The following is a 52901-nucleotide window of genomic DNA, read 5'->3' on the forward strand; positions in this document are numbered from 1 at the left end:
CAGCTCCTCCTGCTGCTCGCCCTCGTCTCTTCTATTTATTCTCCTGGAGCCGACTGAACACACTTTGATTCATGGTTTGACTGGATTGTTAGTGGAAAAGGGCGTGGCAGATCGTCCTCGTGAACGTCTCACAATCGCCGGTTTTTACCATCGATTTGAAGAATTAAACTGAGAAAAACGTCGTTAATTGAATTGAAGTTAATCACATCGTTTTCCACTTTTTACATAGAAAACAAAGAAAAACTGCAGCGTTTTTTCATATTTAAACATTTATCTGGTTAAAAAAGTGTTAAAAAAGTCTCAATGTTCAACAGAAATGACCATGTGACTCGTCCACAACTAAAATAATCCGTTTCAGATTAAAATATTGTCTTTTTTTGTTTTTTAAAGTTTTTATTTCAACTTTTAGGACCAAAACACGTCTAAAGTTTCTCAGAGTTTTCTTTGTTTCAGTTTTATGAATAAACTGGTCATAAATGTGTCATGAGTTCGATCTGCGACGCTTTTTATCCTCGTTCTTTTCTCTTGAGTTTGAAACGCTCCAAATGTAAAAAACGTTTGTGACGAAATTTTATGTTTTTGTCTCGATCGTTCAGAAAATCAACTTTTAAAAAAACTTCAAGAAACAATTTGACTCGTGTCTATTTTTATATAAACCAGTTCTAAACCAGGACTAAACCAGTTCTAAACCAGGTCTAAACCAGGACTAAACCAGGTCTAAACCAGGTCTAAACCAGGACTAAACCAGGTCTAAACCAGGTCTAAACCAGGACTAAACCAGGACTAAACCAGGTCTAAACCAGGTCTAAACCAGGACTAAACCAGGTCTAAACCAGGTCTAAACCAGGACTAAACCAGGTCTAAACCAGGTCTAAACCAGGACTAAACCAGGTCTAAACCAGTACTAAACAAGGACTAAACCAGGTCTAAACCAGGACTAAACCAGGACTAAACCAGGACTAAACCAGGTCTAAACCAGGTCTAAACCAGGTCTAAACCAGGACTAAACCAGGTCTAAACCAGGACTAAACCAGGACTAAACCAGGTCTAAACCAGGACTAAACCAGGTCTAAACCAGGACTAAACCAGGTCTAAACCAGGACTAAACCAGGTCTAAACCAGGACTAAACCAGGACTAAACCAGGTCTAAACCAGGACTAAACCAGGTCTAAACCAGGACTAAACCAGGTCTAAACCAGGTCTAAACCAGGTCTAAACCAGGACTAAACCAGGACTAAACCAGGACTAAACCAGGTCTAAACCAGGACTAAACCAGGACTAAACCAGGACTAAACCAGGTCTAAACCAGGACTAAACCAGGTCTAAACCAGTACTAAACCAGGACTAAACCAGGTCTAAACCAGGACTAAACCAGGACTAAACCAGGACTAAACCAGGTCTAAACCAGGACTAAACCAGGTCTAAACCAGGACTAAACCAGGTCTAAACCAGGTCTAAACCAGGTCTAAACCAGGACTAAACCAGGTCTAAACCAGGTCTAAACCAGGACTAAACCAGGTCTAGTCTAAACCAGGACTAAACCAGGACTAAACCAGGTCTAAACCAGGACTAAACCAGGTCTAAACCAGGACTAAACCAGGTCTAAACCAGGTCTAAACCAGGACTAAACCAGGACTAAACCAGGTCTAAACCAGGACTAAACCAGGTCTAAACCAGGACTAAACCAGGTCTAAACCAGGACTAAACCATGTCTAAACCAGGTCTAAACCAGGACTAAACCAGGTCTAAACCAGGACTAAACCAGGTCTAAACCAGGTCTAAACCAGGTCTAAACCAGGACTAAACCAGGTCTAAACCAGGTCTAAACCAGGACTAAACCAGGTCTAGTCTAAACCAGGACTAAACCAGGACTAAACCAGGTCTAAACCAGGACTAAACCAGGTCTAAACCAGGACTAAACCAGGTCTAAACCAGGACTAAACCAGGACTAAACCAGGTCTAAACCAGGACTAAACCAGGTCTAAACCAGGACTAAACCAGGACTAAACCAGGTCTAAACCAGGACTAAACCAGGTCTAAACCAGGACTAAACCAGGTCTAAACCAGGACTAAACCAGGACTAAACCAGGTCTAAACCAGGACTAAACCAGGTCTAAACCAGGACTAAACCAGGTCTAAACCAGGTCTAAACCAGGACTAAACCAGGTCTAGTCTAAACCAGGACTAAACCAGGACTAAACCAGGTCTAAACCAGGACTAAACCAGGTCTAAACCAGGACTAAACCAGGTCTAAACCAGGTCTAAACCAGGACTAAACCAGGTCTAAACCAGGTCTAAACCAGGTCTAAACCAGGACTAAACCAGGACTAAACCAGGACTAAACCAGGTCTAAACCAGGTCTAAACCAGGACTAAACCAGGACTAAACCAGGACTAAACCAGGTCTAAACCAGGACTAAACCAGGACTAAACCAGGACTAAACCATTTAGATCTGACAGGTTTTTTAATGATTATTTTGTTTTATTCTAGTATTTTCACAAAATCCACTCCAAATGTTTTCATTTATATTTTAATTCAAGGTTATTTATAGATTTATCCACATTAAACTCATAAATAAGAGCTGGACTTATAACTTTAATACATTTGACATATAATAATGAATATTCTTTTCTAAAACGTGCTACAGTCAATCAAGTTAAAAGTTCAGTTCAAATGTTTGATGTGAATTTAACACAAATGAAAACAGTTTTATTTTTGTAACATCTGATAAACAACTTAGTTTACATTTATTTCATAATCACTTGGTAAACATGATATTTTTCCAACACTTTTAATTCCGCTGCACGTTTCACTTTCCCCCAATCTATGCACTAACCAAACGGACCACTAGAGGGAGACACTGCACTGGTTCTGAAAGCGCTGAGTTTAATTCTCATATTTATTTAAAGATATATTTAAGTTTCTTTCTCTTTCTGTCAGAGCAAAACATCTTTATGAACATTTACAGAATATTTAAACTGTTTTATTCCACGGATCATCCCACATCTGCACTTTGTTCTAATAAAGTTTCCTAAAAACACCTGGATTTGTGCTTCATTTAATGATTCTGCAAATGTCAGAACACACCTAGTGATGTCATCAGGTGTTAATCGAGCGAGCTCCAGCAGCAGTCGATCCCTGATGTAAAAACGATGAATAATTATATCAATTAAAACTTAACCTATTTAATTAGTATGTATTTATATTTGTATTTTACTTTAACCCCACGTTAACCGCCCCGGACCGTGTTCCCCTAGCCCCGCCCCTGCTCCGGTCACTTCCTGGTTGTAAAATAGTCACTTCTAATCCACTTTTATTTCACTTTTAACGCACTTTGCCCCCCACATAACCGCCCGGGCCGCGTCTCCCTCCGCCCCGCCCCTGCCCCGGTCACTTCCTGGTTGTGAGGGGCGGGGCTTGGCCTCGTGCCCGCGCGCCCGCCTCTCTCGCCGCGCGCGCGAGCCTCGTGCCCGCGCCTCCCTAAACCGCGAGCCTCGATGAAGTTTGCGCGAACATGGCGGACTTCCTGCCGTCCAGGTCCGTGCTGAAAGTTTGTCTCCCCGTGTGTCTCCTCAACAGCGGCGAAGTGGAGCAGATCCGCAAGTCGAAGGAGATCGACCGATGCCTCTCGCGGGAGAAAACGTACGTGAAGCGGCTCGTGAAGATCCTGCTGCTCGGCGCGGGCGAGAGCGGCAAGTCCACGTTCCTCAAGCAAATGCGCATCATCCACGGGCAGGACTTCGACCAGAGCGCGCGCGAGGACTTCCGCGGCACGATCTACAGCAACGTGATCAAAGGTGAGCGCGGGCCGCGGCGGCGGCGGCGGCGGTGGCGGCCGCGGGGAGAGCGCGGCTCCCGGCGGCCGAGGCGCCGAGCCACAAAATGGAGGAGGCCGGAGCAGAGAAAGTTTGCACATCTGTGGAAGGCGCATAAACACGGCGCACCCAGAGCGAGAGACGCGCGCTGCCGCCGGGAAACACGCGCCGTGCCCCGCGGGGGTTTGGCCCGGTGGAGGCGCCGCGGTGAGAGCGAGCGCGAACCAGCGGTGGATGTGTGAGAAGCACCGGGGAGAGGCGAGCTACAGCCCCGGAGCTTTGTGTCCGACTGCGGCGACGCGACACGGAGCTCCGCCCGGTCCCGGGGTTAGCATCGAGCTAAGTCCCGGGTTTGGACCGAGTTTAGTCCTGCTTTAGTCCCGCTTTAGTCCCGCTTTAGTCCCGCTTTAGTCCCGTTTTAGTCCCGTTTTAGTCCCGTTTTAGTCCTGCTTTAGTCCTGCTTTAGACCTGCTTTAGTCCTGCTTTAGTCCTGCTTTAGTCCTGCTTTAGTCCTGTTTTAGTCCTGCTTTAGTCCTGCTTTAGCCCTGCTTTAGACCTGCTTTAGACCTGCTTTAGTCCTGCTTTAGTCCTGCTTTAGACCTACTTTAGACCTGCTTTAGTCCTGCTTTAGTCCTGCTTTAGTCCTGGTTTAGTCCTGGTTTAGTCCTGCTTTAGACCTGCTTTAGACCTGCTTTAGACCTGCTTTAGTCCTGTTTTAGACCTGCTTTAGTCCTGTTTTAGTCCTGCTTTAGTCCTGCTTTAGTCCTGCTTTAGTCCTGTTTTAGTCCTGTTTTAGTCCTGCTTTAGTCCTGCTTTAGACCTGCTTTAGTCCTGCTTTAGTCCTGCTTTAGTCCTGTTTTAGTCCTGCTTTAGTCCTGCTTTAGTCCTGCTTTAGTCCTGCTTTAGTCCTGTTTTAGTCCTGTTTTAGTCCTGCTTTAGACTCACTTTAGTCCTGCTTTAGTCCTGTTTTAGTCCTGCTTTAGACCTGCTTTAGTCCTGTTTTAGTCCTGTTTTAGTCCTGTTTTAGTCCTGCTTTAGACCTGCTTTAGTCCTGTTTTAGTCCTGGTTTAGTCCTGCTTTAGTCCTGCTTTAGTCCTGCTTTAGACCTGCTTTAGACCTGCTTTAGACCTGCTTTAGTCCTGCTTTAGTCCTGCTTTAGTCCTGCTTTAGTCCTGCTTTAGACCTGCTTTAGTCCTGCTTTAGTCCTGCTTTAGTCCTGCTTTAGTCCTGCTTTAGTCCTGCTTTAGTCCTGTTTTAGTCCTGCTTTAGACCTACTTTAGAGCTGCTTTAGTCCTACTTTAGACTCACTTTAGTCCTGCTTTAGTCCTGCTTTAGACCTGCTTTAGTCCTGCTTTAGACCTGCTTTAGTCCTGCTTTAGTCCTGGTTTAGTCCTGCTTTAGACCTGCTTTAGACCTGCTTTAGACCTGCTTTAGTCCTGTTTTAGACCTGCTTTAGACCTGCTTTAGTCCTGCTTTAGTCCTGCTTTAGTCCTGCTTTAGTCCTGCTTTAGACCTGCTTTAGTCCTGTTTTAGTCCTGCTTTAGTCCTGCTTTAGTCCTGCTTTAGTCCTGCTTTAGACCTGCTTTAGACCTGCTTTAGACCTGCTTTAGACCTGCTTTAGTCCTGCTTTAGTCCTGCTTTAGTCCTGCTTTAGTCCTGTTTTAGTCCTGCTTTAGTCCTGCTTTAGTCCTGCTTTAGTCCTGCTTTAGTCCTGTTTTAGTCCTGTTTTAGTCCTGTTTTAGTCCTGTTTTAGTCCTGCTTTAGTCCTGTTTTAGTCCTGTTTTAGACCTGCTTTAGACCTGCTTTAGACCTGCTTTAGTCCTGCTTTAGTCCTGTTTTAGTCCTGTTTTAGACCTACTTTAGTCCTGCTTTAGTCCTGCTTTAGACCTGCTTTAGTCCTGCTGTAGTCCTGCTTTAGTCCTGCTTTAGACCTGCTTTAGTCCTGCTTTAGTCCTGCTTTAGTCCTGCTTTAGACTCACTTTAGTCCTGCTTTAGTCCTGCTTTAGTCCTGCTTTAGACTCACTTTAGTCCTGCTTTAGACTCACTTTAGTCCTGCTTTAGTCCTGGTTTAGTCCTGGTTTAGTCCTGGTTTAGTCCTGCTTTAGTCCTGCTTTAGTCCTGCTTTAGTCCTGGTTTAGTCCTGATTTAGTCCTGCTTTAGACCTGCTTTAGTCCTGCTTTAGTCCTGGTTTAGTCCTGCTTTAGACCTGCTTTAGTCCTGCTTTAGAGCTGCTTTAGTCCTGCTTTAGTCCTGCTTTAGTCCTGCTTTAGTCCTGCTTTAGTCCTGCTTTAGACCTGCTTTAGTCCTGCTTTAGACCTGCTTTAGTCCTGCTTTAGTCCTGCTTTAGACCTGCTTTAGTCCTGCTTTAGACCTGCTTTAGACCTGCTTTAGACCTGCTTTAGACCTGCTTTAGTCCTGCTTTAGTCCTGCTTTAGTCCTGCTTTAGTCCTACTTTAGAGCTGCTTTAGACTCACTTTAGTCCTGCTTTAGTCCTGCTTTAGTCCTGCTTTAGACCTGCTTTAGACTCACTTTAGTCCTGCTTTAGTCCTGCTTTAGTCCTGCTTTAGACCTGCTTTAGTCCTGCTTTAGACCTGCTTTAGTCCTGCTTTAGTCCTGCTTTAGACCTGCTTTAGTCCTGCTTTAGTCCTGCTTTAGACCTACTTTAGACCTGCTTTAGTCCTGCTTTAGTCCTGTTTTAGTCCTGTTTTAGTCCTGCTTTAGACCTGCTTTAGTCCTGCTTTAGTCCTGTTTTAGTCCTGCTTTAGACCTGCTTTAGTCCTGCTTTAGTCCTGCTATAGCCCTGCTTTAGTCCTGCTTTAGTCCTGCTTTAGACCTGCTTTAGACCTGCTTTAGTCCTGTTTTAGACCTGCTTTAGACCTGCTTTAGTCCTGTTTTAGTCCCGCTTTAGTCCCGCTTTAGTCCCGCTTTAGACCCGCTTTAGTCCTGTTTTAGTCCTGCTTTAGTCCTGCTTTAGTCCTGCTTTAGTCCTGTTTTAGTCCTGTTTTAGTCCTGCTTTAGTCCTGCTTTAGTCCTGCTTTAGTCCTGTTTTAGTCCTGTTTTAGTCCTGCTTTAGTCCTGTTTTAGTCCTGCTTTAGTCCTGCTTTAGTCCTGCTTTAGACCTGCTTTAGACCTGCTTTAGACCTGCTTTAGTCCTGCTTTAGTCCTGCTTTAGTCCTGCTTTAGTCCTGTTTTAGTCCTGTTTTAGTCCTGCTTTAGACTCACTTTAGTCCTGCTTTAGTCCTGCTTTAGTCCTGCTTTAGTCCTGTTTTAGTCCTGTTTTAGTCCTGTTTTAGTCCTGCTTTAGACCTGCTTTAGTCCTGTTTTAGTCCTGGTTTAGTCCTGGTTTAGTCCTGTTTTAGTCCTGTTTTAGTCCTGCTTTAGACCTGCTTTAGTCCTGCTTTAGTCCTGCTATAGCCCTGCTTTAGTCCTGGTTTAGTCCTGCTTTAGACCTGCTTTAGACCTGCTTTAGACCTGCTTTAGTCCTGCTTTAGACCTGCTTTAGTCCTGTTTTAGTCCCGCTTTAGTCCCGCTTTAGTCCCGCTTTAGACCCGCTTTAGTCCTGTTTTAGTCCTGCTTTAGTCCTGTTTTAGTCCTGCTTTAGTCCTGCTTTAGTCCTGCTTTAGTCCTGTTTTAGTCCTGTTTTAGTCCTGCTTTAGTCCTGCTTTAGTCCTGCTTTAGTCCTGCTTTAGTCCTGCTTTAGTCCTGCTTTAGTCCTGTTTTAGTCCTGTTTTAGTCCTGCTTTAGTCCTGCTTTAGACCTGCTTTAGTCCTGCTTTAGTCCTGCTTTAGTCCTGCTTTAGTCCTGTTTTAGTCCTGTTTTAGTCCTGCTTTAGTCCTGCTTTAGACCTGCTTTAGTCCTGTTTTAGTCCTGCTTTAGTCCTGCTTTAGTCCTGCTTTAGACCTGCTTTAGACCTGCTTTAGTCCTGCTTTAGTCCTGCTTTAGTCCTGCTTTAGTCCTGTTTTAGTCCTGCTTTAGACTCACTTTAGTCCTGCTTTAGTCCTGCTTTAGACCTGCTTTAGACCTGCTTTAGACCTGCTTTAGTCCTGCTTTAGTCCTGCTTTAGTCCTGCTTTAGTCCTGCTTTAGTCCTGTTTTAGTCCTGCTTTAGACTCACTTTAGTCCTGCTTTAGTCCTGTTTTAGTCCTGCTTTAGACCTGTTTTAGTCCTGTTTTAGTCCTGTTTTAGTCCTGCTTTAGACCTGCTTTAGTCCTGGTTTAGTCCTGGTTTAGTCCTGCTTTAGACCTGCTTTAGTCCTGCTTTAGTCCTGCTTTAGTCCTGTTTAGTCCTGCTTTAGACCTGCTTTAGTCCTGCTTTAGTCCTGCTTTAGACCTACTTTAGAGCTGCTTTAGTCCTACTTTAGACTCACTTTAGTCCTGCTTTAGTCCTGCTTTAGACCTGCTTTAGTCCTGCTTTAGCCCTGCTTTAGTCCTGCTTTAGTCCTGGTTTAGTCCTGGTTTAGTCCTGCTTTAGACCTGCTTTAGACCTGCTTTAGACCTGCTTTAGTCCTGTTTTAGACCTGCTTTAGACCTGCTTTAGTCCTGCTTTAGTCCTGCTTTAGTCCTGCTTTAGTCCTGCTTTAGACCTGCTTTAGTCCTGTTTTAGTCCTGCTTTAGTCCTGCTTTAGTCCTGCTTTAGTCCTGCTTTAGTCCTGCTTTAGACCTGCTTTAGACCTGCTTTAGACCTGCTTTAGACCTGCTTTAGTCCTGCTTTAGTCCTGCTTTAGTCCTGTTTTAGTCCTGCTTTAGACCTGCTTTAGTCCTGTTTTAGTCCTGTTTTAGTCCTGTTTTAGTCCTGCTTTAGACCTGCTTTAGTCCTGCTTTAGTCCTGTTTTAGTCCTGTTTTAGACCTGCTTTAGTCCTGTTTTAGTCCTGTTTTAGTCCTGCTTTAGACCTGCTTTAGTCCTGCTTTAGTCCTGTTTTAGTCCTGTTTTAGACCTACTTTAGTCCTGCTTTAGTCCTGCTTTAGACCTGCTTTAGTCCTGCTTTAGACTCACTTTAGTCCTGCTTTAGTCCTGCTTTAGTCCTGCTTTAGACTCACTTTAGTCCTGCTTTAGTCCTGCTTTAGTCCTGCTTTAGACTCACTTTAGTCCTGCTTTAGTCCTGGTTTAGTCCTGCTTTAGACCTGCTTTAGTCCTGCTTTAGTCCTGGTTTAGTCCTGATTTAGACCTGCTTTAGTCCTGCTTTAGTCCTGGTTTAGTCCTGATTTAGTCCTGCTTTAGACCTGCTTTAGTCCTGCTTTAGTCCTGGTTTAGTCCTGCTTTAGACCTGCTTTAGTCCTGCTTTAGTCCTGCTTTAGACCTGCTTTAGTCCTGCTTTAGACCTACTTTAGAGCTGCTTTAGTCCTGCTTTAGACCTGCTTTAGTCCTGCTTTAGTCCTGGTTTAGTCCTGCTTTAGACCTGCTTTAGTCCTGCTTTAGTCCTGCTTTAGACCTGCTTTAGTCCTGCTTTAGACCTACTTTAGAGCTGCTTTAGTCCTGCTTTAGTCCTGCTTTAGTCCTGCTTTAGTCCTGCTTTAGACCTGCTTTAGTCCTGCTTTAGACCTGCTTTAGTCCTGCTTTAGACCTGCTTTAGTCCTGCTTTAGACCTGCTTTAGACCTACTTTAGAGCTGCTTTAGTCCTACTTTAGACTCACTTTAGTCCTGCTTTAGACCTGCTTTAGACCTGCTTTAGTCCTGCTTTAGTCCTGCTTTAGTCCTACTTTAGAGCTGCTTTAGACTCACTTTAGTCCTGCTTTAGTCCTGCTTTAGTCCTGCTTTAGACCTGCTTTAGTCCTACTTTAGACTCACTTTAGTCCTGCTTTAGTCCTGCTTTAGACCTGCTTTAGTCCTGCTTTAGACCTGCTTTAGTCCTGCTTTAGTCCTGCTTTAGACCTGCTTTAGACCTGCTTTAGTCCTGCTTTAGACCTACTTTAGCTCAGGTTTGGGCTTGGATTAGTTCAAATTTTGTCCCAGCTTGAGTTTAAGTCTGGATTTGTTCTGGTTTAGCTCTAGTTTAGTCATGTATTTAGATCCGGTTTAGTTCATTCGTAGAGGCACATTTAGTTTAGTGCTAATTTAGACCTATTTTTGTCTTGTATTAGTCCAATTCTGCTTTAGTTAAAGATTTATGCTCTTTTTTTAGAACTGGTTTAGTTCTACTTTACTTTTGTTTTACCTTTTAGATTAGTTGATTTGGCTCTAATTTAGCCCTGGTTTATTCTCAGTTTAGCTCTGGTTTAGTCTCAGTTTAGTCTCAGTTTAGCTCTGGTTTAGTCTCAGTTTAGCTCTGGTTTAGTCTCAGTTTAGCTCTGGTTTAGTCTCGGTTTAGCTCTGGTTTAGTCTCGGTTTAGCCCTGGTTTAGTCTCGGTTTAGCCCTGGTTTAGTCTCGGTTTAGCCCTGGTTTAGTCTCAGTTTAGCCCTGGTTTAGTCTCAGTTTAGCCCTGGTTTAGTCTCAGTTTAGCTCTGGTTTAGCCCTGGTTTAGTCTCAGTTTAGCTCTGGTTTAGCCCTGGTTTAGTCTCAGTTTAGCTCTGGTTTAGCCCTGGTTTAGTCTCAGTTTAGCCCTGGTTTAGTCTCAGTTTAGCCCTGGTTTAGTCTCAGTTTAGCCCTGGTTTAGTCTCAGTTTAGCCCTGGTTTAGTCTCAGTTTAGCCCTGGTTTAGTCTCAGTTTAGCTCTGGTTTAGTCTCAGTTTAGCCCTGGTTTAGTCTCAGTTTAGCTCTGGTTTAGTCTCAGTTTAGCCCTGGTTTAGTCTCAGTTTAGCTCTGGTTTAGTCTCAGTTTAGCTCTGGTTTAGTCTCAGTTTAGCCCTGGTTTAGTCTCAGTTTAGCCCTGGTTTAGTCTCAGTTTAGCCCTGGTTTAGTCTCAGTTTAGCCCTGGTTTAGTCTCAGTTTAGCTCTGGTTTAGCTCTGGTTTAGTCTCAGTTTAGCTCTGGTTTAGTCTCAGTTTAGCCCTGGTTTAGTCTCAGTTTAGCCCTGGTTTAGTCTCAGTTTAGCCCTGGTTTAGCTCTGGTTTAGTCTCAGTTTAGCTCTGGTTTAGTCTCAGTTTAGCTCTGGTTTAGTCTCAGTTTAGCCCTGGTTTAGTCTCAGTTTAGCTCTGGTTTAGTCTCAGTTTAGCTCTGGTTTAGTCTCAGTTTAGCCCTGGTTTAGTCTCAGTTTAGCTCTGGTTTAGTCTCAGTTTAGTCTCAGTTTAGCTCTGGTTTAGTCTCAGTTTAGTCTCAGTTTAGCCCTGGTTTAGTCTCAGTTTAGCCCTGGTTTAGTCTCAGTTTAGCCCTGGTTTAGTCTCAGTTTAGCCCTGGTTTAGTCTCAGTTTAGCTCTGGTTTAGTCTCAGTTTAGCCCTGGTTTAGTCTCAGTTTAGCTCTGGTTTAGCCCTGGTTTAGTCTCAGTTTAGCTCTGGTTTAGTCTCAGTTTAGCTCTGGTTTAGTCTCAGTTTAGCCCTGGTTTAGTCTCAGTTTAGCCCTGGTTTAGTCTCAGTTTAGCTCTGGTTTAGTCTCAGTTTAGCCCTGGTTTAGTCTCAGTTTAGCCCTGGTTTAGTCTCAGTTTAGCCCTGGTTTAGTCTCAGTTTAGCTCTGGTTTAGTCTCAGTTTAGCCCTGGTTTAGTCTCAGTTTAGCTCTGGTTTAGTCTCAGTTTAGCCCTCGTTTAGTCTCAGTTTAGCTCTGGTTTAGCTCTGGTTTAGTCTCAGTTTAGCTCTGGTTTAGTCTCAGTTTAGCCCTGGTTTAGTCTCAGTTTAGCCCTGGTTTAGTCTCAGTTTAGCCCTGGTTTAGTCTCAGTTTAGCTCTGGTTTAGTCTCAGTTTAGCTCTGGTTTAGTCTCAGTTTAGTCTCAGTTTAGCTCTGGTTTAGTCTCAGTTTAGTCTCAGTTTAGCCCTGGTTTAGTCTCAGTTTAGCCCTGGTTTAGTCCCAGTTTAGCTCTGGTTTAGTCTCAGTTTAGCCCTGGTTTAGTCTCAGTTTAGCTCTGGTTTAGCCCTGGTTTAGTCTCAGTTTAGCTCTGGTTTAGTCTCAGTTTAGCTCTGGTTTAGTCTCAGTTTAGCCCTGGTTTAGTCTCAGTTTAGCCCTGGTTTAGTCTCAGTTTAGCTCTGGTTTAGTCTCAGTTTAGCCCTGGTTTAGTCTCAGTTTAGCCCTGGTTTAGTCTCAGTTTAGCCCTGGTTTAGTCTCAGTTTAGCTCTGGTTTAGTCTCAGTTTAGCCCTGGTTTAGTCTCAGTTTAGCTCTGGTTTAGTCTCAGTTTAGCCCTCGTTTAGTCTCAGTTTAGCTCTGGTTTAGCTCTGGTTTAGTCTCAGTTTAGCTCTGGTTTAGTCTCAGTTTAGCCCTGGTTTAGTCTCAGTTTAGCCCTGGTTTAGTCTCAGTTTAGCCCTGGTTTAGTCTCAGTTTAGTCTCAGTTTAGCTCTGGTTTAGTCTCAGTTTAGCTCTGGTTTAGTCTCAGTTTAGCTCTGGTTTAGTCTCAGTTTAGCTCTGGTTTAGTCTCAGTTTAGCCCTGGTTTAGTCTCAGTTTAGCTCTGGTTTAGTCTCAGTTTAGCCCTCGTTTAGTCTCAGTTTAGCTCTGGTTTAGCTCTGGTTTAGTCTCAGTTCAGCTCTGGTTTAGTCTCAGTTTAGCCCTGGTTTAGTCTCAGTTTAGCCCTGGTTTAGTCTCAGTTTAGCCCTGGTTTAGTCTCAGTTTAGCTCTGGTTTAGTCTCAGTTTAGCTCTGGTTTAGTCTCAGTTTAGCTCTGGTTTAGTCTCAGTTTAGCTCTGGTTTAGTCTCGGTTTAGCCCTGGTTTAGTCTCAGTTTAGCTCTGGTTTAGTCTCAGTTTAGCTCTGGTTTAGTCTCGGTTTAGCCCTGGTTTAGTCTCGGTTTAGCTCTGGTTTAGTCTCGGTTTAGCCCTAGTTTAGTCTCAGTTTAGCTCTGGTTTAGCCCTGGTTTAGTCTCAGTTTAGCTCTGGTTTAGTCTCAGTTTAGCCCTGGTTTAGTCTCAATTTAGCCCTGGTTTAGTCTCAGTTTAGCCCTGGTTTAGTCTCAGTTTAGCTCTGGTTTAGTCTCAGTTTAGCTCTGGTTTAGTCTCAGTTTAGCTCTGGTTTAGCCCTGGTTTAGCTCTGGTTTAGCCCTGGTTTAGTCTCAGTTTAGCCCTGGTTTAGTCTCAGTTTAGCTCTGGTTTAGTCTCAGTTAAGCTCTGGTTTAGTCTCAGTTTAGCCCTGGTTTAGTCTCAGTTTAGCTCTGGTTTAGTCTCAGTTTAGCCCTGGTTTAGTCTCAGTTTAGCCCTGGTTTAGTCTCAGTTTAGCCCTGGTTTAGTCTCAGTTTAGCCCTGGTTTAGTCTCAGTTTACCTCTGGTTTAGTCTCGGTTTAGCCCTGGTTTAGTCTCGGTTTAGCTCTGGTTTAGTCTCGGTTTAGCTCTGGTTTAGCCCTGGTTTAGCTCTGGTTTAGCCCTGGTTTAGTCTCAGTTTAGCCCTGGTTTAGTCTCAGTTTAGCCCTGGTTTAGTCTCAGTTTAGCCCTGGTTTAGTCTCAGTTTAGCTCTGGTTTAGTCTCAGTTTAGCCCTGGTTTAGTCTCAGTTTAGCCCTGGTTTAGTCTCAGTTTAGCCCTGGTTTAGTCTCAGTTTAGCTCTGGTTTAGTCTCAGTTTAGCCCTGGTTTAGTCTCAGTTTAGCTCTGGTTTAGTCTCAGTTTAGCTCTGGTTTAGTCTCAGTTTAGCCCTGGTTTAGTCTCAGTTTAGCCCTGGTTTAGTCTCAGTTTAGCTCTGGTTTAGTCTCAGTTTAGCTCTGGTTTAGTCTCAGTTTAGCTCTGGTTTAGTCTCAGTTTAGCTCTGGTTTAGTCTCAGTTTAGCCCTGGTTTATCCCTCATAGTCTGCCATGTTTGTTTTGGTTCCTTTGAGCACTTCATCTTTTGGCTCCGCCCCAAACCTCACTGCTGCTCTCTGATTGGTCCAGTCTCTGCCCCAACTGGAGGTTCAGACCAATCACATCAGCAGGAGCAGAGCAAGAGGTTGCGACCTCAAAAATAGCACCATGCGCCTCCTCCTGAACGCTGCGCCTCCTCCTGAACACTCCTCCTCCTGCACGCTCCTCCTCCCCCCTGAACACTCCTCCTCCTGAACGCTCCTCCCCCCTGAACGCTCCTCCTCCTCCTGAACACTCCTCCTCCTGAACGCTCCTCCCCCCTGAACACTCCTCCTCCTCCTGAACACTCCTCCTCCTGCACGCTCCTCCCCCCTGAACGCTCCTCCTCCTCCTGAACACTCCTCCTCCTGAACGCTCCTCCCCCCTGAACACTCCTCCTCCTCCTGAACACTCCTCCTCCTGAACACTCCTCCTCCTGCACGCTCCTCCCCCCTGAACGCTCCTCCTCCTCCTGAACGCTCCTCCTCCTCCTGAACACTCCTCCTCCTGAACACTCCTCCTCCTGCACGCTCCTCCTCCCCCCTGAACACTCCTCCTCCTGAACGCTCCTCCCCCCTGAACGCTCCTCCTCCTCCTGAACACTCCTCCTCCTGAACGCTCCTCCCCCCTGAACGCTCCTCCTCCTCCTGAACACTCCTCCTCCTGCACGCTCCTCCTCCCCCCTGAACACTCCTCCTCCTGAACGCTCCTCCCCCCTGAACGCTCCTCCTCCTCCTGAACACTCCTCCTCCTGCACGCTCCTCCTCCCCCCTGAACACTCCTCCTCCTGAACGCTCCTCCCCCCTGAACGCTCCTCCTCCTCCTGAACACTCCTCCTCCTGAACGCTCCTCCTCCTGCACGCTCCTCCTCCCCCCTGAACACTCCTCCTCCTGAACGCTCCTCCCCCTGAACGCTCCTCCTCCTCCTGAACACTCCTCCTCCTGAACGCTCCTCCCCCCTGAACGCTCCTCCTCCTCCTGAACACTCCTCCTCCTGCACGCTCCTCCTCCCCCCTGAACGCTCCTCCCCCCTGAACGCTCCTCCCCCCTGAACACTCCTCCCCCCTGAACACTCCTCCTCCTGAACGCTCCTCCTCCTGAACGCTCCTCCTCCCCCTGAACGCTCCTCCCCCTGAACGCTCCTCCCCCCTGAACGCTCCTCCTCCTGAACGCTCCTCCTCCTGAACGCTCCTCCTCCTGAACGCTCCTCCTCCTGCACGCTCCTCCTCCCCCCTGAACGCTCCTCCTCCTGCACGCTCCTCCTCCCCCCTGAACACTCCTCCTGAACGCTCCTCCTCCTCCTGAACGCTCCTCCTCCTCCTGAACGCTCCTCCTCCTCCTGAACGCTCCTCCTCCTCCTGAACGCTCCTCTTCCCCCCTGAACGCTCCTCCCCCCTGAACACTCCTCCCCCCTGAACACTCCTCCCCCCTGAACACTCCTCCCCCCTGAACACTCCTCCTCCTGAAAGCTCCTCCTGCTGAACGCTCCTCCTCCCCCCTGAACGCTCCTCCTCCCCCCTGAATGCTCCTCCTCCTCCTGAACGCTCCTCCTCCTCCTTAACGCTCCTCCTCCTCCTGAACGCTCCTCCTCCCTGAATGCTCCTCCCCCCTGAATGCTCCTCCTCCTCCTGAACGCTCCTCCTCCTCCTGAACGCTCCTCCTCCTCCTGAATGCTCCTCCTCCTGAACGCTCCTCCTCCTCCTGAACGCTCCTCCTCCTCCTGAACACTCCTCCTCCTGAACGCTCCTCCCCCCTGAACGCTCCTCCTCCTCCTGAACACTCCTCCTCCTGCACGCTCCTCCTCCCCCCTGAACGCTCCTCCCCCCTGAACGCTCCTCCCCCCTGAACACTCCTCCCCCCTGAACACTCCTCCTCCTGAACGCTCCTCCTCCTGAACGCTCCTCCTCCCCCTGAACGCTCCTCCCCCTGAACGCTCCTCCCCCCTGAACGCTCCTCCTCCTGAACGCTCCTCCTCCTGAACGCTCCTCCTCCTGCACGCTCCTCCTCCCCCCTGAACGCTCCTCCTCCTGCACGCTCCTCCTCCCCCCTGAACACTCCTCCTGAACGCTCCTCCTCCTCCTGAACGCTCCTCCTCCTCCTGAACGCTCCTCCTCCTCCTGAACGCTCCTCTTCCCCCCTGAACGCTCCTCCCCCCTGAACACTCCTCCCCCCTGAACACTCCTCCCCCCTGAACACTCCTCCCCCCTGAACACTCCTCCTCCTGAAAGCTCCTCCTGCTGAACGCTCCTCCTCCCCCCTGAACGCTCCTCCTCCCCCCTGAATGCTCCTCCTCCTCCTGAACGCTCCTCCTCCTCCTTAACGCTCCTCCTCCTCCTGAACGCTCCTCCTCCCTGAATGCTCCTCCCCCCTGAATGCTCCTCCTCCTCCTGAACGCTCCTCCTCCTCCTGAACGCTCCTCCTCCTCCTGAATGCTCCTCCTCCTGAACGCTCCTCCTCCTCCTGAACGCTCCTCCTCCCCCTGAACGCTCCTCCCCCCTGAACGCTCCTCCTCCTGCACGCTCCTCCTCCCCCCTGAACGCTCCTCCTCCTGCACGCTCCTCCTCCCCCCTGAACACTCCTCCTCCTCCTGAACGCTCCTCCTCCTCCTGAACGCTCCTCCTCCCCCTGAACGCTCCTCCCCCCTGAACGCTCCTCCCCCCTGAACGCTCCTCCCCCCTGAACGCTCCTCCCCCCTGAACGCTCCTCCTCCTGAACGCTCCTCCTCCTGAACGCTCCTCCTCCCCCCTGAACGCTCCTCCTCCTGAATGCTCCTCCTCCTCCTGAATGCTCCTCCTCCTCCTGAACGCTCCTCCTCCTGCACGCTCCTCCTCCTGCACGCTCCTCCTCCCCCCTGAACGCTCCTCCTCCTGCACGCTCCTCCTCCCCCCTGAACACTCCTCCTCCTGAACGCTCCTCCTCCTCCTGAACGCTCCTCCTCCTCCTGAACGCTCCTCCTCCTCCTGAACGCTCCTCTTCCCCCCTGAACGCTCCTCCCCCCTGAACACTCCTCCCCCCTGAACACTCCTCCCCCCTGAACACTCCTCCCCCCTGAACACTCCTCCCCCCTGAACACTCCTCCCCCCTGAACACTCCTCCTCCTGAAAGCTCCTCCTGCTGAACGCTCCTCCTCCTGAACGCTCCTCCTCCCCCCTGAACGCTCCTCCTCCCCCCTGAACGCTCCTCCTCCCCCCTGAATGCTCCTCCTCCTCCTGAACGCTCCTCCTCCTCCTTAACGCTCCTCCTCCCTGAATGCTCCTCCCCCCTGAATGCTCCTCCTCCTCCTGAACGCTCCTCCTCCTCCTGAACGCTCCTCCTCCTCCTGAATGCTCCTCCTCCTGAACGCTCCTCCTCCTCCTGAACGCTCCTCCTCCTCCTGAACGCTCCTCCTCCCCCTGAACGCTCCTCCCCCCTGAACGCTCCTCCTCCTGCACGCTCCTCCTCCCCCCTGAACGCTCCTCCTCCTGCACGCTCCTCCTCCCCCTGAACGCTCCTCCTCCTCCTGAACGCTCCTCCTCCTCCTGAACGCTCCTCCTCCTCCTGAACGCTCCTCCCCCCTGAACGCTCCTCCCCCCTGAACGCTCCTCCCCCCTGAACGCTCCTCCCCCCTGAACGCTCCTCCTCCTGAACGCTCCTCCTGCTGAACGCTCCTCCTCCCCCCTGAACGCTCCTCCTCCCCCCTGAACGCTCCTCCTCCTCCTGAACGCTCCTCCTCCTCCTGAACGCTCCTCCTCCTCCTGAACGCTCCTCCTCCTCCTGAATGCTCCTCCTCCTCCTGAATGCTCCTCCTCCTCCTGAACGCTCCTCCTCCTCCTGAACGCTCCTCCTCCTCCTGAACGCTCCTCCTCCTCCTGAACGCTCCTCCTCCTCCTGAACGCTCCTCCTCCTCCTCCTGAACGCTCCTCCTCCTCCTCCTGAACGCTCCTCCTCCTCCTGAACGCTCCTCCTCCTGAACGCTCCTCCTCCTCCTCCTGAACCCTCCTCCTCCTCCTGAACCCTCCTCCTCCTCCTGAACCCTCCTCCTCCTCCTCCTGAACGCTCCTCCTCCTGAACGCTCCTCCTCCTCCTGAACCCTCCTCCTCCTCCTGAACCCTCCTCCTCCTCCTGAACGCTCCTCCTCCTGAACGCTCCTCCTCCTCCTCCTGAACGCTCCTCCTCCTGAACGCTCCTCCTCCTCCTCCTGAACGCTCCTCCTCCTGAACGCTCCTCCTCCTGAACGCTCCTCCTCCTGAACGCTCCTCCTCCTCCTCCTGAACGCTCCTCCTGAACGCTCCTCCTCCTCCTGAACGCTCCTCCTCCTGAACGCTCCTCCTCCTGAACGCTCCTCCTCCTCCTCCTGAACGCTCCTCCTCCTGAACGCTCCTCCTCCTGAACGCTCCTCCTCCTCCTCCTGAACGCTCCTCCTGAACGCTCCTCCTCCTCCTGAACGCTCCTCCTCCTGAACGCTCCTCCTCCTCCTCCTGAACCCTCCTCCTCCTCCTGAACGCTCCTCCTCCTCCTCCTGAACGCTCCTCCTGAACGCTCCTCCTCCTCCTGAACGCTCCTCCTCCTGAACGCTCCTCCTCCTCCTCCTGAACGCTCCTCCTCCTCCTCCTGAACGCTCCTCCTCCTGAACGCTCCTCCTCCTCCTCCTGAACGCTCCTCCTCCTGAACGCTCCTCCTCCTGAACGCTCCTCCTCCTGAACGCTCCTCCTCCTCCTCCTGAACGCTCCTCCTCCTCCTCCTGAACGCTCCTCCTCCTCCTCCTGAACGCTCCTCCTCCTGAACGCTCCTCCTCCTGAACGCTCCTCCTCCTGAACGCTCCTCCTCCTGAACGCTCCTCCTCCTCCTCCTGAACGCTCCTCCTGAACGCTCCTCCTCCTCCTGAACGCTCCTCCTCCTGAACGCTCCTCCTCCTGAACGCTCCTCCTCCTCCTCCTGAACGCTCCTCCTCCTGAACGCTCCTCCTCCTGAACGCTCCTCCTCCTCCTCCTGAACGCTCCTCCTGAACGCTCCTCCTCCTGAACGCTCCTCCTCCTGAACGCTCCTCCTCCTCCTCCTGAACCCTCCTCCTCCTCCTGAACGCTCCTCCTCCTGAACGCTCCTCCTCCTCCTCCTGAACGCTCCTCCTCCTGAACGCTCCTCCTCCTCCTCCTGAACGCTCCTCCTCCTGAACGCTCCTCCTCCTGAACGCTCCTCCTCCTCCTCCTGAACGCTCCTCCTCCTCCTCCTGAACGCTCCTCCTCCTCCTCCTGAACGCTCCTCCTCCTGAACGCTCCTCCTCCTGAACGCTCCTCCTCCTGAACGCTCCTCCTCCTGAACGCTCTTGGTTTAGTCCTGACTCTGGATGAAGCAACAGTTCAGTTCTGTTTTTGTGGTTTTTTGTGACTTTTCTCCCACATTTGGAGCGTCGGTCCAAACTCTCTTGGCTCCATGTTTCTCAGGCTGAGCGCCCTGAACGCCGCGCCCTGAACACCGTGCCCTGAACGCCGCCGCTCTGAACACAACTCTGACCAAAACAAACGTAGAAACATAGAGCGTGCCTGTAAATGTTCGGGGGAAAGTTGTTGTTGTTGTTGTTGTTTTATGGCGGTTGGCATCCAAGTGTTGCATTACCGCCAGACTTTATTCCTCAGACTTTGTCGTGACCGTGCAGCTGGTCTTTAAAGCGTCGCCGCGGTGACGGATTCTCTCTGAAACGGTTCACGTTTCTTTGGTTTTCAAACTTCCTGTTTGTCAGATGATGTTTTACTTTGGTTCAGTTTTCTCTTGTTCCTCTTTGTTCAGGCTTAAAGGAGACGACCTTCATCACGTGATCCTCTCCTTTCATAAACACATTTGTCATTGAGCGTTTGAGCGGGAAACGCCGCCATCGCGACTTATACTCCAGTGCGACTTATACTCCAGAGCGACTTATATGTGATATAGTTATTTTCACACTGACAACCACAAGGGGGCGCTCTAGGCTCTGAGCGACGCATGACAACAGGATGTCCAGTAAAGTCACACGTCGGGTCTGTGGAGGGGCGTGTCGTCGTGACAACAGGATGTCCAGGAAAGTTACACGTCGGGTCTGTGGAGGGGCGTGTCGTCGTGACAACAGGATGTCCAGTAAAGTTACACGTCGGGTCTGTGGAGGGGCGTGTCGTCGTGACAACAGGATGTCCAGTAAAGTCACACGTCGGGTCTGTGGAGGGGCGTGTCGTCGTGACAACAGGATGTCCAGTAAAGTCACACGTCGGGTCTGTGGAGGGGCGTGTCGTCGTGACAACAGGATGTCCAGTAAAGTCACACGTCGGGTCTGTGGAGGGGCGTGTCGTCGTGACAACAGGATGTCCAGTAAAGTTACACGTCGGGTCTGTGGAGGGGCGTGTCGTCGTGACAACAGGATGTCCAGTAAAGTTACACGTCGGGTCTGTGGAGGGGCGTGTCGTCGTGACAACAGGATGTCCAGTAAAGTCACACGTCGGGTCTGTGGAGGGGCGTGTCGTCGTGACAACAGGATGTCCAGTAAAGTCACACGTCTGGTCTGTGGAGGGGCGTGTCGTCGTGACAACAGGATGTCCAGTAAAGTCACACGTCGGGTCTGTGGAGGGGCGTGTCGTCGTGACAACAGGATGTCCAGTAAAGTCACACGTCGGGTCTGTGGAGGGGCGTGTCGTCGTGACAACAGGATGTCCAGTAAAGTTACACGTCGGGTCTGTGGAGGGGCGTGTCGTCGTGACAACAGGATGTCCAGTAAAGTTACACGTCGGGTCTGTGGAGGGGCGTGTCGTCGTGACAACAGGATGTCCAGTAAAGTTACACGTCGGGTCTGTGGAGGGGCGTGTCGTCGTGACAACAGGATGTCCAGTAAAGTCACACGTCGGGTCTGTGGAGGGGCGTGTCGTCGTGACAACAGGATGTCCAGTAAAGTCACACGTCGGGTCTGTGGAGGGGCGTGTCGTCGTGACAACAGGATGTCCAGTAAAGTCACACGTCGGGTCTGTGGAGGGGCGTGTCGTCGTGACAACAGGATGTCCAGTAAAGTCACACGTCGGGTCTGTGGAGGGGCGTGTCGTCGTGACAACAGGATGTCCAGTAAAGTCACACGTCGGGTCTGTGGAGGGGCGTGTCGTCGTGACAACAGGATGTCCAGTAAAGTCACACGTCGGGTCTGTGGAGGGGCGTGTCGTCGTGACAACAGGATGTCCAGTAAAGTCACACGTCGGGTCTGTGGAGGGGCGTGTCGTCGTGACAACAGGATGTCCAGTAAAGTCACACGTCGGGTCTGTGGAGGGGCGTGTCGTCGTGACAACAGGATGTCCAGTAAAGTCACACGTCGGGTCTGTGGAGGGGCGTGTCGTCGTGACAACAGGATGTCCAGTAAAGTCACACGTCGGGTCTGTGGAGGGGCGTGTCGTCGTGACAACAGGATGTCCAGTAAAGTTACACGTCGGGTCTGTGGAGGGGCGTGTCGTCGTGACAACAGGATGTCCAGTAAAGTCACACGTCGGGTCTGTGGAGGGGCGTGTCGTCGTGACAACAGGATGTCCAGTAAAGTCACACGTCGGGTCTGTGGAGGGGCGTGTCGTCGTGACAACAGGATGTCCAGTAAAGTCACACGTCGGGTCTGTGGAGGGGCGTGTCGTCGTGACAACAGGATGTCCAGTAAAGTCACACGTCGGGTCTGTGGAGGGGCGTGTCGTCGTGACAACAGGATGTCCAGTAAAGTCACACGTCGGGTCTGTGGAGGGGCGTGTCGTCGTGACAACAGGATGTCCAGTAAAGTCACACGTCGGGTCTGTGGAGGGGCGTGTCGTCGTGACAACAGGATGTCCAGTAAAGTCACACGTCGGGTCTGTGGAGGGGCGTGTCGTCGTGACAACAGGATGTCCAGTAAAGTCACACGTCGGGTCTGTGGAGGGGCGTGTCGTCGTGACAACAGGATGTCCAGTAAAGTTACACGTCGGGTCTGTGGAGGGGCGTGTCGTCGTGACAACAGGATGTCCAGTAAAGTTACACGTCGGGTCTGTGGAGGGGCGTGTCGTCGTGACAACAGGATGTCCAGTAAAGTCACACGTCGGGTCTGTGGAGGGGCGTGTCGTCGTGACAACAGGATGTCCAGTAAAGTTACACGTCGGGTCTGTGGAGGGGCGTGTCGTCGTGACAACAGGATGTCCAGTAAAGTCACACGTCGGGTCTGTGGAGGGGCGTGTCGTCGTGACAACAGGATGTCCAGTAAAGTCACACGTCGGGTCTGTGGAGGGGCGTGTCGTCGTGACAACAGGATGTCCAGTAAAGTCACACGTCGGGTCTGTGGAGGGGCGTGTCGTCGTGACAACAGGATGTCCAGTAAAGTTACACGTCGGGTCTGTGGAGGGGCGTGTCGTCGTGACAACAGGATGTCCAGTAAAGTCACACGTCGGGTCTGTGGAGGGGCGTGTCGTCGTGACAACAGGATGTCCAGTAAAGTTACACGTCGGGTCTGTGGAGGGGCGTGTCGTCGTGACAACAGGATGTCCAGTAAAGTTACACGTCGGGTCTGTGGAGGGGCGTGTCGTCGTGACAACAGGATGTCCAGTAAAGTCACACGTCGGGTCTGTGGAGGGGCGTGTCGTCGTGACAACAGGATGTCCAGTAAAGTTACACGTCGGGTCTGTGGAGGGGCGTGTCGTCGTGACAACAGGATGTCCAGTAAAGTCACACGTCGGGTCTGTGGAGGGGCGTGTCGTCGTGACAACAGGATGTCCAGTAAAGTCACACGTCGGGTCTGTGGAGGGGCGTGTCGTCGTGACAACAGGATGTCCAGTAAAGTCACACGTCGGGTCTGTGGAGGGGCGTGTCGTCGTGACAACAGGATGTCCAGTAAAGTTACACGTCGGGTCTGTGGAGGGGCGTGTCGTCGTGACAACAGGATGTCCAGTAAAGTCACACGTCGGGTCTGTGGCACTGAAGCTTTAATTATGACTTTGTGTAAAATGAAAGTCACTGGTTTAATTGAAAAATTGTCCAAATGAATCACATTTTAAGATAAAAGAGTCAAATTCTAGATTGAAGTCCCATTTTGTCCATTGTTTTTGTCACTTTATTTAAGCTAATTAGCGTTCAGCTTCATCAGCAGGTGACCCTGACGAGTCCAGGGTGGGCCCCGCCCCAGGCCCATAGTCACTCTTCTGACTTTATATTGAGCTGTGAAATGATCAAATATAAAGAGCGTCAAAGATGAAGTACATCGTGTATAAAGTATTTCTGCACTTTAGTGGTTCTGACCGCGCGGTCGGGACCTGTGCGCGCCTTCAATTCTTGCTCTTGCTCATGCTCATGCTCTTGCTCTTGCTCTTGCTCATGCTCTTGCTCATGCTCTTGCTCATGCTCATGCTCATGCTCTTGCTCATGCTCATGCTCATGCTCATGCTCATGCTCTTGCTCATGCTCTTGCTCATGCTCTTGCTCATGCTCTTGCTCTTGCTCATGCTCTTGCTCATGCTCATGCTCTTGCTCTTGCTCTTGCTCATGCTCTTGCTCTTGCTCATGCTCTTGCTCATGCTCTTGCTCATGCTCATGCTCATGCTCATGCTCTTGCTCATGCTCTTGCTCATGCTCATGCTCATGCTCATGCTCATGCTCATGCTCATGCTCATGCTCATGCTCATGCTCTTGCTCATGCTCTTGCTCGTGCTCGTGCTCATGCTCTTGCTCGTGCTCATGCTCTTGCTCGTGCTCATGTCATGTTCATGCTCATGCTCATGCTCTTGCTCATGCTCTTGCTCTTGCTCTTGCTCATGCTCATGCTCATGCTCATGCTCTTGCTCGTGCTCATGCTCTTGCTCATGCTCTTGCTCTTGCTCGTGCTCGTGCTCGTGCTCATGCTCTTGCTCGTGCTCTTGCTCGTGCTCGTGCTCGTGCTCGTGCTCATGCTCATGCTCTTGCTCTTGCTCTTGCTCATGCTCTTGCTCTTGCTCTTGCTCTTGCTCATGCTCTTGCTCGTGCTCGTGCTCTTGCTCATGCTCTTGCTCTTGCTCATGCTCTTGCTCATGCTCTTGCTCATGCTCATGCTCATGCTCATGCTCTTGCTCATGCTCTTGCTCTTGCTCATGCTCATGCTCATGCTCATGCTCATGCTCATGCTCATGCTCTTGCTCATGCTCTTGCTCGTGCTCGTGCTCATGCTCTTGCTCGTGCTCATGCTCTTGCTCATGCTCATGTCATGTTCATGCTCATGCTCATGCTCTTGCTCATGCTCTTGCTCTTGCTCTTGCTCATGCTCATGCTCATGCTCATGCTCTTGCTCGTGCTCTTGCTCATGCTCTTGCTCTTGCTCGTGCTCGTGCTCGTGCTCATGCTCTTGCTCGTGCTCGTGCTCTTGCTCGTGCTCGTGCTCGTGCTCGTGCTCATGCTCATGCTCTTGCTCTTGCTCTTGCTCATGCTCTTGCTCTTGCTCTTGCTCTTGCTCTTGCTCATGCTCTTGCTCGTGCTCGTGCTCTTGCTCGTGCTCTTGCTCTTGCTCGTGCTCGTGCTCTTGCTCGTGCTCGTGCTCGTGCTCGTGCTCGTGCTCGTGCTCGTGCTCGTGCTCGTGCTCGTGCTCGTGCTCGTGCTCGTGCTCGTGCTCGTGCTCATGCTCGTGCTCATGCTCATGCTTTGTTAATGTGTTGGGGACGCTCTGGTTTGCTGCCCTCATAACTCTGCTGGTCATGTGCAGGGATCCGCGTGCTGGTGGACGCTCGTGAGAAGCTGCACATTCCCTGGGGCGACTCGACCAATCACAAGCACGGCGAGCTGCTCATGTCCTTCGACACGCGCTCGTCCAAACTGGCCACGGGTCAGCTGGAGGCGGGCGTCTTCCTCCGGTACCTGCCGTCCATCCGAGCGCTGTGGAGTGACCCGGGCATCCAGCACGCCTACGACCGCCGCAGGGAGTTCCAACTGGTGAGTCCGCCCACAGGGGGAGGAGTCTGGAAATGGGAGGGGAGGAGTCTGGAGGGAGGAGTTCACGGGGGGAGGGGAGGAGTTCACGCGGGGAGGGGAGGAGTTCACGGGGGAGGGGAGGAGTTCACGGGGGGAGGAGTCCGGCAGTGCACAAAAGCTAAAGCTAGTGTGTGTGTGAGGGGCGTGGCTAAAGCTAGTACGTGTGAGGGGCGTGGCTAAAGCTAGTACGTGTGAGGGGCGTGGCTAAAGCTAGTATGTGTGAGGGGCTAGTACGTGTGAGGGGCGTGGCTAACCCTAGTGTTTGGTGAAGTGTGTGTCAAGTGTGTGTTGTGTGTCAAGTGTGTGTTGTGTGTCAAGTATGTGTTGTGTGTCAAGTATGTGTTGTGTGTCAAGTATGTGTTGTGTGTCAAGTGTGTGTTGTGTGTCAAGTGTGTGTTGTGTGTCAAGTGTGTGTTGTGTGTCAAGTGTGTGTTGTGTGTCAAGTGTGTGTTGTGTGTCAAGTGTGTGTTGTGTGTCAAGTGTGTGTTGTGTGTCAAGTGTGTGTTGTGTGTCAAGTGTGTGTTGTGTGTCAAGTGTGTGTTGTGTGTCAAGTGTGTGTTGTGTGTCAAGTGTGTGTTGTGTGTCAAGTGTGTGTTGTGTGTCAAGTGTGTGTTGTGTGTCAAGTGTGTGTTGTGTGTCAAGTGTGTGTTGTGTGTCAAGTGTGTGTTGTGTGTCAAGTGTGTGTTGTGTGTCAAGTGTGTGTTGTGTGTCAAGTGTGTGTTGTGTGTCAAGTGTGTGTTGTGTGTCAAGTGTGTGTTGTGTGTCAAGTGTGTGTTGTGTGTCAAGTGTGTGTTGTGTGTCAAGTGTGTGTTGTGTGTCAAGTGTGTGTTGTGTGTCAAGTGTGTGTTGTGTGTCAAGTGTGTGTTGTGTGTCAAGTGTGTGTTTTTGTGAGACGTGTGTGTGTGTGTTTGTGTGAGACGTGTGTTTGAGCTAAAGTCGCTGGTGAAAGGAGTTTTGTTTGAGGAAAAAGTGTAAAAAGTGTGATCACGTTAAGAATGTTGATCTGTTAAACTGCTTTGGTGAAGGAAACAACCGCTAATGAGTCTGAGGCCATTTAGCATCTGTGGTCCCCGGGCTCCTGCAGAGGAGGCCCCCGGGGGTTCTGCAGAGGAGGCCCCCGGGCCCCCGGGGGTCCTGCAGTGGAGGCCCCCGGGGGTCCTGCAGAGGCCCATTAGAAATAATCGTGACAAGTCGACTACTAAAATCCTCAGCTGCAGCTTTAACACTCAAACTGTCAGCTAGTGCTAGCATTAGCATTAGTTATTATTACTCATCCCCTGTTTACCCATAATGCAGTACTCATCCCCATTTACCCATAATGCAGTACTCATCCCCGTTTACCCATAATGCAGTACTCATCCCCCGTTTACCCATAATGCAGTACTCATCCCCCGTTTACCCATAATGCAGTACTCATCCCCGTTTACCCATATAGCAGTACTCATCCCCCGTTTACCCATATAGCAGTACTCATCCCCGTTTACCCATAATGCAGTACTCATCCCCCGTTTACCCATATAGCAGTACTCATCCCCCGTTTACCCATAATGCAGTACTCATCCCCCGTTTACCCATATAGCAGTACTCATCCCCCGTTTACCCATATAGCAGTACTCATCCCCGTTTACCCATAATGCAGTACTCATCCCCCGTTTACCCATAATGCAGTACTCATCCCCCGTTTACCCATAATGCAGTACTCATCCCCGTTTACCCATATAGCAGTACTCATCCCCCGTTTACCCATATAGCAGTACTCATCCCCCGTTTACCCATATAGCAGTACTCATCCCCCGTTTACCCATAATGCAGTACTCATCCCCCGTTTACCCATATAGCAGTACTCATCCCCCGTTTACCCATATAGCAGTACTCATCCCCGTTTACCCATAATGCAGTACTCATCCCCCGTTTACCCATATAGCAGTACTCATCCCCCGTTTACCCATAATGCAGTACTCATCCCCCGTTTACCCATAATGCAGTACTCATCCCCCGTTTACCCATATAGCAGTACTCATCCCCCGTTTACCCATAATGCAGTACTCATCCCCCGTTTACCCATATAGCAGTACTCATCCCCCGTTTACCCATAATGCAGTACTCATCCCCCGTTTACCCATAATGCAGTACTCATCCCCCGTTTACCCATAATGCAGTACTCATCCCCCGTTTACCCATAATGCAGTACTCATCCCCCGTTTACCCATAATGCAGTACTCATCCCCGTTTACCCATAATGCAGTGTTCTACAGTAATGGACTCTAAAGTGAAGGCTGATGTGACCGTTGTACTTTGTTTACACTTGTTATTACAGCCGACTCATTTGCATAATATAGTGGAAATTATGCAAATGAGCCCCTCTAAGGCTTCTACTTTGAATGAGGATCGTAATGTTCTAGAATGTTCTTAACAAGTCACCAAATATTATAACGTTTGACCTGGTTAACAGCAGAAATGCCAGACTCTATTGTAGGTTTGGACAATTTTCATCTGCTGCGGGCGACAGAACGAGAGAATCTGGGAAGAAAAGAGGTGGAGGTCTGGCGGTGTATGTGAACACGAGCTGGTCCAAACCAGAACACTGCACAGTGAAGCAGCAGCTATGTAACAAGGATATTGAACTATTGGCTATTGGCATGAGGCCATATTATCTGCCCCGGGAGTTCTCACATGTGATTTTGATCGCAGTCTATGTGGCCCCGTCTGCCAATGCTGAAAATGCTTGTGAAGCACTGCTCTCCTGCACTTGTAGGCAGCAAACACAGCATCCACAGGCTCTCTTCCTCATCTCTGGTGACTTTAACCACGCTTCTCCCTCTTCTGTTCTACCAACATACACCCAGTATGTTACCTGCCCCACCAGAGAGAATAGAACATTGGACTTGTTTTTTGCCAACACCAAGGAGGCTTATTCTTCTTCCCCCCTCCCTCCCCTGGGCAGCTCAGACCACAACCTTGTACATCTGAGGCCTGTGTATGAACCCATCGTGCGCAGGCAGCCTGTGGTGTCCCGTGAGGTGAGGATGTGGTCTGCTGAGAGCGAGGAGGCTCTGAGGGACTGCTTCAGCACCACTGTCTGGACTGAGCTTTATGACCCACATGGGGAGGACATCAACACCATCACAGAGTGCATCACGGACTACATCAACTTCTGTTTTGAGAACATTGTTCCCTCCCGGACGGTGCGGTGTTTTCCAAACAACAAGCCATGGATTAACCGTGAACTGAAGGCTCTGCTGAAGGAGAAGAAGAGAGCCTTCAGGTCAGGGAACAAGGAGGAGCTGAGGACTGTGCAGAAGGAGCTGAGGAGGAAGATCAGGCAGGCTGAGGCCGGCTACAAGAGGAGGATGGAGGAGCAGCTGCAGCAAAAGAACATTCAGGGAGTGTGGAGGAGCCTGAAAACCATCTCGGGCTTCAAAATCCCCCCTGCCCAGACAGAGGGGGATCTACAGTGGGTGAATGATTTAAATGCTCACTTCTTGAGGTTTGATCGGTCACCCGCCCCTCCCCCTGCACAGCTGCATGCTCCCTCTTCCACAGCTGGACAATGCCCTGCATCTGTTCCTCTTCGCTTATCTGCCCCGGACCATCAGCTCCCCACTTCACCTGGACTCACCCATCCCCCCAGCACACGGTCCCCCTGGACTCACCCATCCCCCCAGCACACGGTCCCCCTGCCAACCACTGACTGTCACAGCAGCACAGGTGAGGAGTGAGCTGAAGAGGATTAAAGTGAGGAAGGCAGCAGGACCTGATGGCATCAGCCCCAGGCTCCTTAAGTCCTGCGCAGATGAACTGTGTGGAGTTATGGAGCATGTCTTCAACATGAGCCTGAAGCTGAGGGTGGTACCACAGGTCTGGAAGACCTCCTGTCTGGTACCTGTGCCTAAGACACCGCGCCCCAAAGACCTCAACAGCTTCAGGCCAGTGGCTCTCAGTGAGCTCAGCCATGGACCCGCTGCAGTTTGCATATCGGTCTGGCGTCGGAGTGGAGGACGCCGTCATCTCCCTGCTGCACCGCTCTCTCTCACCTGGAAAAGCCTGGCAGCTCTGTGAGGATTCTGTTCTTCGATCTTTCCAGCGCCTTCAACACCATCCAGCCGCTGCTCCTGAGGGACAAGCTGGAGACGGCTGGTGTGGAGTATGACCTGGCAGAGTGGATCCTGGACTACCTCACAGACCGACCCCAGTTTGTGAGAGCCCGGAACTGTGTGTCTGACACTCGGACCTGCAGTGTGGGGGCGCCCCAGGGCACTGTCCTCGCGCCCTTTCTCTTCACCCTTTACACTGCAGACTTCAGACACGACACAGACAGCTGTGTCGTGTCTGAAGTTCTTTGACGACTCTGCCATCATCGGACTCATCACAGACGGCGATGATGTGGAGGACAGAGGACTGGAGCAGGACATTGTGGACTGGTGTCAGCGGAACCACCTCCTCATCAACGCGGGGAAGACCAAGGAGATGGTGGTGGACGTCCGTAGACGCCACCCCACTGCCCCCTTACCAGTGAACATCCAGGGACGGGACATTGAGAGAGTGACTCATACAAGTACCTGGTGTTCATCTGAACCACAAACTGGACTGGACTCATAACACAGACGCACTGTACAGGAAGAGCCAGAGTCGGCTCTACCTCCTGAGGAGACTCAGGTCTTTTGGAGTGACAGGGCCACTCCTGAAGACCTTCTACGACTCTGTGGTGGCATCAGCTCCTGTAGGTGTGGCCTGCTGGAGCAGCAGCATCACAGAGAGGGAGAGGAAGAAGCTGGACAGAGTCATCAAGAAGTCCAGCTCCGTCCTGGGCTGTGCTCTGGACTCGGTGCAGGAGGTGGGGGACAGAAGGGTCCCGGCTAGATTCACATCTATGCTGGACCATAAGTGTCGCCCCCTGCAGGACACTCTGTCCCCTGCAGGACACTCTGTCCCCTGCAGGACACTCTGTCCCCTGCAGGGCACTCTGTCCCCTGCAGGACACTCTGTCCGCTCTGGAGAGCAGCTTCAGTGAAAGACTGATCCACCCTCGATGTGTGAAGGAAAGGTTCTGCAGGTCTTTCCTTCTGCTGCTGTCAGACTTTATAACAAACACTGTTAGTACTGAACACTCGCAATACTGACCTAACCTAATACTGATGTGCAATTCTGTCATATGTGCAATTACTGTTGTGATTCATGTGCAATTCATGTGCTGTCGTGACACATATTCATGTGCAATTACTGTCGTGATCACATGCAATGGTATTTATGTATTTATTTATTTGTCTATGGGAGTTTTTATTTATTTATAGGAGATCTTCTACTGAAAGTGTTTTTCAGACTTCCTATAAGTGATCTGTTCTTCTGGATCTACCTCTGGATCTTCCTGCGTTGCACCAATGAAATTTCCCCATGTGGGACAATAAAGGAATATCTTAAAACATGTCACTGCAGAGCGTTTACACAAACCCAATGAATGTGTGACATGTTCAGTCGGGGAGGGCATCTGACTCTTTGTTTGCTGACCTTGTTTGTTTGTTTGTTTCCAGGGCGAGTCGGTGAAGTATTTCTTGGATAATCTGGATAAGCTGGGAGAGCCGGTGAGTTACAACACCAGCCACCCAGGAGCCGGGCGGGGCCTGGGGGACTGGGCTGGGGGGCCAGGCTGGGGGGCAGGGGCCGGGCTGGGGGGCGGGGACTGGGCCGGGTCACAGCAGGACTGGGCCGGGTCACAGCAGGGCTGGGCCGGGTCACAGCAGGGCTGGGCCGGGTCACAGCAGGGCTGGGCCAGGACTGGGGGGCTGGGCCACAGGGCCGGGCCACAGGGCGGGGCCGGGACTGGGCCGGGCCACAGGGCGGGGCCGGGCCACAGGGCGGGTCTGGGGGACTGGGCGGGGCCGCAGGGCGGGGCCGGGGGACTCATGATTGCTTGGAGGAGCTCATGGTGTTAATGATGTTGATCCTGAACATGTTTTATTTTGTTCATATATCGTTTGTGACGCTGCAGCAGCAAATCAAAGCCTCACGTGATGTAAATGCACTTTAATAACACTGTGACCTCTGAACTTTGACCCAGGCTGCCCCGTTAGCTTAAGCTGAAGATGCTAACCATATTTAACCCTTCGGGGTCGACGCCGGCGCGTGTGAAAACATGGTTGGCTTTAGGACCCTGTAGCATGAAAACCAAGCAACGTAGACGGCTGCCGTAGACGTCATACGGAAGTGGAGCCCGTATGACGTCTGACTTTTTGTTTGATATGAATCCACCCGATAAAACCAAAGTTATGAACGTTTCAATTCCATTAAAAATGTGTGGAAAATATGCGTTTTTTCTGCTTTACATTTATTATAATAACTTTGTCGTCTTTTGTGATAAAACAAAACGGAAAAAACGTTAGGCTTGTGCTAACACGGATGTTCAGGATGCACACGAGGAACGTAAACATTAGTCACATGACAAATAGTCAAAGAGGAACAAACGAGAGGAATTATGCTGTTTTTGAATAGTTTTGGAAAGTTTTAGAATTTCAAGTATTTCATTGTCAGTAATAGTTGTGAAGCAAAATGAGGGGCACACTTCATGTTCAAGTTTAGTCCTGCTTTAGTCCTGCTTTAGGCCTGCTTTAGGCCTGTGATTTGGTTCTCTGTCATTTTGGAAAGAAACTGTTTTGAGAAGTGGCACAAAAAGAAAAACACCTGTGGATTTACCTACTTTTTCTTGTAAATAGTGGTTTATTGCTTGTATATATCACAAGAATAATGTTATGTTCATATTTGCACCTTGTGGTTCAGTTTGAACCTATTTAAACGCTTGGTTGATGTTTGAGGGTTTTACAATGAAAAAACTATTTTTGTAGACGGACTTTGTGTTTTCTGTGTGTTTAGGTCCAGTTATGTTGAAATAGTATGTCAAAGTGAAAAACTGATTATATATATCTATATATAGATATAGATATCTATATATATCTATATATAGATATAGATATCTATATATATATCTATCTATCTATATCTATCTATCTATCTATATCTATATAGATAGAGATAGATAGATAGATATAGATATAGATATATATAGATAGATATATATAGATATATCTATATATCTATATCTATATCTATCTATATAGATATCTATATAGATATCTATATAGATATCTATATAGATATCTATATATATATCTATATAGATATATATCTCTATATCTCTATATCTCTATCTCTAGATAGATAGATAGATAGATAGATAGATAGATAGATAGATAGATAGATAGATAGAGTAATTATAGGTGAGGTTGTGCTGAAAAAAAAAGATGTCCAACATTGGTCTGGTAAACATGTCTGGATGTAGTGTATCAGGGCAAAATTGAAGGTACCAAAAAAACGGCCAAAAAAGCTCCGGACCCCGTAGCGTTAACAATCTAAAGAGCCGGGGGGGACTGGGAGCCTTGTTGCTGTGTGCGTGTGGGTGAAACGTGATCCGTCTCTGGGTCGATCACAGACTGAGGCTCATGATGGATCCTGGAAAGTCTGAGATGTAAGAGTCATGAGTCATGCTGGAGTTTATGAAGAAACACTCTGAGGCTTCAATCGATAAAGAGGAACCATGAAACTGTAAACGAGAGCAAAGAGCCTGGACCAGCTGCATCTGCTCCTCTGTCTCCTGCTCAGTCTGGTTTAGTCTGGGTTTAGTTCCTTGTTTAGCTCTGGTTAAATCCATGGTTTAGTCTGTTTAGTTTACTTTTTAATGTCACTTATTCCTCACTCGTTTCCTGTCAGACATACCTGCCGAGTCAGCAGGACATATTGTTGGCGCGGAAACCGACCAAAGGCATTCACGAGTACGACTTCGAGATCAAGAACGTGCCTTTCAAAATGGTGGACGTCGGGGGTCAGAGGTCGGAGCGGCGGCGCTGGTTCGAGTGTTTCGACTCCGTCACGTCCATTTTGTTCCTCGTCTCGTCCTCAGAATACGACCAGGTAAAAATAAATAAATATATAAGTACTGTAATATTATATATATTACTACTGTAATATTATATTTTAGCTCAGGTTTATTACATGTTTAAACTCTACACTCTGATTATCGGCCGATATGTGGGTGTGTCCCTTACATCCCTCTACCCCGCCCTCTCTCCTCCCCTCCCTCGTGGGCGTGTCCCTGACACTCCTCTCTCCTCCCCTCCCTGGTGGGCGTGTCTGACCTCCTCTCTCCTCCCTGGAGGGCGTGTCTGACCTCCTCTCTCCCCTCTGGTGGGCGTGTCTGACCTCCTCTCCCCTCTGGTGGGCGTGTCTGACCTCCTCTCCCTGGTGGGCGTGTCTGACCTCCTCTCCCTGGTGGGCGTGTCTGACCTCCTCCCCCTGGTGGGCGTGTCTGACCTCCTCTCCCTGGTGGGCGTGTCTGACCTCCTCTCCCTGGTGGGCGTGTCTGACCTCCTCTCCCTGGTGGGCGTGTCTGACCTCCTCCCCCTGGTGGGCGTGTCTGACCTCCTCCCCCTGGTGGGCGTGTCTGACCTCCTCCCCCTGGTGGGCGTGTCTGACCTCCTCCCCCTGGTGGGCGTGTCTGACCTCCTCCCCCTGGTGGGCGTGTCTGACCTCCTCCCCCTGGTGGGCGTGTCTGACCTCCTCCCCCTGGTGGGCGTGTCTGACCTCCTCTCCCTGGTGGGCGTGTCTGACCTCCCTGGTGGGCGTGTCTGACCTCCCTGGTGGGCGTGTCTGACCTCCCTGGTGGGCGTGTCTGACCTCCTCTCCCTGGTGGGCGTGTCTGACCTCCTCTCCTCTCCCTGGTGGGCGTGTCTGACCTCCTCTCCCTGGTGGGCGTGTCTGACCTCCTCTCCCTGGTGGGCGTGTCTGACCTCCTCTCCCTGGTGGGCGTGTCTGACCTCCTCCCCCTGGTGGGCGTGTCTGACCTCCCTGGTGGGCGTGTCTGACCTCCCTGGTGGGCTTGTCTGACCTCCTCCCTGGTGGGCTTGTCTGACCTCCTCTCCCTGGTGGGCGTGTCTGACCTCCTCTCCTCTCCCTGGTGGGCGTGTCTGACCCCCTCTCCCTGGTGGGCGTGTCTGACCCCCTCTCCCTGGTGGGCGTGTCTGACCCCCTCTCCCTGGTGGGCGTGTCTGACCCCCTCTCCCTGGTGGGCGTGTCTGACCCCCTCTCCCTGGTGGGCGTGTCTGACCTCCTCTCCCTGGTGGGCGTGTCTGACCTCCTCTCCCTGGTGGGCGTGTCTGACCTCCTCCCCCTGGTGGGCGTGTCTGACCTCCTCCCCCTGGTGGGCGTGTCTGACCTCCTCCCCCTGGTGGGCGTGTCTGACCTCCTCCCCCTGGTGGGCGTGTCTGACCTCCTCCCCCTGGTGGGCGTGTCTGACCTCCTCCCCCTGGTGGGCGTGTCTGACCTCCTCCCCCTGGTGGGCGTGTCTGACCTCCTCCCCCTGGTGGGCGTGTCTGACCTCCTCCCCCTGGTGGGCGTGTCTGACCTCCTCCCCCTGGTGGGCGTGTCTGACCTCCTCTCCCTGGTGGGCGTGTCTGACCTCCTCTCCCTGGTGGGCGTGTCTGACCTCCTCCCCCTGGTGGGCGTGTCTGACCTCCTCTGACCTCCTCTCCCTGGTGGGCGTGTCTGACCACCTCCCCCTGGTGGGCGTGTCTGACCTCCTCCCCCTGGTGGGCGTGTCTGACCTCCTCCCCCTGGTGGGCGTGTCTGACCTCCTCCCCCTGGTGGGCGTGTCTGACCTCCTCCCCCTGGTGGGCGTGTCTGACCTCCTCCCCCTGGTGGGCGTGTCTGACCTCCTCCCCCTGGTGGGCGTGTCTGACCTCCTCCCCCTGGTGGGCGTGTCTGACCTCTGACCTCCCTGGTGGGCGTGTCTGACCTCCCTGGTGGGCGTGTCTGACCTCCCTGGTGGGCGTGTCTGACCTCCCTGGTGGGCGTGTCTGACCTCCCTGGTGGGCGTGTCTGACCTCCTCCCTCCCTGGTGGGCGTGTCTGACCTCCTCTCTCCCTGGTGGGCGTGTCTGACCTCCTCTCTCCTCTCCCTGGTGGGCGTGTCTGACCTCCTCTCTCCCTGGTGGGCGTGTCTGACCTCCTCTCTCCCTGGTGGGCGTGTCTGACCTCCTCCCCCTGGTGGGCGTGTCTGACCTCCTCCCCCTGGTGGGCGTGTCTGACCTCCTCCCCCTGGTGGGCGTGTCTGACCTCCTCTCCCTGGTGGGCGTGTCTGACCTCCTCTCCCTGGTGGGCGTGTCTGACCTCCTCCCCCTGGTGGGCGTGTCTGACCTCCTCTGACCTCCTCTCCCTGGTGGGCGTGTCTGACCACCTCCCCCTGGTGGGCGTGTCTGACCTCCTCCCCCTGGTGGGCGTGTCTGACCTCCTCCCCCTGGTGGGCGTGTCTGACCTCCTCCCCCTGGTGGGCGTGTCTGACCTCCTCCCCCTGGTGGGCGTGTCTGACCTCCTCCCCCTGGTGGGCGTGTCTGACCTCCTCCCCCTGGTGGGCGTGTCTGACCTCCTCCCCCTGGTGGGCGTGTCTGACCTCTGACCTCCCTGGTGGGCGTGTCTGACCTCCCTGGTGGGCGTGTCTGACCTCCCTGGTGGGCGTGTCTGACCTCCCTGGTGGGCGTGTCTGACCTCCCTGGTGGGCGTGTCTGACCTCCTCCCTCCCTGGTGGGCGTGTCTGACCTCCTCTCTCCCTGGTGGGCGTGTCTGACCTCCTCTCTCCTCTCCCTGGTGGGCGTGTCTGACCTCCTCTCTCCCTGGTGGGCGTGTCTGACCTCCTCTCTCCCTGGTGGGCGTGTCTGACCTCCTCCCCCTGGTGGGCGTGTCTGACCTCCTCTCCCTGGTGGGCGTGTCTGACCTCCTCTCTCCCTGGTGGGCGTGTCTGACCTCCTCTGCCCTCCCGCCTCAGGTGCTGATGGAGGACCGTCAGACCAATCGTCTGCGTGAGTCGCTGAACATTTTCGAGACGATCGTGAACAACCGTGTGTTCGTGAACGTGTCCATCATCCTGTTCCTGAACAAGACGGACCTCCTGGAGGAGAAGGTCCGGCTGGTGCCGCTCAGGGACTACTTCCCGGAGTACGTGGGGCCGGAGCACAGCCTGCCGGACGTCCAGGCCTTCATGGTGGAGTGTTTCCGGGCGAAGCGCCGCGATGCCACTCAGAAGCCGCTCTACAACCACTTCACCACCGCCATCAACACGGAGAACATCCGCCTGGTGTTCAGGGACGTGAAGGACACCATACTGCACGACAACCTCAAGCAGCTCATGCTGCAATGACCGCCGGGGCGGGGCCGCCGGGGCGGGGCCAGTGGGGCGGGGCCAGTGGGGGGGCGGAGTCGCCAAGCGTTTGTGCTGTTTTTATTCATGGGTTAAGGTTTAAGAGACTTTGAAGTTAAGTTGTGCCTGAAAGAAACGTCTAAAGCAGGACTAAACCAGGTCTAAACCAGGACTAAACCAGGACTAAACCAGGACTAAACCAGGACTAAACCAGAACTAAACCAGGACTAAACCAGGACTAAACCAGGACTAAACCAGGACTAAACCAGAACTAAACCAGGACTAAACCAGGACTAAACCAGGTCTAAACCAGGACTAAACCAGGACTAAACCAGGACTAAACCAGGACTAAACCAGGACTAAACCAGGACTAAACCAGGACTAAACCAGGTCTAAACCAGAACTAAACCAGGACTAAACCAGGACTAAACCAGGTCTAAACCAGGACTAAACCAGGACTAAACCAGGACTAAACCAGGACTAAACCAGGACTAAACCAGGTCTAAACCAGAACTAAACCAGGACTAAACCAGGACTAAACCAGGTCTAAACCAGGTCTAAACCAGGTCTAAACCAGAACTAAACCAGGTCTAAACCAGGTCTAAACCAGGACTAAACCAGGTCTAAACCAGGACTAAACCAGGTCTAAACCAGGACTAAACCAGGTTAAAACCAGGTTAAAACCAGGACTAAACCAGGTCTAAACCAGGACTAAACCAGGTCTAAACCAGGACTAAACCAGGTTAAAACCAGGTTAAAACCAGGACGAAACCAGGACGAAACCAGGACGAAACCAGGACGAAACCAGGACGAAACCAGGTCTAGTCCAAACCAGGACTAAACCAGGTCTAAACCAGGACTAAACCAGGACTAAACCAGGACTAAACCAGGACTAAACCAGGACTAAACCAGGTCTAGTCTAAACCAGGACTAAACCAGGTCTAAACCAGGACTAAACCAGGTCTAGTCTAAACCAGGTCTAAACCAGGTCTAAACCAGGACTAAACCAGGACTAAACCAGGACTAAACCAGGACTAAACCAGGTTTAAACCAGGTCTAAACCAGGACTAAACCAGGACTAAACCAGGTCTAAACCAGGTCTAAACCAGGACTAAACCAGGACTAAACCAGGACTAAACCAGGTCTAAACCAGGACTAAACCAGGACTAAACCAGGACTAAACCAGGTCTAGTCCAAACCAGGACTAAACCAGGTCTAAACCAGGACTAAACCAGGACTAAACCAGGACTAAACCAGGACTAAACCAGGTCTAGTCTAAACCAGGACTAAACCAGGACTAAACCAGGTCTAAACCAGGACTAAACCAGGACTAAACCAGGTCTAGTCTAAACCAGGACTAAACCAGGACTAAACCAGGTCTAAACCAGGACTAAACCAGGACTAAACCAGGACTAAACCAGGACTAAACCAGGACTAAACCAGGACTAAACCAGGTCTAGTCTAAACCAGGACTAAACCAGGTCTAGTCTAAACCAGGACTAAACCAGGACTAAACCAGGACTAAACCAGGTCTAAACCAGGACTAAACCAGGTCTAGTCTAAACCAGGACTAAACCAGGACTAAACCAGGACTAAACCAGGACTAAACCAGGACTAAACCAGGACTAAACCAGGACTAAACCAGGTCTAGTCTAAACCAGGACTAAACCAGGTCTAAACCAGGTCTAAACCAGGACTAAACCAGGACTAAACCAGGTCTAAACCAGGTCTAAACCAGGACTAAACCAGGACTAAACCAGGACTAAACCAGGGCTAAACCAGGGCTAAACCAGGACTAAACCAGGACTAAACCAGGACTAAACCACGTCTAAACCAGGTCTAAACCAGGACTAAACCAGGTCTAAACCAGGTCTAAACCAGGACTAAACCAGGTCTAGTCTAAACCAGGACTAAACCAGGACTAAACCAGGTCTAAACCAGGACTAAACCAGGTCTAAACCAGGTCTAAACCAGGTCTAAACCAGGACTAAACCAGGTCTAGTCTAAACCAGGACTAAACCAGGACTAAACCAGGACTAAACCAGGACTAAACCAGGTCTAAACCAGGACTAAACCAGGTCTAAACCAGGACTAAACCAGGACTAAACCAGGACTAAACCAGGACTAAACCAGGACTAAACCAGGTCTAAACCAGGACTAAACCAGGTCTAAACCAGGACTAAACCAGGACTAAACCAGGACTAAACCAGGACGAAACCAGGACGAAACCAGGTCTAAACCAGGTCTAAACCAGGTCTAAACCAGGACTAAACCAGGTCTAAACCAGGACTAAACCAGGTTAAAACCAGGACTAAACCAGGTTAAAACCAGGTTAAAACCAGGACGAAACCAGGACGAAACCAGGACGAAACCAGGACGAAACCAGGACGAAACCAGGACGAAACCAGGACTAAACCAGGTCTAGTCCAAACCAGGACTAAACCAGGACTAAACCAGGTCTAAACCAGGACTAAACCAGGACTAAACCAGGACTAAACCAGGACTAAACCAGGTCTAAACCAGGACTAAACCAGGTCTAGTCTAAACCAGGTCTAAACCAGGACTAAACCAGGTCTAAACCAGGTCTAAACCAGGACTAAACCAGGACTAAACCAGGTCTAAACCAGGACTAAACCAGGTCTAGTCTAAACCAGGACTAAACCAGGACTAAACCAGGACTAAACCAGGACTAAACCAGGTCTAGTCTAAACCAGGACTAAACCAGGACTAAACCAGGACTAAACCAGGACTAAACCAGGACTAAACCAGGTCTAAATCAGGACTAAACCAGGGCTAAACCAGGTCCAAACCAGGTCTAAACCAGGACTAAACCAGGACTAAACCAGGTCTAAACCAGGTCTAAACCAGGACTAAACCAGGTCTAAACCAGGTCTAAACCAGGACTAAACCAGGTCTAGTCTAAACCAGGACTAAACCAGGTCTAAACCAGGACTAAACCAGGTCTAGTCTAAACCAGGACTAAACCAGGACTAAACCAGGACTAAACCAGGACTAAACCAGGGCTAAACCAGGTCTAGTCTAAACCAGGACTAAACCAGGTCTAAACCAGGACTAAACCAGGTCTAGTCTAAACCAGGTCTAAACCAGGACTAAACCAGGACTAAACCAGGACTAAACCAGGACTAAACCAGGACTAAACCAGGTCTAAACCAGGTCTAAACCAGGTCTAAACCAGGTCTAAACCAGGACTAAACCAGGACTAAACCAGGACTAAACCAGGACTAAACCAGGACTAAACCAGGTCTAAACCAGGTCTAAACCAGGTCTAAACCAGGTCTAGTCTAAACCAGGACTAAACCAGGACTAAACCAGGACTAAACCAGGACTAAACCAGGACTAAACCAGGTCTAGTCTAAACCAGGTCTAAACCAGGACTAAACCAGGACTAAACCAGGACTAAACCAGGTCTAGTCTAAACCAGGTCTAAACCAGGTCTAAACCAGGTCTAAACCAGGACTAAACCAGGACTAAACCAGGACTAAACCAGGACTAAACCAGGACTAAACCAGGTCTAAACCAGGACTAAACCAGGTCTAGTCTAAACCAGGACTAAACCAGGTCTAGTCTAAACCAGGTCTAAACCAGGTCTAAACCAGGTCTAAACCAGGTCTAAACCAGGTCTAAACCAGGTCTAAACCAGGACTAAACCAGGACTAAACCAGGTCTAAACCAGGTCTAAACCAGGACTAAACCAGGTCTAAACCAGGACTAAACCAGGACTAAACCGGGTCTAAACCAGGACTAAACCAGGACTAAACCAGGTCTAAACCAGGTCTAAACCAGGTCTAAACCAGGTCTAAACCAGGTCTAGTCTAAACCAGGACTAAACCAGGTCTAAACCAGGTCTAAACCAGGACTAAACCAGGACTAAACCAGGACTAAACCAGGTCTAAACCAGGACTAAACCAGGACTAAACCAGGTCTAAACCGGGACTAAACCAGGACTAAACCGGGTCTAAACCAGGACTAAACCGGGACTAAACCGGGACTAAACCGGGACTAAACCGGGACTAAACCGGGACTAAACCGGGACTAAACCGGGACTAAACCGGGTCTAAACTAGGACTAAACCGGGTCTAAACCAGGACTAAACCAGGTCTAAACTGGGACTAAACCGGGTCTAAACCAGGACTAAACCAGGTCTAAACCAGGACTAAACCAGGTCTAAACCAGGTCTAAACCAGGTCTAAACCGGGACTAAACCGGGTCTAAACCAGGTCTAAACCGGGACTAAACCGGGTCTAAACCGGGTCTAAACCGGGACTAAACCGGGTCTAAACCGGGACTAAACCGGGTCTAAACCGGGTCTAAACCAGGTCTAAACCAGGTCTAAACCAGGTCTAAACCAGGTCTAAACCAGGTCTAAACCAGGTCTAAACCAGGACTAAACCAGGACTAAACCAGGACTAAACCAGGTCTAAACCAGGACTAAACCAGGACTAAACCAGGTCTAAACCAGGACTAAACCAGGTCTAAACCAGGACTAAACCAGGTCTACAGACAAATACAGATTTATAGCAGACACGAGGAAAAGTGCAGGCTCCTGGTCCTGGTCCTGGTCCTGGTCCTGGTCCTGGTCCTGGTCCTGGTCTGCAGCATGAACATGTTTAAAGTCTCCTCTGGCCCTTTGCCTTTCTACAGGAGCCTTCAGGGGACAAACCAGACCCGAGACCCGCCCCTTTAATAACTCCACCCCTCCGTCTTGAGACCCGCCCCTTTAATAACTCCACCCCTCCGTCTTGAGACCCGCCCCTTTAATAACTCCACCCCTCCGTTTCGAGACCCGCCCCTTTAATAACTCCACCCCTCCGTCTCGAGACCCGCCCCTTTAATAACTCCACCCCTCCGTCTTGAGACCCGCCCCTTTAATAACTCCACCCCTCCGTCTCGAGACCCGCCCCTTTAATAACTCCACCCCTCCGTCTTGAGACCCGCCCCTTTAATAACTCCACCCCTCCGTCTTGAGACCCGCCCCTTTAATAACTCCACCCCTCCGTCTTGAGACCCGCCCCTTTAATATCTCCGCCCCTCCGTCTCGAGACCCGCCCCTTTAATAACTCCACCCCTCCGTCTTGAGACCCGCCCCTTTAATAACTCCGCCCCTCCGTCTCGAGACCCGCCCCTTTAATAACTCCACCCCTCCGTCTCGAGACCCGCCCCTTTAATAACTCCGCCCCTCCGTCTCGAGACCCGCCCCTTTAATAACTCCGCCCCTCCGTCTCGAGACCCGCCCCTTTAATAACTCCGCCCCTCCACTCGCCTCTTTCTTGGGTGTTTTTTACTCGTTATCGCAGGTTTTGCCTTTAATGGCCAAAATCTATGAAAAAAAAGTGACTTATCGTCCGGAAAATACGGTAAAATGAGCAGAAAACGACTGAAGCATTTTAGTGCAAACGACTTCAAATTAAACCGCGAAGTCGGGATTCACGTCAACATTTTGAGTTAATTGGTCTTTTTTCGTGGACTTTTGTCGCAGTTTGACAGTTTTCAGAATGAGACGCTCCAGAACTGACTCCTCGTCCTGAAACAACCACAACGTCTTCACCCGCCCACACGCTCAGATCCACCACTTTACGCTCAGATCCACCACTTTACGCTCAGATCCACCACTTTACGCTCAGATCCACCACTTTACGCTCAGATCCACCACTTTACGCTCAGATCCACCACTTTACGCTCAGATCCACCACTTTACGCTCAGATCCACCACTTTACGCTCAGATCCACCACTTTACGCTCAGATCCACCACTTTACGCTCAGATCCACCACTTTACGCTCAGATCCTTCAGAAGCGGTCGCTGGGTTTCCCTGACAAATGGAGATTTACTCGTTAAGCTCGTTATCTTCAGACTTCTCTCGCTGCAGCCATGATTCAGTTTAAGTTCATCCTCGTTTATTTCACCTTCAAATGCCTTATAAAACGTGCGCCGTAACCGCGGCGACGAGCCTTAAGAGTCGACGGTTCCACTGACTTCATCATTCAATGTCTTAAAAGCCAAATGTACCTGAACGTGACTTTAAATTATGCAAAAACAGTGCGACTGAACAGCAATTTTATTTACTTTTTTAGATTTATTTTATTTAAATTTATTTTATTTGCATGTTATTTTTTTACTTTTATTTGCATTATTTTGTTACAGTGTAACTCGCCTTTAACAGAAAAACAAACAAAAAACAGATTTTTTTTCAAACTTTGACGTGTTTTCTGACACTGCAAAAAATGACTTCAAGAACATTTCAAATCAGAAGTGGTAAACCCGTTAGCTCGTTAGCCCGTTAGCGTGTAAGCGGTCAATCGAGCCGCACGCTGACCTCTAGTGGCCGTCTTGCATTATTATTTACATATTGTGCCTTTTCTGCTGCTCATTATCTTTAAGAATAAATAAACATCTTCAGAATTTGACAGAAATGTATTTCCTCATTTTCTTTGAGGTTTGTCGTGTTTACATGAGTCTTTAAGACAGAAAATATAGAGCAGTGCGTCAGACATGTTTGTTTACCTCCTTAACAAATGTCTTTTCTTAATTGAAGCTAAATTAGAGTCAAAACGGTTCATTCTGACTTTGGACACGGATGTTTTTGCAGTGAACTTTAAAAACTTTTCATATTCAAAACTTTAAAAAAACAATATATTTGAAGTAAAAAAACTGCTGTTTTTTCAGGCCCAAAGGTAAAATCTTCTGGTCTTCTCCAAACCCAGCCATCGTTTCTAAAAAACCCACGTTTTGTGTTTTTTAAGTGTTGTTGTTTTGATGATGATTTCCACTTTTATTGAACTGTCGCTGTGCCAGAAGTTTGTTTCTCAGGTCGACTCCGCTCCTGGTTCTGTTCATCGTTTGGCTCTGAAATCGGCCGGTACTGTCGTAACTTTGCCCCCTGAAAACGCCTTTGGATTTTATTTGTTATTTTCCTCGTCTTTTCAAAGGGACACGCCCAGTTTGTTGCCTTAACGATGAATGTGTTTATAGATGTACAGAGTTGTAGATGTAAAATACTGTGTCCGGCCGAGTGTCGCGTTTATACCAAGCGTCACGGGACACGCCCTTTACGCCCTTTACGCCCTTTATGCCCTTTACGCCCTTTGGTTTTTGTGAAAATCTAGAATTGTTTCAGCAATTTTTCTTGAAACTTGGATTTTTCTTGTTGCTTTGCACTTTTTCTGCCATTTTTGATAAAAAACATTCACCTTCCTCCAAACTTTAAAAATATAAAAAGTATAACTGTTGCAGCAACTTATTGATATTTTGTTGAAGGTAAAATAAACCTAATATTTAGCAATACTTTTTTGTAAAAACAAAACTTTCAAAATTGTAATTGTTTTTCGTTTTTACCAACATTTACCAACTTAAATACATATTTTTGTATTAATTCCTTTTTTTTTCTTTTTTTTTAATCTTTTTTATCTCCAAATCAAAGTAGCAGCAGTTTCATGTTTTTTATTGTTGACGTTCAACTAAACAAAAATATTTATACTTTGAGACAGTTTGTTTCCAAATGAATGCTGATTGTGTCAGGAAGGGCATCCGGCTTCAGAACCAATGCCATTAAAGGAGACTCGCTCCTGAATGTCGTCTTTGCCGAACGAAAAGACGAATCCCGTTGTTATGGTGCGTTTTACCGTAACGCTTGGTCTAAACGCGCAGGAGAAATCTTGTGCCGAGTTCTTGAAACAAAATGTCTTCCACTGTATCGTGTCACGCCATTGGCCAAACTTTTAACCACTGTTTTTATCCATCTGAACCTCGTGTTTGAAGCGACGCGATTGGTCCAATGTGAGACGTTATTTATGGTTCTTTACGGTAAAGAAAGTCTGGAAGAGCGAACGAGAGCGACAAGAGCTGCATCTGCAGTGGGACTAGAACCGGGGATAGAACCGGGGATAGAACCGGTTGCTCTCGTGTTCGTCTCTTTTCAAATAAAACTTTCCTTTTTTAAAAGACTTTGATTTGTCCAAACGACCCTTCTTTGGACCTCCCCTCAGACGGAAGCCCCTCCCCTCAGACGGAAGCCCCTCCCCTTGTACATGTGTAAATACCCTGGTTCTCATGTGTAAATGGTTTGTAGAAATGGCATATTATTATTTTCTGTTTTTTTTTTTTCTTGAATCATTTTGTTTTTTTTCCCCAATGAAAAGAATTGTTTCTGTTGTAGATTTATTTTATGTCATTTTTGTTTGTTTTTCAAACACTCTGAGATTCATTCCTGTGTCAAACTCGTGCCACTGTAACCTACCAATAAATACACTTTTCTAATGAACTAATCCTCACTTTTTGCCTTGAAATGTCTGAAAATGTTGCTTAGATTCTTATTAAAAAATAAAATCACACTTTATTGTTTCTGGTTTTAGTGCATTAAACATTAAACTAAAGCTCGATTCACAAATGACATTAAATGAAAGGATAACTCTAGATCTGAGTTTTTTTTACACAGAACTGCACACAAAATGTAAACTTCTAATTTGTATTTTTTGACATGTTTGTTATAATCTACATCTAAAACTACAATGAATGTGTTTGATGTTCGACTCGTCACGATTTTAACCGTTTTGCAGCATATTTACGTAAAACGAGATTCTCCACGTCCAACTGAGAAAATATTCACTTTTAATCATCTAAACGTTGTATAACTCATAAAAACGACTTTCACGTGTAACTCCGCCCACACGTAACTCCGCCCACACGTTCTGACAACCACATTTTCTTATTGTTCCTGTTAAACTTCATTTAATGTCTAATTATTATAAAACAGGTTCGGGTTTGACGTCTCTCCCTCGCCGTATGGTTGGCACTAGGTCATATAGGGAATTGGAAAGGAAGTGACGAAATCCAAGATGGCGGCGCTCTCGCGGCCCAAATCACTTGCGGTTCGCCATTTTGCTACACGGTGTTGGTACATCCGGTGGTGAGAGACACGACTGTGTCCGAGGGTTCGATTCCTGTAAGAACTTTATTGTCTCAAGTTTAAAAAAACTTGTTGCAGTCTAGTTTGTTTTAGGATGAGTTAGCTTCACTTTTGCTAATACAAAGTCATGGTATAAACTAGTTTTAGCCAAACGAAGTAAACCTAAAACTTAGTGTTAGGTTTAGGGGTTAAGGGTTAAGGGTTAAGGTTAGGGTCAGGGTCAGGGTTAAGGTTAGAGTCAAGGGTTAAAGGTTAAACCCAGACCATGTGATTTACATTTTCACAATTCTTTGTTTTACATTTAATTCACGCCCATCTAAATAGTTTCTCAGTGAGACACCAGCAGGAGCTCATTGTTTGGTCCTTGTTCACATCAAATGCATCGTAAACTTCAGGTTTGGACTCAAGAGTGAACATTATTGATGGATCAGCAGAATTAGTGGGATCGTCCGCCATGTTTACTACTGTCGACCACCTGTTTACTTCCGCCCGGCTCCCGCCATGTCGTCACGGGCATTGTCGTCACTTCCTCCTTTCCAATTCCCTATATGACCTAGTGCCAACCCCTCGCGTATCGTCTCAGGTCTCCGTCTCTATGGGAACGGTCGTCTGCACATGCGCACTCCGCTCTCCTGCGGCGAGCCGCTAATTTCACCTGCTACTAACACTTTTAAGTCATTTATAGCGTTTATAAATGCTATACAATATTATTTAATCTTATGTATTCTGTTAAATGTGCTTTAAACCAACGTAAAACCTAAAGTATCGTGTTTTCGTTCAGGCGGTGTTGGCGCGTGCCTAAAGGGTCCTTTCTCACGACGTGCGGCGAAAGACGCGACGAAAACAAGTTCAAACTCAACTTTAAATCGACTAAATCTGGATTTTAACTCGTGATAAAGTCTTTTTACAGCTTGACCGAAGAAACGTAAATGACGTGATAACGCGGAAATGAGCCTCGTGAGCGGAAATGAGCCCCGGTGAGAGCGGAAGTCACAATTCAACCTGTCATTGTCCTTCACCCGTAACTGTTAATGCTCTAGTGCGGAACTTTAATGCAGAGCTTTAATGTGTCATTGCGATGTTTCTGGTTTTGTGATTTAAGCTTTAATTATACAATTCTGTTCAAAGCTTATCTTTTAAACGAGAAATTGTGAAAAAAAGAGACTTAGCGGTGTCTTTAAACTGAAACTATCGTGTTTGTAAAGACCTAAACTACAGATTTATCACTTACGCAGAATAAGAGGATGTTTTGTTGTTTTTGAATTTCCCAAAAATTTGCAGCGTTTGCGATTTTTCTCTCATTTCGTCCGTTCAAGTTTGCGATTTCGATTTGCGATGAGTCTTTGCACGTTCACCGCTCAGAACTTCGACGCGAACACGTTATTACAACTTATTTAAATGTGACGTGGGCTCGTTTTGTCTCTTTTTTCGTTTCAGAAATCTGTCCGTTTTGCGGCAAATCGTTCAAACGGTTGAAGAGTCACGTGCCGCACTGTAAAGCGGCGGCAAAATTCGACGGACGCGACGAAGCCGAAAAGGCGGCGAAAGCTGAGAAATCTGCGCCGAAACTGACCCTAAAGACGAATGGGGTCAAACGAGAGGTCGAACGCGCCGCGCCGTCGAAAACGAGCAAGAAAACGACGCCAAAAGTGTCGGGAAAACTCGAGATCGGCGCCAAGACGTCTCCTCCAGCTCCAGCGGAGTCTCCTTTAATCTCAAAAAGCCAAACGAAGAATCACAAATCGAGGCGAAATCATGAGCAACTCGTTAGCATCGAAATGACACGTTCTGTGTCTGCGGATCTCGAAAGGACGAGTTTAAGTCCGGTTGAGAAAAAGGCGTCGAAAACCGCCGTCGAAAAGAAAAGTCTGGACGATTCACGGAACGCCGACCGCACGACTGCCGCGAAAAAGAAGGACGCGAAAACCGCCAAATCTGCGCTAAATCATGAAACTGACCATTTGAAACGTAATTCTCGGACGGAGGATGAAAACGGCGTTAAAGGTTTGTCAGAAATCGATCCGTGGAACAAAAGAGAAACGAGAATTACTCTTGAAGATGTTCGGACGACACTGAAACGCGCGAAACACGGCGACTCGAAAAAGGACAATTTAGTCGACAAAATTGTGTCGGATGGAATAAAATGGGACAGTTTAGCCCGAAATAAAGCCGAAAACACATTAGTGAAAGTGCAGCAAGAACGAGCGGCAAAATTAACGGTGTCAGGATCTCGTCGAAGTGAAATCACGTGGAAAAGTGATGATTTTCTGAGTAGATTGTCTCAAATAGAAAATCAGGATTGTAGCTTCACGCTCGGCTCGGAGACGTTGGGGGAGGGGCTCCGAATGGACCGGCACTCGAGTGGCTCCGCGGCGGTTTTGAGTCCCGCCCACACGCTTTTGGAGGCGGAGGTTTTGACCGGAGCGTTCAGGAAAGATTTAGCGCCGTTTTTGGAACCAAACCGGGCGAAAAACGCGACGGAAGAGACGACGAGCGGCGCAAAGGGACGAGACGGCGGACGATGTGCGAGAGGTGAGCGACACCAAGAGTCCAACATGAAACGCATGTTAAACGAGGTTTAACGAAGAGTGCGTTTGTTTTCCAGACGCGTTGGCGCAGCGGAGGTTGGGTCAGGTGACTCTGAGGGAGCTTCCCGATTGGCTGGTTCTGAAATCTCCCCGACGACCAGGAGACGTAATGGACGCGGCTCAGCGCGGTGAGCGAGCGCCGCCCGCGGTTACAGAAGGAAACGTGTCAGGACGTTCTTTCTTTTTAATCTTTTTATCGGAGGCTTTTTGTTTATTTGTTTACAGAAAAGACGCTGAACTTTGTCAGTTTTTGTTTCATGTAATGAGGCGTGTCCCCCTGCAGGCTGGCAGTGGTACTACCGGCGCTACATCGACGTGAAAAGAGGCGGGCTCGGGGGCGTGGCCATGCTGCTCGCCGGATACTGCGTCCTCAGCTACGTCTGGACCTTCCCTCATCTCAGTGAGTCCAACAGCTACACTGCACCTTTAACTCACCATGAGTGCACCTTTAACTCACCATGAGTGCACCTTTAACTCACCATGAGTGCACCTTTAACTCACCATGAGTGCACCTTTAACTCACCATGAGTGCACCTTTAACTCATCATGAGTGCACCTTTAACTCATCATGAGTGCACCTTTAACTCACCATGAGTGCACCTTTAACTCACCATGAGTGCACCTTTAACTCATCATGAGTGCACCTTTAACTCACCATGAGTGCACCTTTAACTCATCATGAGTGCACCTTTAACTCACCATGAGTGCACCTTTAACTCACCATGAGTGCACCTTTAACTCATCATGAGTGCACCTTTAACTCATCATGAGTGCACCTTTAACTCATCATGAGTGCACCTTTAACTCACCATGAGTGCACCTTTAACTCATGAGTGCACCTTTAACTCATCATGAGTGCACCTTTAACTCATCATGAGTGCACCTTTAACTCATCATGAGTGCACCTTTAACTCACCATGAGTGCACCTTTAACTCACCATGAGTGCACCTTTAACTCACCATGAGTGCACCTTTAACTCATCATGAGTGCACCTTTAACTCATGAGTGCACCTTTAACTCATCATGAGTGCACCTTTAACTCATCATGAGTGCACCTTTAACTCACCATGAGTGCACCTTTAACTCACCATGAGTGCACCTTTAACTCATCATGAGTGCACCTTTAACTCATGAGTGCACCTTTAACTCATCATGAGTGCACCTTTAACTCACCATGAGTGCACCTTTAACTCATCATGAGTGCACCTTTAACTCATGAGTGCACCTTTAACTCATCATGAGTGCACCTTTAACTCATCATGAGTGCACCTTTAACTCATCATGAGTGCACCTTTAACTCATCATGAGTGCACCTTTAACTCATCATGAGTGCACCTTTAACTCACCATGAGTGCACCTTTAACTCACCATGAGTGCACCTTTAACTCATCATGAGTGCACCTTTAACTCATCATGAGTGCACCTTTAACTCACCATGAGTGCACCTTTAACTCATCATGAGTGCACCTTTAACTCACCATGAGTGCACCTTTAACTCATCATGAGTGCACCTTTAACTCATCATGAGTGCACCTTTAACTCATCATGAGTGCACCTTTAACTCATCATGAGTGCACCTTTAACTCATCATGAGTGCACCTTTAACTCACCATGAGTGCACCTTTAACTCATCATGAGTGCACCTTTAACTCACCATGAGTGCACCTTTAACTCATCATGAGTGCACCTTTAACTCATCATGAGTGCACCTTTAACTCATCATGAGTGCACCTTTAACTCATCATGAGTGCACCTTTAACTCACCATGAGTGCACCTTTAACTCACCATGAGTGCACCTTTAACTCATCATGAGTGCACCTTTAACTCACCATGAGTGCACCTTTAACTCATCATGAGTGCACCTTTAACTCACCATGAGTGCACCTTTAACTCATCATGAGTGCACCTTTAACTCATCATGAGTGCACCTTTAACTCATCATGAGTGCACCTTTAACTCACCATGAGTGCACCTTTAACTCACCATGAGTGCACCTTTAACTCACCATGAGTGCACCTTTAACTCACCATGAGTGCACCTTTAACTCATCATGAGTGCACCTTTAACTCACCATGAGTGCACCTTTAACTCATCATGAGTGCACCTTTAACTCACCATGAGTGCACCTTTAACTCACCATGAGTGCACCTTTAACTCATCATGAGTGCACCTTTAACTCACCATGAGCCGCGTGTGTCGCAGTAGTTTGAGTGTCATGTGTGTTTCAGAGCGCGATCGCTGGAGGAAGTATCACTGAAGACACTTTTCAGAATAGAACTACATTTGTCACTGTTTAAACTCACAATTGACTGAAGTTTATTTTATTGTGTCATTTTGTTTGAATTGTACATGAATTTTTAAATGAAGTTTTCCCCGACAATATTTAATTATAAGTGTTTTGCTTTTACTTAATTTGTTCTATTTATATTTTGTTGGTTTAAAGTCATTTTGTGCAAATCAAATGAAGGATTCTGTGTCAAATGTGACAAAAATAAACATTTGATTGTTTATTTTCCTCGTTTTGTTCTGTAAATGAAGTTTGTAACGAAGTGAAAATAAAAGTGAGACTAAAGAGCCACATAGTAAGACCTGTCCGCCACTCTCCCTCACTCACAACATTCAAATCCCGCCTAAAAACATGACCTCTTCACCCAAGCCTATGACCTCCCCTACCCCTAGCCTCCTCTACCCCATTGCCTACTCTTCTACCCCCTGTTACATCCCCATCTTTTTCTCTCTACTTCTTCTGTCTTGTTCATTTTATCTGTATATTAATTGTGTCCTGTACGTGTTGTCCCCCCTGTCTGTAAATACCCCCCCCTTTTTTATTATGTTCAGCATCTTTGGGTCACTGAAAAGCGCTATATAAATAAAAGTTATTATTATTATTATTATTAAAGAGAGCCACATAGTGAGACTAAAGAGCCACTGCACCAGAGGCTCTCTCACACGTCCGACACTAGAGTTCAGGACCACAGAGCGTCGTGCAGCTTCATCTTAAAGACACAAAACACTGGATCAAAGACAGAGAGAAGATTCTGAGCAGGACAAAAGATGAAGAGAAAGAGTTACAGAGATGATCTTTGTTCAAACAGAGAATTCGTCCTTAAACACAAATGGAGGAGTCAATCTTCCGGCGGTGCACAGCAGCATTTTGAAGCCTCTGGTCCTTCTGATGTTAATCAATTCTTCATCAGTGAAGAGGAGCTGAAGCAGCTAACTATAGGATTTATATGGTCCATTACAGGGTTGTTCGGGGATATTTAGTTTAAGGGGGAAATTAAAACAGTGTAAAACAATTGGATTGACAGGAGGCTCCGCCCGGTGGGCGGGTGTAAAAAAGAGCCAGTTTGTTACAGTAGCGCGTTACACTTTTCCCTTTGCACTTTAAATTACATTTCACTTTTATTGCACACAGCGCTTTAAGCATCTATTAGACTTTAAAAAGACAAGTGCACAAAATTGATTTTTAAATATTTATTGAAGTAACGTCTCTTTTTAGTTCTGGTGCACGGGGCCCTATAAGTGAAACCGTCTGTCCTGGAGGGAAAAGAGACAAATTAAATAGTTGGGTCAATTGGTTTTGTGCAATATTCAGGATGCTTGTCCCACAGCAGAGCTTCATCTACAGTTACAGTCGCATCAGTCAAACATTTACCTTTTGCTGTTTTCTTGGGGAATGACGTTCCAACACTTCCAGATCTGATTATCCAGACACATCGCTGAGAAGGTTTCTGAGACAGTTTTAGAGCCCAGTGTGCTACTCCTGAACCTGCCAAACCCTGTCATGTCCTCACAGAGCTCAGCTAGCCAGGGGAGTTATGAAACTCAGCCATTCAAAATGAAGAAGCCCAAGGCCCAAAAGAGAAGGGAAACGTTTGATGGTTCACAGGAGCTTCCTAAACCTCTTAGTCCATTAGAATGCCACCTCCCTTCAGACATTGGTGTTTGGCAGAAAGAGAACCTTGAACCCTGGTTCGACAAAGTTAGAGAGCAGGAGGGTGTCAAAACGGGCAAAGGAAGCTACGTGAATGAAGCTAACTACATTGTCAGAAAAGGTTTCCTTTACCAGATCAAAGACAAGAATGAGGCCCTGGCTTTACCCGAGAAGCAGCGAGTCAGAGTCATGGAGCTCAGACATTCGGTCCCATGGGCAGGCCACATTTCAAAAGACACTAAGACACATTGGCAGTCGGTTTGCTTGGCCTGGAATGTTCTCACAAGTCTACACATTTTGTATTTCCTGTAAGATCTGCCAGCTTGCTTCAAACAAAAGAGTGGCACAGGCCAACCTGCAGCCACTGCCTTTGGGACTCCCTTTGGGAGGATGGGTCTGGACATTGTAGGGCCCCAGCAGGCTCAGCAGGCAATCGTTACATTTTGGTAATATCAGACTATGCCACACGTTACCCTGAAGCCTTTCCTCTTAAATCAATTAAGGCCAAACAGATTGCCAACTGTCTCTTACAGCTGTTCTCAAGGGTGGGGGAACCAAAAGAAATACTCACTGACTGTGGTACAAAGTTCCTGTCAAAGTTCCTCCAGCAGGTTCATCAGTTGCTGGGATAAAGTGCATATCACCCCCAAACAGACGGGTCAGTGGAGAGACACAACCAGACACTTAAAACGATGCTTCACAAGTTTGTCTCCTCGACAGACAAGGACTGGGACCAGTGACTTCTGTATTTGCTCTTTGCCTCCCGGGAGGTCCCACAAGCATCTACTGGCTTTTCACCTTTGAGTTGCTGTATGGACTCCAGGTGAGGGGACCTCTGGACCTGCTGAAGGACCTCTGGACCCGCTGAAGGACCTCTGGATCCGCTGAAGGACCTCTGGACCCGCTGAAGGACCTCTGGACCTGCTGAAGGACCTCAGGACCTGCTGAAGGACCTCTGGACCTGCTGAAGGACCTCTGGATCCGCTGAAGGACCTCTGGACCTGCTGAAGGACCTCTGAAGGACCTCTGGACCCGCTGAAGGACCTCTGGACCTGCTGAAGGACCTCTGGATCCGCTGAAGGACCTCTGGACCTGCTGAAGGACCTCTGAAGGACCTCTGGACCCGCTGAAGGACCTCTGGACCTGCTGAAGGACCACTGGGAGCGCACAGAGCCTGAAAGAGACAACGTTGTGGACGATGTTCTCAAGATGCGGGAGAGGTTCGAGGCGATGGCGGCAGATGGCACAAGAGAACATCAAGGCAGCAAAAAAAAAAATCTGAAAACCTGGTATGACCACAAACCAAGGGACCGGATCTTTGAACCAGGCCAAAAAAGTACTTTTGCTTTTGCCATATGGCATGGACCATATGACATAACTAAACGAGTCAGTAATGTCACTTATGAACTTTATTTGCCTGAGAAACTGAAGAAACATCAACTTTTTCATGTTAAACTACTGAAGGAGTTTGTTGTCTGTCAGGAACCTGCTCAGCAGTTGCTGTGAAAGATGAGGCTGAAAAGTTTATCCACATTGCTGCCACAGAGCCTGCTGCCATTGACCTGTCCCACCTGTCCCACCTGTCCCACCTGTCTCACCTGTCTCACCTGTCTCACCTGCCTCACCTGCCTCCATGTCAGCAGGATGAGCTGAGACCTCTGCTTAAC

General features: G+C 49.4%; 2 protein-coding genes across 2 annotated transcripts; both read left to right on the plus strand.

Moving 5' to 3' along the window:
• Positions 1 to 3465: 3465 nt before the first annotated feature.
• On the plus strand, positions 3466 to 35787 carry LOC140369015 (guanine nucleotide-binding protein subunit alpha-13-like). Its single transcript, XM_072456214.1, has 5 exons — positions 3466 to 3797; positions 24284 to 24510; positions 30078 to 30128; positions 32308 to 32508; positions 35413 to 35787. The coding sequence occupies exons 1-5, from the start codon at positions 3515 to 3517 to the stop codon at positions 35782 to 35784; spliced, it is 1134 nt and encodes a 377-aa protein (XP_072312315.1). The 5' UTR covers positions 3466 to 3514; the 3' UTR covers positions 35785 to 35787.
• Positions 35788 to 45529: 9742 nt separating this feature from the next.
• On the plus strand, positions 45530 to 49560 carry LOC140369073 (uncharacterized). The gene is made up of 5 exons (XM_072456301.1): positions 45530 to 45684; positions 46145 to 47239; positions 47313 to 47423; positions 47579 to 47695; positions 49526 to 49560. The coding sequence occupies exons 1-5, from the start codon at positions 45675 to 45677 to the stop codon at positions 49552 to 49554; spliced, it is 1362 nt and encodes a 453-aa protein (XP_072312402.1). The 5' UTR covers positions 45530 to 45674; the 3' UTR covers positions 49555 to 49560.
• The last annotated feature ends 3341 nt before the right edge of the window (positions 49561 to 52901 follow it).

Source organism: Eucyclogobius newberryi, unplaced genomic scaffold (assembly GCF_026437365.1).
Source record: "Eucyclogobius newberryi isolate DKJ021-1_F unplaced genomic scaffold, fEucNew1.0.hap1 SCAF_20, whole genome shotgun sequence".
Classification (NCBI taxonomy): domain Eukaryota; kingdom Metazoa; phylum Chordata; class Actinopteri; order Gobiiformes; family Gobiidae; genus Eucyclogobius; species Eucyclogobius newberryi.

Bases quoted from the DNA above. Each gene is read 5' to 3' on its own strand.
- LOC140369073 (XM_072456301.1), top strand. The intron at 47,240-47,312 runs GTGAGCGACACC...TTTGTTTTCCAG, and splicing joins CGGCGGACGATGTGCGAGAG to ACGCGTTGGCGCAGCGGAGG. The intron at 47,424-47,578 runs GTGAGCGAGCGC...GTCCCCCTGCAG, and splicing joins AATGGACGCGGCTCAGCGCG to GCTGGCAGTGGTACTACCGG.
- LOC140369015 (XM_072456214.1), top strand. From the start codon at position 3,515: ATGGCGGACTTCCTGCCGTCCAGGTCCGTGCTGAAAGTTTGTCTCCCC. The intron at 24,511-30,077 runs GTGAGTCCGCCC...GTTTGTTTCCAG, and splicing joins GCCGCAGGGAGTTCCAACTG to GGCGAGTCGGTGAAGTATTT. The intron at 30,129-32,307 runs GTGAGTTACAAC...GTTTCCTGTCAG, and splicing joins TGGATAAGCTGGGAGAGCCG to ACATACCTGCCGAGTCAGCA.